Below are 72,089 nucleotides of genomic sequence, written 5' to 3'. Positions count from 1 at the left end.
TATTTATCTTTTTAACTTCTGGCTGCTAATACTTTGGGTGACTTATTTTCTTCTTATGGCTCTGCTGTACACATATGCATTTCCCCTAATTCTATAATATATTGATGATATTTAGCAATAGTTTTGATCTAGGTTCAATGTAATACGGACACTGTGTCCACTTAAACTTGACATTTATCTCTGTGTTGCAGATATTTTATTTAAGTCAGTATTATTTAAGCTATTAGGAAAATACAAGTATTGGTTCCTCAAGTGGTTTGTGGCAGTATCCCCAATTAAATAAAAGACAGAACAACAACAACACAAAGGTACCCTTCTACTATTGATCACAACTGGGACTTCCCTAGTAGTTCAGCTGGTAAAAAATTTGCCTACAATGCAAGAGACCCTGGACAATTCCTAGGTTGGCAAGATACGTTAGAGAGGGATAGGCTACCCATTCCAGTCTTCTTGGGCTTCCCTCATGGCTCATGGCTCAGTGGAGAAGACAATGGCACCCCACTCCAGTACTCTTGCCCAGAAAATCCCATGGAGGGAGGAGCCTGGTAGGCTGCAGTCCTTAGGGACACGAAGAGTTGGACACAACTGAGCGACTTCACTTTCACTTTTCACTTTCATGCATCGGAGAAGGAAAAGGCAACCCACTCCAGTATTCTTGCCTGGAGAATCCCAAGGATGGGGGACCCTGGTGGACTACCGTCTGTGGGGTCGCATAGAGTCAGACACGACTGAAGTGACTTAGCAGCAACAGCATGGCTCAGCTGGTAAAGACTCCACTTGCAGTGAGGGAGGCCTGGGTTGGATCCCTGGGTTGGGAAGATCTCCTGGAGAAGGGAACAGCTACCCACTCCAGTATTCTGGCCTGGAGAATACAGACCATGGGGTCAAAAAGAGTCAGACATGACTGAGCAGCTTTCACATTCATTTTTCACCACTGGGACAAAGGGCAGAGGGTTTATCAGTAAAAACTGGGGAGTTTTATTCTGTTTTTCAGGTCAAATGCCTGTCGCATGAATATTACAACCTAGACTCTTCCTTTTCTCTCTTCTTGTCAGTAAAATTTCTCAAGTCATCGTGTTATTCAGGGATATGTGGGCATAGATTCTTAGGTCAATTAATATAGCTGAAATAGGAACATAAAAAACATAGAAATGCATACAATCAAAGTCTCTCTCTCATTTTCTATTCAAGGTGTATTTTTTAAATTGAAGTATTAATATAATTGACATTTAGCATCATACAAGCTTTAGATGTACAACACAGTGATTTGGTATTTGTATATATTGTAAATATGGGCTTTCCTTCAGATGGAAAATAATCACCACAGTAAATCTAGTTAACATCCATCATCACAATTTGTTATGATTTTTCTCTTGTGGTGAGAACTTTTAAGATCTAGTCTCTGCAACTTTCAAGTGTGCGATACACTATTATTTACTATAGTTACCCCCACGCTCTGTGTTATATCCCATGATTTATATATACCTGTAAATTTGTACCTTTTAACCCATTTCACCAATGTTGGCTGCCCACCCAAACCCCGCATAGGGAAACCACCAATCTATTCTCTGTATTTATGTTTTGTTCATCGTGGTTATTGTTTGATTCCACATTTAAGTGTGATCATACAGCATTTGTCTTTCTCTGACTTATTTCATACAGCATAATGTGCTCAAGATTCATTCATATTATTGCAAATAGCAAGATTTCTTTATGCTAAGTCCATAACCAATACATTAAAAGTACCTTCATAATCCTAATATATAAACTTGGGGTACCTCCACACCCTCCACACCCTTATAGTGAATAAATAGTTGATTTTGGGCTCCAAAATCACTGTAGATGCTGATTGCAGCCATGAAATTAAAACACGCTTACTCCTTGGAAGGAAAGTTATGACTGACCTAGATAGCATGTTAAAAAGCATAGACATTACTTTGCCAACCAAGGTCTGTCTAGTCAAGGCTATGGTTTTTCCAGTGGTCATGTATGGATGTGAGAGTTGGACTGTGAAGAAAGCTGATCGCCGAAGAATTGATGCTTTTGAACTGTGGTGCTGGAGAAGACTTTTGAGAGTCCCTTTGACTGCAAGGAAATCCAACCGGTCCATTCTGAAGGAGATCAGTCCTGGGTGTTCATTGGAAGGACTGATGTTGAAGCTGAAACTCCAATACTTTGGCCACCTAATGCGAAGAGTTGGCTCGCTGGAAAAGACTCTGATGCTGGGAGGGATTGGGGGCAGGAGGAGAAGGGGACGACAGAGAATGAGATGGCTGGATGGCATCACCGACTCGATGGACATGAGTTTGAGTGAACTCCGGGAGTTGGTGATGGACAGGGAGGCCTGGTGTGCTGCGATTCATGGGGTCGCAAAGAGTCGGACACGACTGAGCGACTGAACTGAACTGAGTGGTATGTGTGTGTTAGTTGCTTGATCATGTGTGACTCCTTGTGACTCCATGGACTGTAGCCCATCAGGCTCCTCCATCCATGGAATTTTCCAGGCAAGAATACGTAAGTGGGTTGCTATTTCCTTCTCCGTGCAATCTTCCTGACCCAGGGAATGAACCCAGGTATCTTGCATTGCAGGCAGATGCTTTACCATCTGAGCTACTAGGTATAATTGATGTAGTTTACTTTTTACTCTTCTTCTTCACTGTCAGTTTGATTAACCACAATTTTGCTTCAGTCCTACCTGAGACCCAAGGTCTAGCACAATAGCAAGCATCATTTGTACCTGGCCTGAGAGAAGGGGCATGAAACAGTTGCTGTACTTTGGCAAAGACTATTACTATAACCAACTCAATGGACATGAGTTTGGGTAGACTCCGGGAGTTGATGATGGATAGGGAGGCCTGGCCTGCTGCAGTTCATGGAGTCGTAAAGAGTCGGACATGACTGAGTGACTGAGCTGAACCAAATTGATTACTATAATGATAAAAGTGGAGCGAAGCAAACAAAATTTTCACTAGAGACAGTATATCAGTTTTTTAAATCAAAAGAGCAATGCAGTGAATAAGTTTTGTGGATTTTGATGCATTACAATTGTTTACTATTTCTTTTCTTGGCAATTTCAGTCGTGAAAAAAATACCTTAAGAAATAAGTAGTATATGTATACAAAAATACAAAACAAAAAATCCAAGATGCTTCTCAAAATGGAAAGAAAAAAAGAAAACAGATGGGACTTTTGTCAAATTTTAATCGACAAAGCAAAGAATATTACACTCTCTTTTCTCTCTTTAGTCACAAAGTTGTGTTCAATTCTTGTCCCTCCATGGACTGTAGCTGTCCATGTTCCTCTGTCCATGGGATTCTCCAGGCAAGAATACTGGAGTGGGTTGCCATTTCCTTCTTCAGGGCATTTCCTCGATCCAGGAATTGAACCCAGGTCTCCTCCATTGCAGGCAGATTTTTTTATCAATTGAGGTAGAGGGAAGCCCATATCATACTAATAAAACTTCATTAAATCATTAAATATTTAAAATGAACTTCTAACTCTAGTTTATTGAATGGTTTGTTTTTATGTATTTGAAGCCCTATTATGAAATCTATACATAAAGAAATTCTAATGTAAAACCAAACTATTTAATGTATTCCTCTCAATCAAAAATTTCATTTACCTTTCCAAAATTTAAATCACCTCAGAACATTATATCTCAGTTTATATTTCGCTCACATCAGGAAACACATAATAAAACACTGTTACAAATACCCATCACCTACAAAGTGGTTGAGCCTTTAAATATAACTCATTCATTTCACATGTTTCATTTCATTTCACTAATAATGTATGATAATATTGTGCAATTTACAATGAATGTCAAATTTCTGGCAGGTGAGATAATGGATATTTACTAACTCCATTTTTAACATCACTCAAGACCAACTATATAGACATATGTAAGTTGTGTCAGAGTGGAAATAGACACTAAAAAAACTTGCAAACAGAAGAATCCAAAATAAACAAACAAGAGGGAACCACTCTGGAAGTGACAGGTGCAACAGATTAAAACCCTGTAGTTAACATTGACTAAGCATTGGAAGAGGCCTTAAATCTTGAGCATAAGTACAAGCTGGAACAAGGAACTATCTGAAACTGAACTGACCCCACACTGCCCACAACAGCTCCAGAGAAATTCCTGGATATACTTTTACTATTACAATTTTTAAAAAAAATTTTTAAGTTCTTTATTACTACTTTAATTTTCATTTTTATAACCTTGCAAATAAAGACCCTGTTTTTAAAACAAATTTCATATATACATATTTTTCATTTTTGTGATTGATTTTGTTTTCTATTATTAATATTGTATTTTTGAGAGTCTAAATTCTACTCTAGATTATTAATCTTTACTTTTTGGTAATATCATCTTGTACCTTTAGGAATCTAATCATCAGTACATATTTCCAGTTATGGGTGTGGTTACTGGCTGGATTTCTCTCTCCCACTTTGACTCTCCCTTTTCTCCCCCAGGTCAGCTCTATCTCCTCCCTCCCCCTTTTCCTCTCTACTTGACTCCGTGAATTTCTCTGCATGTTCCAGGCTGTGGAGAGCACTTAGGGAACTGATTACTGGATAGATTGCTCTCTCCCCTTTTGAATCTCCCTCCTCTCCTCCTGATCCCCTTTATCTCCCTCCTCCCTCTTCTCTTCTCCATTAACTCTGTCAACCTCTCTGGGTGTCCCTCACTGTGGAGAATCTTTTCACCATTAACCTAGATGTTTTATCATCTGTGCTGTATGGATGGAGAAGTCTTGAGGCTACTGTAAGAATAAAACTGAAAGCCAGAGGCAGGAGGCTTAAATCCAAAACTTGAGAACACCAGAAAACACCTGACTCCAGGGAACATTATTTGAAAAGAGCTCATCCAAAAGTCTCCAAACCTACACTGAAACCAAGCTCCACCCTAAAGCCAAAAAGTTCCAGAGCAAGACACACCATGTTAACTCTGCAGCAATTCAGGAACATAGCCCTGAGCATTAAAATACAGGCTACCCAAAGTCATGCCATACCCATAGACACCACAAAACTCACTAATGGACAATTCATTCCACTCCAGAGAGAAAAGATCCAGCTCCACCCACCAGAACACAGATGCAAGCTTCCCTAACCAGGAAACCTTGACAAGCTACTAGTCCAACCCCACCCACAGGGAGCAACCTCCACAATAAAGAGGAACCACACACTTCCAGCCTACAGAAAGGCCACTCCAAACACAGCAATCTAGACAAAATGAAAAGGCAGAGAAATATTTAGCAAGGAAAGGAACATGATAAATGCCCACCAAACAAAAGAGGAGGAGATAGGAAGTCTACCTGAAAAAGAATTCAGAATAGTGATAATAGAGATGATCCAAAATCCTGAAAACAAACTGGAGTTATAGATAAATAGACTAGAGAAAAGGATTGAGAATATGCAAGAAATGTTTAATAAGGACCTAGAAGAAATAAAAAAGAATCAATAATGAATTATGCAATAACTGAGGACAAAAGCGCTCTGGAGAGAACCAACAGTAGAATGACTGAGGCAGAAGATAGGATAAATGAGGTGGAAGACAGAATGGTGGAAATGAATGAAGCAGAGAGGAAAAACGAATTAAAAGAAATGAGGACAACCTCAGAGACATCTGGGACTATGTTAAATGTCCTAATATTCGAATCATAGGAGTCCCAGAAGAAACAGACAAAAAGAAAGGGTATGAGAAAATACTTGAGGAGATAATAGTTGAAAACTTCTAAATTGGGAAGGAAATGCCCACCCAAGTCCAAGAAACCCAGAGAGTCCCAAACAGATTAAACCCAAGGCGAAACACTCCAAGATACATAGTAATCAAACTAATGAAGATAAAACACAAAGATAAATATGAAAAGCAACAAGGAAAAAGCAACAAATAACACACAAAGGAATCCCCATAAGGATAACTGCTGACCTTTCAATAGAAACTCTTCAGAACAGAAGGGAAAGGCATTACATACTTAAAGTGATGAAAGAGGAAAACCTACAACCCAGAATACTATACCCAGCAAGGATCTCATTCAAATATGAAGGAGAAATCAATAGCTTTATAGACAAGCAAAAGCTGAGAGAATTCAGCAACACCAAACCAGCTCTTCAACAAATGTGAAAATCTTGTCTAGACAGGAAACACAGAAAAGGTTCATAAACTCAAACCCAAAACAACAAAGTAAATGACAATGGGGTCATACTTGTCAATAATTACCTCAGTGTAAATGGGTTGAATGCCCCATCTAAAAATCAAAGACTGGCTTCTGCTGTTGCTGCTGCTAAGTCACTTCAGTCGTGTCTGACTCTGTGCAACCCCAGAGACGGCAGCCCACCAGGCTCCTCCGTCCGTGGGACTCTCCAGCCAAGAACACTGGAGTGGGTTGCCGTTTCCTTCTCCAATGCATGAAAGTGAAAAGTGAAAATGAAGTCGCTCAGTCGTGTCTGACTCTTCACGACCGCATGGACTGCAGACCACCAAGCTCCTCCATCTTTGGAATTTTCCAGGCAAGAGTACTGGAGTGGGTTGCCATTGCCTACACCACAAAGACTAGCTGAATGGATACAAAAACAAGACCCCTATATATGCTGTCTATAAGAGATCCACCTCAAAACAAGGGACACATACAGACTGAAAGTAAAGGGCTGGAAAGAGATATTTCATGCAAATGGAGACTAAAAGAAAGAAGGACTAGCAATACTCATATCAGATAAAATAGACTTTGAAATAAAGGCTGTGAAAAGAGACAAAGAAGCACAGTACATAATGATCAAAGGATCAACTCAAAAAGAAGATATAACTATTATAAATAGATATGCAACCAACATGGGAGAACCGCAATATGTAAAGCAAATGATAACAAGTATGAAAGGGAAAATTAACAGCAACACACTAATAGTGGGAGACTTTAATATCCCACTCAGACCTATGGATAGATCAACCAAACACAAAATTAGCAAGGAAACACAAACTTTAAATGGTACAATGGACCAGTGAGACCTAATTGATACCAATAGGATATTTCACCCCAAAACAATGAATTTCACTGTTTTCTCAAGTGCACATGGAACATTCTCCAGGAGAGATCACATCATGGGCCATAAATCTAGCCTTGGTAAATTAAAAATAAATGAAATCATTTCAAGCGTCTTTTCTGATCACATTGCAGTAAGTTTAGATGTTAAACACAGGAAAAAGTACAAAATACACGGAGGTTAAAAAACATGCTCCTGAATAACCAATAAATCACAGAAGAAATAAAAAAAAATCAAAATGTGCATAGAAACAAATGAAAATGAAAACACAATAACTCAAAACCTATGGGATTCAGTAAAAACAGTGCTAAGAGGAAGGTTCATAGCAATACAAGGTTACCTCAAGAAACATGAGAAAAATCAAATAAATGACCTAACTTTATACCCAAAGCAGCTAGAAAAAGAAGAAATTAATAAGCCAAGGTTTAGTAGAAAGAAAGAAATCATAAAAATTAGGGCAGAAATAACTGCAAAAGAAACAAAGGAGACTATAGCAAAAATCAACAAAAGTAAAAGCTGGTTTCTTTGAGAAGATAAACAGACAAACCATTAGCCAGTCTCATCAAGAAAAAAGGGAGAAGAATAAAACTGACAAAATTAGTAATGAAAATGGAGAAATCACTACAACACAGAAATACAAAGTATCATAAGAAACTACTATCAACAACTATATGACAATAAAATGGACAACTTGGAAGAAATTGAGGAATTCTTAGAAAAATATAACCTTCCAAAACTGAACCAGGAAGAAATAGAAAATTGTAACAGACCCATCACAGGTGCAGAAATCGAAAATGTAAAAAAATCTTCCAACAAACAAAAGCCCAGGACCAGATGGCTTCACAGGTGAATTCTACCAAAAATTTAGAGATGAGCTAAACCTATCCTACTCAATCTCTTCTGGAAAATTGCAGGGAAAGGTAAACTGCCAAACTCATTCTATGAGGCCACCATCAACCTAATACCAAAAGCAGACAAAGATGCCACAAATAAAGAAAACTATAGTCCAGTAACACTGATGAACAGGGATGCAAAAGTCCTTAACAAAATTCTAGCAAACAGAATCCAACAACATATCAAAAAGATCATACAACATGACCAAGTGGGCTTTATCCCAGGGATGCAAGGATTCTCTTCAGTATTCACAAATCAATCAATATGATACATCACATTAACAAACTGAAAGATAAAAACTATATGATTATTTTAATAGATGCAGAGAAAACCTTTGACAAAATTCAACACCCATTTATGATAAAAAAAAAAACCTCCAGAAAGCAGGCATAGAAGAAACATACCTCAACATAATAAAAGCTACATATGACAAACCCACAGCAAACATTATCCTCAATAGTGAAAAATTGAAAGCATTTCCCCTAAAGTCAGCAACAAGACAAGGTTGTCCACTCTTACTGCTACTATTCAAATAGTTTTGTTAGTTTTAGCCACAGCAATCAGAGAAGAAAAAGAAATAAAAGGAATCTAGATTGGAAAAAAAGAAGTAAAACTTTCACTGTTTGCAGATGACATGATCCTCTACGCAGAAAATCCTAAAGACACCACCAGAAAATTACTAGCGTTAATCAATGAATATAGTAAATTTGCAGGATATAAAATTAACACACAGAAATCCCTTCAATCCTATACACTAACAATGAGAAAACAGAAAGAGAAGTTAAGGAAACTAGTCCATTCACCATTGCAATGAAAAGAATAAAATACTTAGGAATAAATCTACCAAAAGAAACAAAAGTCCTGTATATAGAAAAGTATAAAACACTGATGAAAGAAATCAAAGATGACACAAATAAATAGAGAAATATACCATGTTCATGGATTGGAAGAATCAATATAGTGAAAATGAGTATACTATCCAAAGTAATCTATAGATTCAATGCAATCCCTATCAAGGTATCAACAATAATTTTCACAGAACTAGAACAAATAATTTCACAATTTGTATGGAAATACAACAAACCTCGAATAGCCAAAACAATCTTGAGAAAGAAGAATGGAAGGAGGAATCAACCTGCCTGACTTCATATTATACTACAAAGCTGAAGACATAAGACAGTATGGTACTGGCACAAAGACAGAAATATAGATCAATGGAACAAAATGGAAAGTCCAGAGATAAATCCACGCACCTATGGACACCTTATCTTTGACAAAGCAGGCAAGAATATACAGTGGAGAAAAGAATCCGTTTAACAAGTGGTGCTGGGAAAACTGGTCAACCACTTGTAAAAGAATGAAAGTAGAACACTTTCTAACAACATACACAAAAATAAACTCAAAATGGATCAAAGATCAAAATGTAAGACCAGAAACTATAAAACTCCTAGTGGAAAACAGAGGCAAAACACGGCAGGATCCTCTGTGAGCCACGTCCAAGAAAATGGAAATAAAAGCAAAAATAAACAAATGGGGACCAATTTCTATTTATTTTTACCTCACTGTCATTCAATTTATATTTTGTGTATATTTTTTAAATGTCATAATATATTAGAATAACATTGCATATATAATATTTTTACATTATATAGTTTAGGGCACTGACAGTGTATTGAAAAATGGAAAATAATTTGGAGATTAGCTCTTTAGGAGACAGAAAAGTTTCAAAATTTGCTGCATAAAGTGTTACTTAATTTGGGAGAGTTTGCCAAAAACTATTCATGAAATCAGTTCAACTTAAGAGAGGCAGAATGTTCGGAATATTCATGTTTGTATGAGTTTGCATAGAGCCTCAGAAATGGAAACATTTTTGAAGTTGGGCAGAAGACCAAGGGATCTGACTGGACAGGGGAAAACTTGAATCTTGAATGTAAGAAAGCACATTTGCTACCCTCAGTGGGTTCTAAGTTGTTTTTTTTTTTTTTAATCACCCCCCTTTCTTCTCCTTTATTCCTTAGGCCCCATCCTCTACTTTGCTATTTCTTTTCCAATAGTACAGATCACCTGTTAACATACCATTAAAATACTTGGATTCATGTTTATTGCAGATTATCTGTCTTTTCCCAGCTAGAATATAAGTTCCATGAGGACAAGTGTCTGACAGCTTTGTTTACTGATGTAAACTAAGCACCTATAAGAGTTTCTGAGTCAAGAAGGAATTAAGTCAATGATCAACTGGTTAAATGAATATAGGTTTCAAAATTTTGTGGTTTCGATTAGCTATTGGAAATAAACTGTTCTGCAGTTACTGTTACAAGGTTAAGACACTTTTCTGTTTCCTTTATCAGCATAAACATAGACTACATTTGAAGATAAAGTTTTAGACCCAACATGCTAGGTAAAATGTACATTTGAAAAAAATTATAGTAGTTGATTTGTTTTCTTTATCAAAAATATAATTATATTCCTTTTCAAAAACTTTTCCTTACATAGGTGTGTGCACATATATGTTTATATATATAAATAAAATTCAATCTAGTCAAAGCTATGGTTTTTCCAATAGTCATGTATGGATGTGAGAGTTGGACTATAAAGAAAGCTGAGCACTGAGGAGTTGATGCTTTTGATCTGTGTTTTGGAGAAACTCTAGAGAGTTCCTTGGACTGCAAGGAGATCACACCAGTCAATCATAAAAGAAATAAGTCCTGAATATTCATTGGAAGGACTGATGCTGAAGGTGAAGCTCCATAACTTTGGCAACCTGATGCAATGAACTGACTCATTGGAAAAGACCCTGATGCTAGGAAAGTATGAAGGCAGGAGAAGAGGATGGCAGAGGATGAGATACTGGTGGCATCACCAACTTGATGGACATGAGTTTGAGTAAGCTCCTGGAGTTGATGATGGACAGGGAAACCTGCTGTGCTTCAGTTAATGAAATCGAAACAGAACTGACTGAACTGAACTGAACAGAACATATGCATAAGTGTTATGTATAAAACATAATGACCATATGATCATTATGCATATGTAACATTGACATATAATGCTATTTTAGTTTCAGGTATAATTATACATATATAACATTGACATATAATGCTATTTTGGTTTAAGGCATACAATGCAGTTATTTGATATATGTATATATTGCAATATATACATCCTTGTGGCTCAGATGGTAAAAAGTTGAGTTACAATGCAGGAGACCCTGGGACAATCCGTGGGTCGGGAAGATCCCCTGTAGAAGGAAATGGCAACCCATTCCAGTATTCTTACCTGGAGAATTTCAAGGACAGAGGAGCCTGGCAGGCTACAGTCAAAGGTGTAGCGAAAAGTGGGACATGACTAAGTGAGTTTCACTTACACTTGTATATTGAAAATTGATCACCACAGTAAGTCTGGTGAACATCCGTCACTGAAATAGTTACAATTTTCTTCTTGCGATGAGAACTTTTAAGATCTCTTCAGTTCAGTTCAGTTCAGTCGCTCAGTCATGTCCGACTCTTTGCGACCCCATGAATCACAGCACGCCAGGCCTCCCTGTCCATCACCAACTCCCAGAGTTCACTCAGAATCATGTCCATCGAGTCAGTGATGCCATCCAGCCATCTCATTCTCTGTCGTCCCCTTCTCCTCCCACCCCCAATCCCTCCTAGCATCAGAGTCTTTACCATTGAGTCAACTCCTCGCATGAGATGGCCAAAGTATTGGAATTTCAGCTTTAGCATCAGTCCTTCCAATGAACAAGTGTTCAAATAGGCAATAAATATATTCCCTTTTTAACTTAGTGCAGTTAAATGAGACAAGTGGCTCTGAGTCTTAGAACCAAAGAATCATGTTGAAACAATTGAGCTGAATAAAACTTCTCAGTGCCAATTCATATAGAGCTTTCTTGAAAAATCCACCCCTGATTAGGCCCACTTGGCTCCCATCACACATGGTATGGTGGGCAGGCAGAGATCAGTATTTAAGGCTTGTGCTAGCTTTTCAACTTTTCCATGCATTTCTTTCTCAACATCTTTCATTGCCTCATCCATCTCCTGTCTTCACTATCCAACAGGTTATAATTACAACACAAGTAGTCTAAGTAGCTAGAGTTACAATTGCATCCCTGTAGGCATTTTGGAAAGAGGCTGGGAAGGAGTCCTTGCAGTGTGAGAGTTTTGCTTTCAAGGGATTAGAAAGCTTTTCAGTTTGAAGAGTCTATCAATACGAATATTATCTCAGGAGTGAACATTTTTTAATTATTTATTTGATTAGTGATTAGCTGACCATATTCTAAGAGTAAGGGAATGAAGGGAGAGTAAACAAGGGAGGATTCAGGCAAAAGGAATGAGAAACTCTTGGAGGAAGTGGACACATTACTGGGGAGAGCATACTCTATTTTGTTTACGTTTAAGGTTTTGTTTAGGCTGACTTTGTAAAGGTATGGGTTATTTCCATTTTATTTCCATTCATCCCCTATGCTTTACAATGTCTGTCTTATTTTAGTGTTGAAAGTGATTAGTGACTTACTACTTGTTATCACTGGGTAGTTGTGCTTTGGTTCAGGTATTTGATAGGGTCTAGCAGAGGCTCTTAAAGTATGTATTTCTATGATTTGCTGCAGAAACTTAACATTTTTTTTTTTTTACGATTTCTGGTACTAAATAAAAGAAATACAGGAAAATAGAGTTCAGATGTTTTTGGATAAAACCTTAATATATATCCTCCCTTCTCTCTGACTTCAGTCATCTATTTACTCAACTAGTTCCATATTCTTGGATGACTTTTTTGACTCTTGTGTCTGCCTCATTCCTTGCGTGTGGTCAAGGTCTACTTCATTTCCTGTACCTCTCACATCCTTTGCTTCTTTTCACCTGGCATAGCCCTCTTTGATTTTTAGTGTCATAATATTTCTAGCTCTACTGGGTCTGCTTCTTTTTCTCTATCAGCCCCGACAGCCACAACTCCTCAATCCATGTGAAGGTTTCTCTTTTCTAATTCTGGACATACTGTTCTCTTGCACTAAAATTTTTTTCATTTCCTGTTGCTTTGTAGAATAAACACAAACTCTCCAAATTGGCATAAATGATTCTCCCTAATGCATAAAAATTCCATACAAGTATTTCTCCATTCTAACCCTACAACAATATATATGATATATCATGGGAGCATAATCAGGAGAGATACAGCATGTCTGTTAAAAAATGAGCATTTCTTGGTTTTCGTCAGACTTGATTATTCACGGATACCTTATAATGCTATATGTATTAATATCTCAATTGCCTTGATCTAGGATGTCAGAGATCCTTACTTCATAAGATGATCCTAAATGAATTGACAGATATACTGTTCTCTTATTTTTGCACATCAATATCCCATCAACCTTTCAAAACTCCATCATAAAGCCATCCCATTTGCGTCACTCCTATGACACACTCAGATGGCTCCTAGCTGTACTTCAATCCACCGTGTTGGCATCACCTCTTATTCTCACTTTATTCTACCATTTAAAATAGTAATTTGTGAGTTTAAATCACCCTCTCTTCTCCACCACTAGAGAGACTACTTCTGGAAAATAGAGACTTTTTTAAACCTCAGTTTAAGTCCTCACTATATCCAAGATGTGATTTACTATCTATAAGGTCAGTGAATTTCAAAGGTACTTCATTTGTTTGTTTCCATTCGGTAACGACTGCTACTATTCTTGATATAGCAGGGCCATTTCTTCAAATGTAATCTTACATGGAAATATGTAAAAGAGGGAAAAAATTGATGATTTCTGGATGGCAAGGGAGTGACTGTTAAATCCTGTCCACATACCTCCTCTTTGGCTTTTCCTGACTGACTTTATAGAATATCTATGGCTCTCTTCAAGATTGTCTGAAATCCATAGTATTCAATTTATATGTCACAGTCAAGCAAGGAGAGAGCTTTCAATGTCACCACCTCCATCATTGATCTAAAATCCTAAATTTATGCTTGAAATAAATTTTATGAGAGACAAGTACATGAAGATGTGTGTGGTCTATTGGTGAGTGTATGTTTCCTCCAATTGCATTATCCCCCTTATCGCCAAATTTCCCCTCTAATAAATACCATCCTCTCTGCTGGCAATATCTAGACTTTGAATGAAAGAAAGTTAAGCAATTAAAACAATAGAATTTGATGTTTTTGGCAGTAAATGACTTAGAAAGTGCATTCAGGGTTTTTTCATGGTCTTTTCCCTTTTGAAAGGAGAAAGTGAAAATACAAGAAAGCTGACACTTTACAAGCATGAAGGAGCCAAAGGAGAAATTGATAGATGGGTTTGGGGCAGAGTATTCTGTCATGTTCTGAAAGGTTTGGGTCATCCCAGGTAATAACCCTGCCTATGAGGGAAGAGGTTGGTTTTGCTGGACAGTGTTCCTGTATGTGGGTGAAAGTTGTCTTTGTATAACAGAAGAAAAGTTGCCTGGATTCTACCCTGAAGAGTTGCCAACTTTGTTCATCTCTAGAACTATGGCAATTAGTAACAACAAAAGAATACTCGTAATATAAAGGACAATTTCAGAAAAAAGAGGAGAGAAGATAAAATGGAACAAAAGGGAATATGAGATATTTGCTTTTAAGACATTAAAAAAAAGCATATATATTTTGGTCCTTAAAAATAAAGTGTTCTAACAGCATTTCATGCTTCACTACCCAAGTCCTTGACTCACTTTTCTTTTGCTGCTTTTCCTTCCTTCTGTCTTTCTCTTCCTTCTTTCTTCTTCACCCCCCTTTCCCTTCTACCTTTTTATTTCCCATTTTCTGCTTACTAGGAATTACTGCTAAAGCCCTCAGATGCTGGAGAACCAGCCCAGCAACATCACTGAATCTTAGGAGAGCCACGGTATGAGATTGGCCTCATCCCAGGTTGTTTGGAGGCGACTGAATAAGCAGAGCAACCCTAATCCAGTCACAATGCTTCAGTCTCAGTAGAGACTCAGATTATTTGGATGATTTTATAATTCAGGGTGCTAGGGCATGTGTGTAAGGGCAAATAATTAATGACAAGGAAAGTTACTCTAAAAGTAAGAGAGAATGGTATCTCACTTCTCAGATAAATGTGTTTATTAATCCAACTTTCTTATTTACTTGGTTTCTATGTGACCAGTTGGACAATTGTCCCAAGGGCCCAGGTGTGGGACAATTGACACTTAACTAAGCTAGACTTGTGAAACCCAGAGTGATAGAATGTATGGGATTTTTGCAAGATGATGCAGGAAATGAGGATGCAGTGGAGTGTGGGTGAAGACAGCCACTGGAGGAGGATGGAACCCATTCACCTTTGTGTCTGCTATGGTCTCAACCTTTGTGCTGCCCAGAAATTTCATATGTTGAAATCTTGACTCCCATGGTGATGGTGTTTCATAGGTGGGGCCTTTGGGAGGTGATGAAGTTATGGACGTGATGAAGGATGGAGTCTTCTGGATGAGATGACTGCTTTTATATATAAGAGACACACGGAGTTTCTCTAGCTCTTTCCCTGATGTGAGGATATATTAAGAAGTGTGTGACGAAAGAGGGCCTTATATGATCACACTGTGAAAATCCATTTCTATTGTTTATAATTCTATGATATTTTGCTACAACAGCCCAGAAGGACTAAGATAGCATCCTAACAATTTAATTTTTAGGCAGTTCAGTAAACCTCATGCTATTTAGGTAGCCACGTGCAAAGCACTTATATTGTTTGTTGTAACACTGTGACAATATAAGAATCAGCTGACAGTTAGTGGCTTGCTTTCATAAAGAATTCTCAGCATTCAGTCTTCTTGGTAGCATGACCAGCACAATGAGTAATTATCTGATTCTTTGATTCTTATAACTTGACCCAGAATAATTTTGTGTGAATCTTAATAAGCTCTTTAATGTTCTTTGTCATGTCAGTTCCTCCTATTTGTGACCAATTTTAATAGGAAATTCTTTCTCTCAGAAGTAGGGATGGATTTTCTTTTGATTTTCTATTAAATGAAGATAAAAACATTGACAAATTTCATTCTTAGATTTTGACATCTCTACAGAGTCTGTGTTTATTTTGTTTCACATGAGACCCATTACACCCAAACATGCATTAAACAGCTATAAAACTCAAAGAAGCTTTTGACGGATGGATCATCACTAACCATCTCAGGACTGTCTGGGTTAATTGTGGTCCGAGCATGAGGTGAATCGGCACTTCAGCATGTGGAGGTAGGTGCTAATTTTATTTGAATCCCTGTGTAGGCAGTGGAATATTTTATAAAAAGCAGTTTTGCGCACATCATCATCATCCGCCGTCAGGGAGGACTTTTCTGACCACACTGGATAGGTCTCCTTCTCCTTCTCTCCAGGATGAATCTAAGCACACAAAAGATAATGAAATTTTATGAATTTTATTAGTATTTGCTCTTCTTTGTTCCTTCTTATTATCAAATTAAGATTGGAGAAGACTTATGAAACTCTAGACATGATTTGGAGCCAGTGTATGGAAAATCTATTAGCAATCTAAAATCAAGAAGCAGAACTCAAGTATGAGTTTGGTTTTGACTTTCTTTCCTTCCTTCCCACTCTCATCCTTTGCTTTGAAGATGAGAAAGAAAGAATAGAGCAGACGTTCAGTAGCAGATCACCTGGGTTGCTTTGAAGAAAACATTGATCTTACAAATTCTATGCTCCAGTTCTCTTACTCATGAAAGTATTTCAACCACATGTGCCCAGCAAGAGGCTAGCTTTTGGTGGAATTGTGTGCAATGCAGGGAATGCTGCACCTGTCAAAAATTGTAGTTGAATTCTAATTCACTTACACTAGAATCTAGCATTATGAATGATTAGGCTCTAGCTTTATATAACAGCAATTAGAATATAGAAGGCCTGAATCTTGTCCTTATAAAGTGAGATGTTTCAAAACTCATTCCTCAATTCAGAGGTCATCTTCTTTCATTCATGAGGAAAGCAAAGAAGGCTTCAGAGATGGCTCACCCTTTTTTGTATCTCTTCCACACCTTCTAGAAGTACTTTGGTCTTTTCCTCAATCTCTGCAGCCCTTGCCAAGAGCTCAGGAGAGGCTTCTTTCAAGTGCAGCAGGTCTGTGACTAGCTGATGCAGAGGTTCATCCCAGGAATGGAGCAAACTAAGTACCAACTTAAACAGGATTTCGTCCTAAGCAACCACAGGAAACAATCTCATTAAAATAAACAAAATTCAGTGGGCTTGGTAACATGTGATTTTGCTCAGGGAGGCTGAGCATATAAAAAAAACCCTTTATTATTCTTCTGTGTATGCAAAAAATTTTAAAGATGTTAAGGATATAAAATTATAAAATATATATTACTAAATTATACTTTGCTGAAATTCTTTTTAAAAAACTGACACTTAAATAATCTTTTTGATGAATTTAATTTATAACATGAAATATTTTCTTTTCCCCTCTGAAATTCCACCATCTGCTCAGTGAGTTCTTTTTTATTTGAATACTTTGCTTGTCCAGGGAGAGAAATCTAAATATTTTGTTGGAACTCAATATGTACCTAGAGTACCTGACCCAGGAAACATGGATCCTACCCATGCCCACATCATTTTCACCCAGTGATTCATTTGTATTAATGAATCAAATTCTTCATTAATGTATTCATTTTCTGACTGATAGTTTTATGATATTTGAACAAAGAAATAATGAAGACATGAAATTCTTAAACACATTTTCCTCAATCCATACCAACACCAGTCCCATTTGCTCTCAGAGCAGTCTTTTCTGTTTACATGTGTAGGGGCAGAAAATGGCACAATATTGTCTTTAGTAACAGCATCAGTGGGATTCACAACGGAGGGTTTTCCCCCTAGTTCACTATTACCAGGACTGGGCATGAAACTCCCAGGGGCTGAGTATCTCTAATTAAAAGGCTTGATTTCTTGATGGCCATGAAATACTTTAGTGGTATAGGAAATAAGAGCAGAGAAGAATTGAATAGACATTGCAATAGAAATATAATGGGGGACTAAGAAGCTGTAATGAAATACAGAGTCTAGGGTGACAGCAGCATAGTTTTCAAGTGGGCTTTGTAGCTTAAAGATGAAGAGTGAGTGCTCTGAGTTGGATGAAACCTAGACTCACTACTTATTACCTGTTTGATGGGTGAAAATCCCTTAACTTTTCTGAGCCTTGGTTTCTTCATCTCAGAATGTGTAATAACAGTCACTGTGCTACAGGATTTTTTGTGAGGATTAAGCATAATAATGCGGAGAAGGCAATGGCAAGCCACTCCAGTACTATTGCCTGGAAATCCCATGGATGGAGGAGCCTGGTAGGCTGCAGTCCGTGGGGTCGCTAAGGGTCAGACACGACTGAGCGACTTCACTTTCACTTTTCACTTTCCACTTTCACACATTGGAGAAGGAAATGGCAACCCACTCCAGTGTTCTTGCCTGGAGAATCCCAGGGACGGGGGAGCCTGGTGGGCTTCCGTCTATGGGGTCACACAGAGTCGGACACGACTGAAGTGACTTAGCAGCAGCAGCGGCAAGCATAATAATGAACTAGAGCACTTTGTAAATTGTATGGCAGTGTAATAGCCCTCAATAAATTTTAAATTTATTTTAAATTCATTGAAAACATCCTCCTTCTCCTTGACCTTCTTCCTTCATTTTATCATCTCCATTATTAAGATGCTGAGCAGATGGAAAGAATGTTGATATTATTAACAAAGTTTTAGTAAGAGAACAGATTGTATTTAAGAGAAGATGTATGTGCAAATATTTTAAATAATGTTAGGATTGTGGTTAATGTGGGAATCAGAAAGGAGCAATTAAAATGAAAAAACGTTGGAGCTGGGATAAATGATTGAGGCTTGATTTGTAGATTGTGTTTTCATCAGAACAGAGTAAATTGTTGCAACCAAGAAATCATTGAGAATGAGAAATGAAGTAGGTTTCAGAAGAAGAATCAGGAGAGCCTTGAAAGTCAGAAGCAATGTCTCCAATGGTGCAGTGTAGGAGTGACTCCCATGTAGGTGTCACTGGTCACAGGGAATACTCAAAACTGTGGTTGTATTTCTTATATATCCATGAATTCTGCCAACCTTATATTTTACACATAGAATTTTCGTTCAGCCGTGCTTTCATACAGTATAATAGCTGCAATCCTGGGCCTAATGCATTGGTTAAACTAAGGTTATCTGCATGGGAATCTACAGATCTGTTATTTTTTTGCTGCTACAAATCTTTAGTTATCACTTGATTCTATTCGTATGTTATCAGTTGCATAATATGTAATTTCTCTTTGATTGCTTAGCATTCCTCCACATTTCTCTGCATGTGCAGTTACCTTTACTATAATAATCTAAAGCCTAGTAACATAAGTGCACTGTCTCAGTTGCTCGGGTGAGAAACCAAGATAAAATACTCACCTTTGCATTTTCAGCTTCTTCTTTGGTTCCAGGGGTGATGATGGATCTGGTGTGGCAGCTGTTGAGGACCTTGGAAGTGAAGTTTTTGCCCTGGCTGAACTGTTTATCCTGGGAGTGATCAAGCACATTCAATTCCTTAGGGTTATTTTGGTATTCAATAAATGAATTCATTACCAGAATATTAACACAGCTGATAGATGTATAATTTTTTTAAAGAGGGTTACATAACAATTGAACATCATTCTTTTTCCTATTTTTTCCCATCATCACTATAAACAATTGATTTTCACCTCATTTTTCTAAACTTGAAACTCTTCCCTTCTTTGCTCTTCCCAGGTTTAATTTCATCCTTTCCAGTTAATATTAGGACAGCAAACACTAAAATTACCACAAATATCAAATATTTAATGTTTCATTAAGTATCTTTTTTTTTTTTTTAGTATTTGAACGAAATATGTACATATGTACCAATATGTAGCCATATAATCTCTTGTTTACCGTGGGTTAGAACCAATATACCCCCTTAATAGGAGTTTTAAAATTATAAATTTTCTCTGATTAATCGCTGAATCCACGGGGGATTCCCTGCTGTCTCAGACAGTAAAGCGTCTACCCACAATGCAGGAGACCTGTGTTCGATCCCTGGGTTGGGAAGATCCCCTGGAGAAGGAAGTGGCAACCCACTCCAGTACTCTTGCCTACATGGATGGAGGAGCCTGGTGGGCTACAATACCCCCTTAATAGGAGTTTTAAAATTATAACTTTTCTCTGATTAATCTCTGAATCCACACACCTATAGCTTAGTGTTCACCATAGACGCGGAATACAATGTTGTTGATGATGACAAAATGGTAAGTTAGAAAAGCACTGCATAAAATTCTAGGAAATAGTAAGCAATGGACTTAGAATAAGAACAGCAAAAATCAGCTAACACATGGATAGAGAAAAAGTAATCTAGAGGAAATTGTGAACATTTAAAGAGATTACTTGGAAAATTTGAAAAGAAAAATAGCAGTCAAAAATGGAGGATGACAAAAACACTACTGAGTAAAAAGAACTACATGAATTTAATAGAAACATGAGCACACTTTTTTCAGTGTCTGCTCTACAGTGGGCTACTTGAGTAATCTAAAAGACAACTTCCAAAGTACTTTCATCAGAAAGAGAATAATTGGTTCCAAATCTAAACTAATCCTTCTATTGTACTTCTAAATCCATTCATTGCCAATCTTAGAACAATGTTTTGAAGTGAATGTCGCTCAGCTGTTTCCAACTCTTTCTGACCCCATGGAGTTGTCCATGGAATACTCCAGGCCCGAATACTGGAGTGGGTAGCCTTTCCATTCTCCAGGGGATCTTCCCAAACCAGGGATCAAACCCAGGTCTCCCGCATTGTAGGCAAATTCTTTACCAGTTGACCACAAGGAAAGCCCAAGAACACTGGAATGGGTAGCCTATCACTTTTCCAGGGGATATTCCCTACCCAGGAGTCAAACCAGGGTCTCCCACGTTGCAGGTGGATTCTTTACCAACTGAGCTATAAGGGAAGACAAAACAATGTTTAGTAGCACTTAAAAAACTACCATCATTTGTTTTCATGATAAGGATTCAGTATGTACTGTGCTTGGAAAAGGGCCTTTATGAAGATTAATTAAGGTTAAATGAGCTTATAGGGTGGGACACTGATCAATAGGATTAGTGACTTGATGAGGAGAAACACCAGAGAGATTTCTCTTTTGTCTCTTTGTCTCTGTCTCTGTCTCTCTTCTCCACCCACTCAACCTGTGAGGACACAGGGAGAAGCCAGCCTGGGAAGAGAGAGTTCTTACCAGAACCTGACCTTGCTGGCACCCTGATCTGGGACTTCTAGTCCCCAGAACTGTGAGGAAATAGGTTTCTATTGTTTAATTCACTGAGTCTATGGTATTATTTAATGGGACTTGAAGTTTCCCTGGTGGCTCAGATGGTAAAGAGTCTGCCTGCAATGCAGGAGACATGGGTTCAATCCCTAGGTTGGGAAGATCCCCTGGAGAAGAGCATGATAAGCCACTCCAGTATTCTTGCCTAGAGTGCCACAGTCCATGGGGTTGCAAAGAGTAGGACAAGACTGAGTGACTAACACACACCTTCAAGATGACAAATACAGGTGCTTTAAATTTATTTTGGAAACTTTAAAATAACGACTGAAAGAAAATTGAAGCGGATATTTCACTCTTTAAGAATCTTTGAGATTTCATGAAACTGATCTTTTCTTCGATTTACACATCTTATAAGCCGATGCCTTGTTTGACTTACAAAGTGTGTTATTTGAAGTTTGGCTGATACAGCCTTCTTGTTTAAAGGATAAAATAGTCCAGTCACTTTTACCAAGGTTCTTTATGGAAATAAGCAAGAAGTACAGTACTTACAAATTCGTCGAACATTTCCCTGGCTAGCCTATAGTTGTAGTTAGCCACCGATGTTGCTCTGTCAAACAGGCTTTGAAGGGGTATATGGCACGGGCCAGTTTGGTTTTTACAGTATGGTGCATAGTCCTCCTCACCCTGGCACAAAGGTAGATTTGACACCACCAGCAGCAGGAACAGGTGGGACCCTGTATAAATAAAAACATGAGCCACTCTGAGATGATGTATTAGCCTGAGGTTAGCAAAAATCATCCTGTCCAGGGAAGCCTCATCTCTCCCTGTTGGCCCTGAGCAGAATTTGATCCAATGAGCCAACTCATTGGAAAAGACCCTGATGCTAGGAAAGATTGAGGGAAGGAGGAGAATGGGGCAACAGAGGATGAGATGGTTGGATGGCATTACCAACATAATGGATAAGATTTTGGGAAAAGTCCAGGAAATAGTGAAGGACAGGGAAGCCTGGCTTACTGCAGTCCATGGGGTTGCAGAGAGCTGGACATGACTTAGGGACTGAAAAAGAAGAACATCAGAATTTTTAAGGTTTTCTCTTCTCTTAGTTGTATAGTGCCATGGTATCTAAGAATAAAATGGTTATTTAAAATTAGGTAATGAAAGTAAAAGAAGTGACTCTCAAAAAGCAGAATTAAGTTGGAGAATTGTGGGACTATATCTCTGAACATCTAAGCTTATTGGGACAAACAAGGAAAATAATAGTTCATATAACATAGGCATATTTGTGTACATATATTTCTGTGTGTATATGCATGTGTTATGCATAAAGATAAATATGCACTTAATTCCTACATGGAACTTTGTGCTTTTTCAAAATTAGACTATATAGGAGGCAATAAGTATAGCTGTGGTTGTTCCAATATGGATCTGAGAACTGGACCATAAAGAAAGCTGAGCACCGAAGAATTGATGCTTTTGAACTATGGTGTTGGAGAAGACTTTTGAGAGTCCCTCAGACTGCAAGGAGATCCAACAAGACCATCCTAAAGGATGGGCTGAATATTCATTGGAATCCCTGAATATTCATTGGAGGGACTGTTGCTGAAGCTGAAGATTCAATACTTTGGCCGCCTGATGCAAATAACTGACTCACTGGAAAAGACCCTGATGCTGGGCAAGATTGAAGGCAGGTGGAGAAGGGGACAACAGAGGATGAGATGGTTGGATGGTCTCACCAAATCAGTAGACATGAGTTTGAGCAAGCTTCAGGAGTTGGTGATGGACAGGGAAGCCTGGCATGCTGCAGTTTATGCAGTAGCAAAGAGTCGGACACAACTGAGTGACTGAACTGAACTGAGGGATAGAAGATTATCATAAATACGAGTGTAATTGATCATTTATTGGAAGACGTCTAACTAGTTTTTCTGTTAAAATATAATTGGTGATCATATAACATATCTAAATATCTAATATATGACTGAAGAGGATCTCAGTGTGTTATCCACACTGTAAACTGAAGGAATCAATTATCAATGGATAACTATGCATTTACGTTGTAGTTTAATGAGCAAAATAAACTGATAAACACTTTTGTCCTTTTCTCAGTGTTCAGTTCAGTTTTCAGTCGCTCAGTTGTGTCTGACTCTGTGACCCCTTGAACCGCAGCACACCATGCCTCCCTGTCCATCACCAACTCCCAGGGGTTCACCCAGACTCATGTCCATTGAGTCAGTGATGCCATCCAACCATCTCATTCTCTGTCGTCCCCTTCTCCTCCTGCCCTCAATTTCTCCCAACATCAGGGTCTTTTCAAATGAGTCAGATCTTCGCGTCAGGTGGCCAAAGTATTGGATCTTCAGCTTCAACATCAGTCCTTCCAATGAACACCCAGGACTGATTTCCTTTAGGATGGACTGGTTGGATCTCCTTGCAGCCCAAGGGACTCTCAAGAGTCTTCTCCAACACCACAGTTCAAAAGCATCAATTCTTTGGCGCTCAGCTTTCTTTATTGTCCAACTCTCACATCCATACATGACCACTGGAAAAACCATAGCCTTGACTAGATGGACCTTTTTGACAAAGTAATGTCTCTGCTTTTTAAAATGCTATCTAGGTCGGTCATAACTTTCCTTCGAAGGAGTAAGCGTCTTTTAATTTCACGGCTACAATCACCATCTGCAGTGATTTTAGAGCCCCCCAAGATAAAGTCAGCCACTGTTTCCACTGTTTCCCAGCAAGCTATACTCTCTGCCTGTAACAATTTTAGGTGCTATTTTGCCCAAGCATTGAAATTGGGGCTGTTTCCAGAAATGCACAGATATGACCCCTGCTCCAGAGTTTGTGTTCTTGATGCTGGAATCATCTGTTCTCTGGTCCACTAAGTCTCAGGCTTTCTCTCCTGAGCATCATCTGGTTCTCCTGTTTACACAAGTGTTTTTACTTTAGTTTTCCTATCGATTCTCTTGTTCTTTTGATCAGGCTACACAGCCTCTTGATGGTTTATTTTTCAGACCCTTTTGTTCTTTGTTTCTCCTGATGCTTGTTAATGTATTTGCTGTCATATATTCCTGAATTTCAGTATCTACAGCTGCCCTACCCTATCCTCTTGCTGTCTAAATTTTGGCTTTTAACATCACCATATTTTTATGAGCTTCATTTTCCTTTTGGTCCAATTTCTGGTATTTAGATTAATCTGGATTCTCACATCTGGCTGTTCTTGGTGCCTCAAGCAACTTTGAGATGTTAGCTTTCTCTCAATGCTATATTGCCCCTTATTTTGATACCATTGCAGAATTTCTATAATTTCACTTCCTGCCTCATATTTTGTCTTTGTCTTTTTCTAGCTGCTGTAACTTCAGTACTATGTGTCTTTACATTGGTATTAATATTTATAATAAATTCTTAACCTGATGTAGCAGATAATTAAAAGGAATACAATCAAAATAGTAATAATAAATCCCCCCAAATTATAATCCATAAATGCTCCCATTTTTAAAAGATTTTCTATCCAAATATTATTGAGATCCCCTAACTCATGTTTCATTGCTAAGTGGTTCAATTTTGAGACAGACTATAGAGAACAACGGAGTGGTCAACACTGACAATTAGTTACCTTGCTCTTTATATGTCTCATTAGTAACTGTGTAAATGTTAGTTTTTGTACAGTAGGGCTATTCCTAGCACATATTAGAGCTCTCTGTGGGGTGATTGCTTTTGATGAAGGATGTGCACTGAGAACTGTAATCGCCACAAAGATGAGTGGACATAAAAGGAAGCAATGCAAGAAAGACATAGGCTTTTGTTCTGGTAGGAAAAGCTTGCTGTGTCTCTCATCTACAGTATAATCTCCAGATTTAACAAACCCTTATTCTTCTTTGATTATTTAAAATTTTGTGTTATTTGCGTTTTTTGATCTTCGGCTGTATGCATCTCATATATTTTTGGATATTAAGACCTTATCAAATATGTGATTTGCAAAAATTTCCTTTCAATCCATGGGTTGCCATTTGATTTGTTGATGGGTGTGTGTTTCTTTCTGGATTCTCTGTTCTGGCTTGTTGACCTGTGTATATGTTTTTATGCAAATGCCATTCTGTTTTGATTACTTTATATATTTATAGTTTTCTTTATTTCTCTCTCAGATAGTTTGCTATTGGTGTATGGATAGGCCACTGAGTTTTGTATATTTGAATACAGTATTCAAAATATATGCTAGAGCTTTATGGAATAGACATTTTTTCCCCAAATAAGACATACAGATGGCTAAGAGGTATATGACAAGATGCTCAACATCAATAATTACCAGGAAAATGCAAATCAAAAGCACGAGCGATATCACCCCATACCTGTTAGAATGGCCATTAGCAAAAAGGTAAGAAATATTCCTAACATGTTGGTGAGGGTATGGAGGAACAGTAGGTCTTGTGCACTTTTGCTGAGAGTGTGAATTGGTGCAATTCCTATGGAAAATGACTGTGCAGATTCCTCAAGAAATTTAAAAGAGTAATGTTACATGATCCATCAATCCTACTTCTGGCTTACCTCAAAGCTCAAAGCTTACCTCAGAAACCCAGGTTCGAATCCAGGGTTGGTAAGATCCCCTGGAGAAGGAAATGGAACCTACTCCAGTATTCTTGCCTGGAGAATCCCATGGACAGAGGAGCCTGGCAGGCTACAGTCCATGATGTCGCAAGAGTTGGACACAACTTAATGACTAAAATGAAACCACAATCTTACTTCTGGATATATATTCAAAGGAGATGAAATAATTATCTTAAAGAGATATTTGTACTCCCATGTTCATTGAAGCATTATTCACAGTGGCCAAGATAGAGGAACAATCTTAATATTGTCAACAGGTGAACAGATTAAAATAATGTGATATGATATATGTGTGTGTGTGTGTGTGAATATTATTTAGCCATTTAAAAAAGGGAGAAATTATACCATTTGTGGCAAATGGATAAAACTGGAGAGCCTGATGCTAAGTGAAATAAGTCAGAGAAAGAGAAATACCATATGATCTCAATTATCTGGAATCTAAAAAAGAACTGGAACTCAGAAACAGAACAGGAAAGTGATTGCCAAGAGCTGGAGGGTGTAGAAAATAAGGAGAGATTTCTAAAAGTTACACATTCTCATTTAATAAGGTCTGAGGCTCTAATGTAGAGCATGATGACTATAAGGGATAAGATTGTGCTGTATAATTGAAATTGCCTAAGAGAATGGAACTTATATTATGTTCTTTACCAAAAAAAAATAAATAAACAGTAAACCTGTGAAGTGATGACTATGTTACTGAACTCAATAGAAAAGGACAATCTTTTCTAAGACATACATACATTGGTGTCAACAAGATGGTGGAGGAGTAGGCGGACATGGAGTACATCTCTCTCCATGGATGCATCTAGAATTCATGTACAGGGTTTTCCTGGAAGCTCAGTGGTAAAGAATCAGCCTGCCAATGTAGGAGGCATGAGTTCGATTCCTGATCTGGGAGGCTTTCCCATGTCACAGGGCAACTAGTTCCATGCACCACAACTATTGAGCCTGTGCTTTAGGAATCACACGTACTGAGCCCACATATCACAACTACTGAAGTCTGTGTACCTAGAGCCCATTCGCTGTAACAAGAAAAGCCACCACAATGAGAAGCCCTGTATGCTGCACCTAGAGACTGTCCCCCACTCTCTGCACCTAGAGAAAAGTCTAGGACAGTGTGAGCTGCACTAATTTGTGTTGCAGGATGGGGGAATCGAGGGTTACTGGGAAAATGAGAAATGAACACATTTTCAATAGGTTTCCCATATTTTTCTACATTTGTTTTTTTCTTGTCCCCCTTCTCTACAAGGATGGTGTTAATAAAAAGAATGAATACACATTTAAGTACCTCTAGAGATGTATCAGGAGTTCCTGACCACTGGAAAGGAAATCATAGATTCATGCAAAACTCACTAGGATGAAGGGAAGAAGGAGGAGGGAAAGCAAGCAGAACCAGTTTGCACCAGGGGGTCAGGGAGCTGAAGCAGGGGAGAGATCCCGGCATTCGGGGGAATTGGTAGGGCAGAAGGGAGGCATTTGCTGCTTTTGGAGAGTGAGGTAGCTGATCTGTGACAGTATAGACGGAGTGGAACCACACAGATAATCCAAGCCATGGCCTTATATACCTCGAACAAGGTTGCAGATCCACTGGTGCCCACGGTGACTGGACGCTGGAGCCATGGGGATTGAAGAGAAATCCCAGGATGAGGACTGCTGCTGATGGGAAGATGGCCCAACAGGATGGAATGGAGGAAATCTGTGGTGGGGAATGCCTAAGGAGGAAAGCCTGGCAACCATAGAAATAGGGTGCTACTGATTAGTCACACCCTGGGGGTGGAGCTATCACTGCTTCACTCTTATCTTACTCTTCTCTCTTATCAATGCTGGTGCCTGCATAAGAGCAATAGGGAAAGGTCACTGTGATGGTGGCCTTCAAGTGACCAGTGCACTGAACAATAGAAAATTTCAGTATCTCTATATACCCTATGCGGGCATGCTAAGTTGTTTCAGGCATATTCAACTCTTTGAGACCCTATGGACTGTAGCAACCAGGCTCCTCCCTCTGTCCAGGAGGATTCGCCAGGCAAGAATACTGGAATGGGTTGCCATGCCCTCTTCCAGGGGGGTCTTCCCATCTCAGGGATCAAACCGGTGTCTCTTACCTCTCCTGCATTGACAGGTGGGTTCTTGACCACCAGTACCACCTGGGCAGCCGATATATAGGCTATCCTACTATCCTATTCTCTTACTATCTAAATTTTGACTTGTAGTGTTAAAATTTAACATCTAAATGTATGTGTGTTAATGTTTATTACAGAAAGACCACGCTCACCCTCAGTGGTAGTGGTCTATGCCTATGGTTAAAGAACTAAGACAGGTTTCCTCTGCCCTGGGATGGATTTCCTTGACCTGCCCTTCAGGGAGGTCAGTAGGTGGCCAACTCCATCTATGTATACCTTGTGTGTGGGTCTGCTGCAGTTTTGCAGCATCCTCACAAAGAACTGTGTCTTCGCCACTGGAGATGCAAAATGTGCAGTGTCTCAAGACTTGACTCAGTCCCGGTGGGTTTTATCAGGAAGGCGCAACCCTTCAGAATGAAAACAGACTGCCTAGAAAAGAATACAAACTCATAGTTTTTATCATCTTCATAAATTTAAGTGATAAATCTCACCAAACTCACTCAGATATATTCTCAAATAAAGTTTTTATTGGCTGCCAAGTTGTAAAGCTGGAGCATTCATAATCTGGAGGAGTCCATACAGGCTCTTTCCACATCAAGACAATATCTTGTCACATTCTTTTCCAGTTGCATTGATGGGCCACAGTGTTTGCACACAATGAGAGAGCTCAAAGATAAGGGATTTAACCTAGAAAAAAGAATTCAACTCTCTTGCTTGTGAGAAGCAAGAAATTTCTTTTCACTCTGAAAATATGTTTTCTTTTTTTTAAAATTTCTACTGTATTTGCACTAGGAAGTATAAGACACCTAATGTTATATGCACTGTCACATTTATATTTTTATAAATGTATGTCACAACCATACATGGCAGGGATGAATATCATTATTTTGGAGGTAGGGAACTTCCTCCTTGCTTTCCATACACTTCCTACATATTAGATTTTGACGTAAATTTTAACCATTATTTTTCCTAAATCTTTTAGTGAGCTGTCCTTTTTTTCCAGACTTTCTATCACAAACTGCTCTGTCCATCTCCTGGAAGGGCCCCAGTCCCCTAATATCCCTGGGATCCCCTTTTGTTCTGTCTAATACTGACTCTCTTCTTTAGCCAGACTTCGCTTTAAAAAATACAATTGCAGTTGTGTTTCTGCTCCTTAAACACTTGGATGGCTGTCTCTTGTCTTTAGAGGAAAGTCTGCTTTCTTTCTCACTCTTCTTGGGTCTCTCCTTGCCCTTGTCTGGGCTTCAGTTTCACTCCTGCCCTGTCCCCTCTCTTCTCTCTTCAGCCAGCTACACCAGACCTTACCTGTTCCCTGAAAACACCATCATCTTCTTCTGTCTTCCCTCTATTGTTTTCCTTTGCCTAGAATGTTTCTTCCTATCATTTCTTCAGCTTCCTCCCATGTATTTTTTCAATTTTAACTTCTGCATCAGTTCCTTGGACAGTGATTTCTAACTGTTAGACTAGGAGCCATGTTCCTTTGACCTAGTTACCCTGCTCTGTGCTCTCACAATGTCAATCCTTCCTGTTTCAACATTTCTTCCAGATTGCTGTTTCTTGTTCAAATATCTGTATTTTCTGCTAGAATATAAACTTACTGAAATCAGTGGCCTCACCTGCTCTGTTTATCTAAATTTGTTCATCCTGTAATGAAGAATCTGGTGCTGATGAATCATTCAGTAAACACTTGTCAAATACAAAAAGAATTTTTAAAAAACAGAAAACCAAAAAAAAAAAAAAAAACAGAAAACCAGAGAGGTTGAATCTCCTGTCCTGAGACATGCAAATTATACCTCTGGCCACACCTGGATTAGAACCTATGTGTGTTCATCAAGAGAGTCCAGCTTTCACTCCATTTCACTGCTACCCTGTGGAAGGGCTGGTGTGACTCAAAAAGTTCATACTTGCTTTTTCCTCTTTTCTGCCCTAAGAATAGTATTTTGGATTCAGTTTTAAATAATAGAAGGTTCCAAATTCTTTTTGATAATAGAACATATACTTTAAAATAGTATTTTGAAAATTATAGGTGACTTAGTGATATATCTGCATGTTTTGAAAATTTATATAATCTAGAAATTTCTTGTGAAACCTATCATAAACTAATTTAATTTTGATCTTGAATTTTGTGCGAACATTTAAAGTTATCTTTTTATCATCTTCTAATCTTCCTTAAGTTTTCCCTGACAGGTGTCTTATAAATCATATTACTTGGGGGTTACATATGTAATGCCAAGAGGATAGAGATAAGTTACTGCCATATAGCCATATCTGTTTTTGTCAATAAGGGGAGACATTCATTTCTTGGCAAGCCTTTTGCATGTGGAAGGTGAATCTGGTTTCTGATTGTCAGTGATTATTTAATCTATGAAGTTTAATAATTCCCAGTCCAAACAGTGGTGAGTAATAGAAGTGCAAACCTTGGCTCTGGTTTTGTTTAGGTTATTTCTGTTGATATTTGTAAACACGTTTTTAGTTGTTAGCAATTTACAAAGATTGCAGATTGCCTGAAACCAAATATGATGAGGGATGTACAGACATCCCTTCATTTCTCCTTCCAGACTTTTTCAGGCATCTCTAATGAGATGAGAGTTTACTAAAGACACAGAAACAAAGATATATGACTGGCTTATTGTGGGTGAGTAGGTATTTAAGTTTCCTTTAAATTTTCAGGAGTCATTGATTTTTGGTATGTGTTGCCTGGCACTTACCTGCTTCTGTTTGGTGCCAGTTTTACTCTGGAGGGAGATTTAGGGTCAGTAAGACCTTTCGGAATCCCATGAACCTCACTTTCTTATTGGTGAAAGTTTGAAAAACAGCTGCTGTGGAGATCTTTCTAACACAACTGGAATATTAGTGGAATTTATTTTTCTTGTTACCTGCATCCATTTTGTAACTTTGCATGGACACTTTATGATTTCCAAATTAATTTAGGCACCCATGATGTACAATGTGTGGTGTTTATTGTGTAAGGATAGCAGTGATAATCTTTGAAGGTTTGTTGTTTGATAGTGAATATTCAGCCCCAGGCCACTTCTCTTTGCTTATTAACCTGACCAGTTATGATTGCATTTGCAAACATAAGTGAGTTCAGAGGTTTCTTTAATCTCTCACTAACTCTTAAGAAAGAAATTTTTAGGTACTGACTGTATGACTAGACATTTCAGAAATATTGCAATGTTTTAAATGACTTATGAAGCCAGAAGAAGATTTTCTGTTGAAGTTCACCTGAAAGATGAACTTGATTTTGACTATTAGCAATGGAATATTAAACTTTTGAGGTACTCAATGAGATTCTCTAATACAGAATAAGTGTGTAAGACTGTTTTTCTTTCATTAATTTATATATTTTGCAATTTTAGAACTAGGAGGGATATTCTTCAGGGGGGAGAAACCACTGGAAGTGACAATTTCACTAAGCAATCAAGAGTTAGCTCATTTTCAATTAAATGAAAATGCTGCATGCAATGCTCTTTATAGAGACTCGGTATGTTTCATAATTCAGTTCCTAAAAAATATAACTAATTAAAAAAAAACAGGGAAATTTCTAAACTGTGAATGCCAACTGTCTGGAACAAATACCCACTGTTTTTCTACTGCATAGGGTTTCTTGATATTCTTAATTTGTTCAGTGGACAAATGATGTTACTCATAAGAATTATTGGATGTGTGCACCCTGTAATAGACAACATTGTGTTTGAGCCAAATCTGCCCTTTGAGGAAATCTGACAGTGGAGATAGGGTGTGTGTGAGTTGATCAAGAAAAGGATAATTGGAGCTATGAAGTTATTCACTGATCGTCTTTTATGACAGCCACTTAACCAGAGTTTCTCAGGATACTTTCCTGGAGATATAGAAATGAAAATTTTTCATGTACCACATATGGGGCAACTCCATACTGCTTCCCACCCCCATTTGAAACAGAAGATCCACAGTTTTGAGCAGGAGTGACAAGAAAACTCACCATTAGATTCTTGATTATTATTTAGGCTTTAATTAGGTAGCATATTTTCTGCCATCGCTGTGTAAGTGCCTCACATGTTGCAAATTTCTTTTGAACTCAGGCAGATGCTTATCAAGAAATCATTCATTTCTACCTAACCACTTTTGGGTGACAGATCAGTGTTTCTGATGATACCACAAGGAGTACTTTTACCAAATCCTAACGGTTAGCTTATATTTCATTATAAATGGGAAAGTGCCTTGAAGTTTCCCAAAATGTTCCATGTCATGATAATTGATAAAAAGCAACATCAATTGGGATAACTGAGAACAGCCTTCAGATGGCTAAACACTGAGAAAATACTGTGACTAGGATCATCTTTTATTAAAGACATTTTTGTTTATATCACTCATGCTATAACACAGGAGGTAATTTATAATGTTTAAATATATGCTCCAAACACCTTTTTGGATAGAACATTGCAATATTTCATCCATGGGATGCAAATAAGTGAAACACATATATTCTACCCTAAAAGTCTCTGTAGTCTTCTTGAGAATGCACCACATAAAATGAGGAAAAAAAAAAAAAGCTTCATAGAATATATTCTTAACACTCACAGATGGTTTTAGATTTGATAGAGACTTTATAATCTTTTTTTATAACATTTTGATTTATTTTGTCTGTGCTGTGTCTTCATTGCTGCTTGGGCTTCTCTCTATTTGCAGTGAGTGGGGACCACTCTGGGTTGCTGTGTGCAGGCTTCTCATGGCAGAGGTTTCTCTTGTTGTGGAGCACAGGTTCTAGGCTCATGGGCTTCAGTAGTTGCAGTTCCAGGGCTCTAGAACACAGGCTCACCTGTTCACAAGGGCTTGTAGTTGCTCCTCGCCACGTGGGATTTTCCCAGACCAGGAATCAAACCTGTGTCTCCTGCATCAGTGGCAGATTCTTTACCACTGAGCCACAAGGGAGCCCTGCGATCTTTCAAATCAAGGTCCTCTGCAATGTCTTTCATGGAACATTTGAACTTTTACACAAATTACTCCTACTTAGTTAACTCCTCTAGGGATGCCTTTTTCACCTCTAAAACATAAATATCGGTGCCAACAGCTAGCTGAATATTGACCCCAGGGCTGGGGGCCCTCTGCAACTGGCCCATTGCAGCTCCCTCCAAGTGAGTTAACACTCAGCAGATACTGTTTGGTTAGTTCTCATACCTGTTAATGCCCATGGTGCTTGCTATTATATTTATGTAATGTAATGATCCTAATGACATGTGGATAATAACAATCTGCTTGCATTGCAGGAGACCTCAGTTTGATTCCTGGGTCAGGAAGATCCACTGGAGAAGGGATAGGCTACCTACTCCAGTGTTCTTGGGCTTCCCTTATGGCTCAGGTGGTAAAGAATCCGCCTGCAATGTGGGAGACCTGGTTGTGATCTCTGGGTTGGGAAGATCCCCTGGAGAAGGGGCAGGCTACCCACTCTAGTATTCTGGCCTGGAGAATTCCATGGACTGTATGGTCCATGGGGTCGCTAAGAGTCAGGCACGACTGAGCTGGTGATGTTATTGGTGATTCACAGAGAAGTTGGTGATGGACAAGGAAGACTGCCATGCTGCAGTTCATGGGGTTGCAAAGAGTTGGACATGACTGAGTGACTGAACTGAAATGAATGACATGTGAGTGTGATGGGAACAATTTCAATAAAAACAAAAATGAAAAATATTGGTAAGATCCTTGAGTCTAAAAACATTACTATCCAATTAGGAATGATCTATGACATGTAAACAGAAAAAAAAATTAAAGCTTAGCATCTGTACTCATTTATTTCCCAGTGTTTATGTACTATTTTATTTTACAAAATTGAATGTAGTAATTACAGATGATATGTAATAATTTTGACTTTTGAACAAAAAGAAAGAGGAGGAAGTTGGAAACTACTAAATGGGCATAACCAAAAGAGGCCATGGCCACATAGAAGAGACACATCAGAAAAAAATATATCTAAAGGACTTTTTCATTTAACAACAACAAAAAACTACTGGTGCAATCCTTTGGTTAAGGAGGACTCTACTGCTAACCGTAGCATCCTCTGGGATAATCAGAATGTTTGCGTAGTTCAGGATCTGATAACTTCTGTAGCAAACTATTATGCTCTGAGACATTTCTTCTCTCAAAAGTTTCTGTTGCTTTCTCTGCAAGCGAACCCAAGAGTTAATTAATTAATGCATGTAAACTGCTTAGAATAGTGGCGGGCATGTAAGCATTGTTGGCATAAGGTAACCAGTGTTATTATTTTACACAATAATATATTTCTTGTTATTCAAGTTATATAAAACAAAGAGTGCAAAATCCTGTGTTTGAATGATGTATGAAAGCCATGCTCTGCCTTCCCAGAGCAGGAGTTGCTGATGGAATCAGGGAGGGTACATGGAGGTTTCAGTTGTGTTTTATGTCTTTTAAAATGTTGATGTAGTTGGGTCAGCATGTTGATTTAATGGGATATGTGATGAAACAGTTGGTTTAAAACAAGCTGTTGGGTGCTCTGTTTCTTCAGTCACGTTTGACTCTTTGACCCGATGAACTGTAACCCACCAGGCTTCTATATCCATGGGATTTCCCAGGCAAGAATACTGGAGTGGTTGCCATTTCCTTCTCCAGGGGATCTTACCGACCTAGGGACTGAAGCTGCATCTCCTTCACTGGCAGGCAGATTCTTTACCACCCAGCCCCCTGGGAAACCCAGTTTTAGTATAGTACATGCCAACAAATGAGCAAGCACTGTCTTCCATTCTTGTTTGGCCATGGTTAAGCAACCCAAAAGTATATTTGTGAGATGTGGTTTTCCTATAGGTATATTCAAATCCGTGTGGTAATATTCTGAATATTGCGTTTGTATAAAAGAAAGTAATTATGTATCTAATTTTGTCTTTCTTACAAAGGCAAATTCCTATGCCTCATTGTAAAAAATGTTTTTCTAAGGGAAATTGAAGACTTAGATATGTCTATTTTAAAAAATCAATTTACTTATATTAATTTGAGGTTAATTGCTTTACAATACTGTAGTGGTTTTTGCCATACATTGACATGAATCAGCCATGGGCATACATGTATCCCCCACCCTGAAACCCCCTCCCAACTCCCTCCCAATCCCATCCCTTAGGGTTGTCCCAGTGCACCAGCTTTGAGTGTCCTCTTTCATGCATTGAACTTGGGCTGGTGATCTATTTCACATATGGTAATATGTATGTTTCAATGCTATTCTCTCAAATCATCCCACCCTCAGCTTCTCCCACAGAGTCCAAAAGTCTGTTCTTACTATCTGTATCTCTTTTGCTGTCTCATTTATAGAGTCATCATTATCATCTTTCTAAAGTCCATATATATGTGTGTTAATATACTGTATTGGTGTTTTTCTTTCTGACTTACTTCACTCTGTATGGTACGCTCCAGTTTCATCCATCTCATTAGGACTGATTCAAATATGTTCTTTTTAATAGCTGAGTAATATTCCATTGTGCATATGTACCACAGCTTTCTTATCCGTTCATCTCCCAATGGACATCTAGGTTGCTTCCGTGTCCTAGCTATTGTAAACAGTGGTGTGATAAACTTTGTGCTACACGTGTCTCTTTCAATTCTGGATTCCTCACTGTGTATGGTGAGCAGTGGGATTGATGGGTTGTCAGTTCATTTCAGTTGTTCCATCCTGTCTGACTCTGTGACCCCATGGACTGCAGCATGCCAGGTCTCCCTGTCCATCACCAACTCCCGTTATTACTCAAACTCATGTCCATTGAGTCAGTGATGCCATCCAACCATCACATCCTCTGCTGGGTTATATGGCATCTCTATTTCCAGTTTTTAAAGGAATCTCCATCCTGTTCTCCTTAGTGGCTGTACTAGTTTGCATTCCCACCAACAGTGTAAGAGGGATCCCTTTTCTCCACACCCTCTCCAACATTTATTGTTTGTAGACTTTTTGATAGCAGCCATTCTGACCGGCATGAGATGGTACCTCATTATGGTTTTGGTTTGCATTTCTATGATAATGAGTGATGTTGAGCATCTTTTCATGTCTTTGTTAGCCATCTGTACATCTTTTGGGAGAAATGTCTGTTTAATTCTTTGGCCCATTTTTTGATTGGGTCATTTATTTTTCTGGAATTGAGCTGCATGAGCTGCTTGTATATTTTATTCTTTGTCAGTTGCTTTGTTTGCTAATATTTTCTCCCATTCTGAAGGCTTTCTTTTCACCTTACTTATAGTTTCCTTTCCTGTGCAAAAATTTTACAGTTTAATTAGGTGCCATTTGTTTATTTTTGCTTTTATGTCCAATACTCTGGGAGGTGAGTCATAGAAGATCCTGCTGTGATTTATGTCAGAGAATGTTTTGCCTATGTTTTCCTATAGGAATTTTATAGTTTCTGGTCTTACATTTAGATCTTTAATCTATTTTGAGTTTATTTTTGTGTATGGTGTTAGAAAGCGTTCTAGTTTCATTCTTTTACAGGTGGTTGACCAGTTTTCCCAGCACCATTTCTTAATGAGATTGTCTTTTCTCTATTGTATATTCTTGCGTCCTTTGTCAAAGATAAATGTCCATAGGTGCATGGATTTATCTCTGGGCTTTCCATGTTGTTCCATTGATCAATATTTCTGTCTTTGTGCCAGTACCTTACTGTCTTGAGACTGTATCTTTGTAGTATAATCTGAAGTCAGGCAGGTTGATCCTCCCACTCCATTCTTCTTTCTCAAGATTGCTTTGGCTATTTGAGGTTTGTTGTATTTCCATACAAACTGTGAAATTATTTCTTCTAGTTCTATGAAAATTACTGTTGGTACCTTGATAGGGGTTGCATTGAATCTATAGATTGCTTTGGGTAGTATACTCATTTTCACTATATTGATTCTTCTCATCCATAAACATGGTATATTTCTTCATTTATGTGTGTGATCTTTGATTTCTTTCATCAGTGTTCTATAGTTCTATATATAGGTCTTGGTTTCTTTAGGTAGATTTATTCCTAAGTATTTTATTGTTTTGGTTGCAATGGTGAATGGAATTGTTTCCTTAATTTCTCTTTCTGTTTTCTCATTGTTAGTGTATAGGATTGCAAGGGATTTAGTGTGTTAATTTTATATCCTGTAAATTTACTATATTCATTGATTAGCTCTAGTAGTTTTCTGGTGGTGTCTTTAGGGTTTTCTATGTAGAGGATCATGTCATCTGCAAACTGTAGATGAGTTTTACTTCTTTTCCAAACTGGATTCCTTTTATTTCTTTTTCTTCTCTGATTGCTGTGGCTAAAATTAACAAAACTATGTTGAATAGTCTTGGTGAGAGTGGACACCCTTGTCTTGTTCCTGACTTTAGGGGAAATGCTTTCAATTTTTCACCATTGAGGAAAATATTTGCTGTGGGTTTGTCATATATAGCTTTTATTACGTTGAAGTATGTTCCTTCTTGCCTGATTTCTGGAGGGTTTTTATCATAAAAGGATGTTGAATTTTGTCCAAGGCTTTCTCTGCATCTATTAAGATAATCATATCGTTTTTATATTTTAATTTGTTAATGTGGTGTATCATATTGATAGGCTTCCAAATATTGAATCTTTGCATCCCTGGGATAAAGCCTAATTGGTCACGATGTATGATCATTTTGATATGTTGTTGGATTCTGTTTGCTAGAATTTTGTTGAGGATTTTTGCATCTATGTTCATCAGTGATATTGGTCTGTAGTTTTCTTTTATTGTGGCATCTTTGTCTGCTTTTGGTATTAGGGTGACGGTGACCTCATAGAATGAGTTTGGCATTTACCTTCCTCTGCAATTTTCTGGAAGAGTTTGATTAGGATTGGTGTTAGCTCTTCTCTAAATTTTTGGTAGAATTCACCTGTGAAGCTATCTGGTCCTGGGCTTTTGCTTGTTGGAAGATTTTTTTATGATAATTTCAATTTCTGCAGTTGTGATGAGTCTATTTCTGTGTTGTTTGCTGTGATTTCTCCATTTTCATTTCTAGTTTTGTTGATTTAATCCTTCTCCCTTTTTTTCTAGGTGAGTCTGGCTAGTGGTTTGTCTATTATATTTATCTTCTCAAAGACCAACTGTTACTTTTGTTGATTTTTGCTATAGTCTCCTTTGTTTCGTTTTCATTTATTTCTGCCCTGGTTTTTATGATTTCTTTCCTTTTATTAACTCTGGGCTTCTTAATTTCTTCTTTTGCTAGTTACTTTAGGTATAAAGTTAGGTCATTTATTTGATTTTTCTCTTGTTTCTTATGGTAAGCTAGTATTGGTATGAACCTTCCCCTTAGCACTGCTTTTACTGAATTCCATATAGGTTTTGGGTTGTCATGTTTTCATTTTCATTTTTTTCTATGCATATTTTGATTTCTTTTAAAATTTCTTCTGTGATTTGCTGGTTATTCAGAAGTGTGTATTTTAGCCTCCATGTGTTTGTATTTTTTAATTTTTTTTTCCCATGGCAACCCACTCAAGTATTCTTGCCTGGAAAATCCCATGGACGAAGAAGGCTGGTAGGCTACAGTCCATGGGGTCACAAAGAGTCGGACACAACTGAGCGACTTCACTTTCACTTTTCCATGATATCTAATCTTACTGCAATGTGATCCGAAAAGATGCTTGAAATAATTTCAATTCGTTTTGAATTTACAAAGGCTATATTTATGGTTTAGGATATGATCTATCCTGGAGAATGCTCCATGTGCACTTGAGAAATCGGTAAAATTCATTGTTTTGGGGTCCCATTAGTATCAATTATCTCTGACTGGTCCATTGTATCATTTAAAGTTTGTGTTTCCTTGCTAATTTTGTGTTTGGTTGATCTAGCCGTAGGTGTGAGTGGGGTATTAAAGTCTCCCACTATTATTATGTTGCTGTTAATTTCCCCTTTCATACTTGTTAGCATTTGCCTTACATATTGTGGTGCTCCTATGTTGGGTGCATATCTATTTATAATGGTTATATCATCTTCTTGGGTTGACCCTTTGATCATTATATACTGTGCTTCTTTGTCTCTTTTCATGGCCTTTATTTCAAAGTCTATTTTATCTGATATGAGTATTGCTAGTCCTTCTTTCTTTAGTCTCCATTTGCATGAAATATCTTTTTCCATCCCTTCACTTTCAGTCTGTATGTGTGCCTTGTTTTGAGGTGGGTCTCTTGTAGACAGCATATATGGGGGTCTTGTTTTTGTATCCAGCCAGCCAGTCCTTGTCTTTTGGTTGGGGCATTCAACCCGTTTACGTTTAAGGTAATTACTGATAAGTATGATCCTGTTGCCATTTACTTTGTTGTTTTGGGTTCAAGTTTATAAACCTTTTGTGTTTTTCCTGTCTAGAGAAGATACCTTAGCATTTGTTTAAGAGCTGGTTTGGTGTTGCTGAATTCTCTCAGCTTTTGTTTGTCTGTAAAGCTTTTGACTTCTCCTTCATATTTGAATGAGATCCTTTCTGGGTATAGTAATCTTGGTTGTAGGTTTTCCTCTTTCATCACTTTAAGTATGTAATGCCATTCCCTTCTGGCCTGAAGAGTTTCTACTGAAAGATCAGCTGTTATCCTTATGGGGATTGTGTGTTATTTGTTGATTTTCCCTTGTTGCTTTTAATATTTGCTCTCTGTGTTCAATCTTCATTAGTTTGATTACTATGTGTCTTGGGGTGTTTTGCCTTGGGTTTAATCTGTTTAGGACTCTCTGGGTTTCTTGGACTTAGGTGGGCATTTCCTTCCCCATTTGGGGGAAGTTTTCAACTATTATGTCCTCAAGTATTTTCTCATGCCCTTTCTTTTTGTCTGTTTCTTCTGGGACTCCTAAGATTCGAATGTTGGGACATTTAACACAGTCCCAGATGTCTCTGAGATTGTCCTCATTTCTTTTAATTCATTTTTCCTCTCTGCTTCATTTATTTCCACCATTCTATCTTCCACCTCATTTATCCTATCTTCTGCCTCAGTCATTCTAGTGTTGATTCCCTCCAGAGTGTTTTTTATCTCAGTTATTGCATTATTCATTATTGATTGACTCTTTTTAATTTCTTCTAGGTCCTTATTAAACATTTCTTGCATATTCTCAATCCTTTTCGCTAGTCTATTTATCTATACCTCCAGTATAGTTGTTTTCAGGTTTTGGGATCGTCTTTATTATCACTATTCTGAATTCTTTTTCAGGTAGACTTCCTATCTCCTCCTCTTTTGTTTGGTTTGGTGGGCATTTATCATGTTCCTTTCCTTGCTAAATATTTCTCTGTCTTTTCATTTTGTCTAGATTGCTGTGTTTGGAGTGGCCTTTCTGTAGGCTGGAAGTGTGTGGTTCCTCTTTATTGTGGAGGTTTCTCCCTGTGGGTGGGGTTGGACTAGTAGCTTGTCAAGGTTGCCTGGTTAGGGAAGCTTGCATCTGTGTTCTGGTGGGTGGAGCTGGATCTTTTCTCTCTGGAGTAAAATAAATTGTCCATTAGTGAGTTTTGGGGTGTCTGTGGGTATGGCATGACTTTGGGTAGCCTGTATTTTAATGCTCAGGCTATGTTCCTGAATTGCTGCAGAATTAACGTGGTGTGTCTTGCTTTGGAACTTGTTGGCTTTAGGGTGGAGCTTGATTTCAGTGTAGGTTTGGAGAGTTTTGGATGAACTCTTTTCAAATAAAGTTCTTTGGAATCAGGAGTTTTCTGGTGTTCTCAAGTTTTGGATTTAAGCCTCCTGCCTCTGGCTTTCAGTCTTATTCTTACAGTAGCCTCAAGACTTCTCCATCCATACAGCACAGATGATAAAACATCTAGGTTAATGGTGAAAAGATTCTCCACAGTGAGGGACACCCAGAGAGGTTCACAGAGTTACGTGGAGAAGAGAAGAGGGAGGACGGAGATAGAGGGGACCAGGAGGAGGAGAGAGGGAGTCAAAATGGGAGAGAGCAATCTATCCAGTAATCAGTTCCCTAAGTGCCCTCCACAGCCTGGAACACGCAGAGAGATTCAGAGTCAAGTAGAGAGGAAAAGGGGGAGGGAGGAGATAGAGGTGACCTTAGAGAGAAAAGGAAGAGTCAAAAGGGAGAGAGCAATCTAGTTAGCAATCACAAACCTACATGAAAATGGATACTGAAGATTAGATTCTTAAAGGTACAAGATTGATAACAAAAACCAAAAAGCAAAGATTAAAAATCTAGAATAGAGGTTAGACTCTAAAAAATACAATATTAAAAGTACAAAGCAAAATGAATCACAAAAATTACAAAAAAATTTATATATGATATTTGCTTTCAAAATATGGTCACTTTTGCAAGGTAACAGTAGGTTCTAAAATTGAAAATTAAAGGAGTATTAAAGAGTTTAAAAATTAAAAAATGATAATACTAAAAATATATCTAGGAATTTCTCTGGAGATGTTGTGGGCATTGTTCAGTTCATTGTTGTTGGGTCAGTTCAGTTTCAGATAGTTCTTTGTTCCAGCTTGTACTTCTTCTTAAGGTCTATAGGCCCCTTCCAATGCTTAGTCAATGTTAACTACAGGGTTTTAATCTGTTGTACCTGTCACTTCCAGAGCATTTCCCTCTTCTTTCTTCACTTTGGCTTCCTTTGTTTGCAAGTCTCTTCTGTGTCTAATTTCTGCCCTGACTCAAGGGGGCAAAGGTAATCACTTATTTAGGCTGATTTGTTCAGTTCTGTTGTAGGGAGGGAGGAACACTGCAAACAAATATCACTGGTGTGTGTGGAGAGTGCTCGCAGTGAGTGGACCACACTTGGTTTGCCCCAGCTCATGGTGGCATGTGCTTTCTCAGTCTACACTGCTCAGGCTCCAGGTTCCTCTGCAGGAACCTGTCTAAAGTGGGCCCTGCATTTTTTGCCCTTCCTAGGTCTTAGCAGCTCAGGCAACCAGGTGCTTGCCGAGCACACTGTCCCAGGTGGGCTGTGTGTTTTAATCACCTCCCAGGTCCTGGCTGCTTGGTGTCCCGGGTATGCAGCTAGAGTTGTGTGCTGCTGGAGCACCGTTTCAGGTGTGCTGTGTGACTGCTGGCCAACTGATCTCAGGCTATGGCCATCCTGGCAGATGTCAACCATCCAGGATCCCAGGCAGATGTGGTTAGCAACTGGGAGCCTGCTCACAGTTTGGTGGAGGATGCTGTCCCTGGGACTGAGGTTGCCCCTCACCTTCCGGCTTTGGCTGTCACATACCTGCCTCTCTGCCTCAGGTGGCAGGGTGTGGGTGGGATGGGGGGCAGGAGGAGTGCCCAGTCTGCAGCAAGCTGGCTCTTCTCTGGTATCCACTCAGTCCTTTGTTCTGTGAGCCAGCCAGGCTGTGCGTTAGGTTAGAGCCTTTGGCAGGAAAGTTCTCTTTTTTCACTCTGGCTATCCCACAGTTTGGGTTGCTATCTCACATTAGCTCCCTCAGATTATCCTCAGGGCATTCAGGCCCAGTCCTTATCCTAACCATGCAACCTGCACCTCCCTGTCCTGCCTCCTCTTGCTGGTAGCAGACATGAGCATCTGGGCAACTTCTCTGCTGGGAGTTGCCATTAGGTGTGTATTTTGTGGTTTTTTGTTTGTTTTTTTCTCCCAGCTATGTTGCCCTCTGAGATTCCAAAATTCCCCATAGACCCACTGGTGAGAGGGTTTCCTGCTGTTTGGAAACTTCTCCTCCTTCACTACTCCCTCCCCAGGTTGGGTCTCCATCCCTAATTCTTTTGTCTCTCTTTCTGTTTTTTACATTTTGTCCTACCTCCTTTTGAAGAGAATGGGTTGCCGTTCTGGGTCCCTGGTATTCCGCCAGTGTTCAAAAGTTGTTTTGTGGAAGTTGCTCAGCATTCAGATGATCTTTTGATGAATTTGTGGGAGAGAAAGTGGTCTCCCCATCTTATTCCTCTGCCATCTTGGGGCCATCCCCCCGAATTAAACTTAAAAGCTTTTTCACAATGAAGGAAACTGTAAGGAAGGTAAAAAGACAGGTGTCAGAATGGGAGAAAATAATAGCAAACAAAGCAACTGACAAAGAATTAATCTAAAAAATATACAAGCAGCTCATGCAGCTCAATTACAGAAAATTAAATGACATAATCACAAAATGGTCCAAAGAACTAAATAGACATTTCTACAAAGAAGACATACAGATGGCTTACAAACACATAAAAAGAAGCTCAACATCACTCATTATCAGAGAAATGCAAATCAAAACCACAATGAGGTACCATCTCATGCCAGTCAGAATGGCCACTATCAAAAAGTCTACAAACAATAAATGTTGGAGAGGGTGCGGAGAAAAGGGATCCCTCTTACACTGTTGGTGGAAATGCCAACTAGTCCAGCCACTATGGAGAAAAGTGTGGAGATTCCTTCAAAAACTGGAAACAGAACTGCCATACGACCCAGGAATCCCACTGCTGGGCATACACACGGAGGAAACCAGAATTGAAAGAGACACGTTACCCCGATGTTCATTGCAGCACTCTTTACAATAGCCAGGACATGGAAGAAACCTAGATGTCCACTGGGAGATGAATGGATGAGAAAGCTGTGGTACATATACACAATGGAATACTACTCAGCTGTTAATAAAAACCCATTTGAATCAGTTCTAATGAGACGGATGAAACTGGAGCGTATTATACAGAGTGAGGTAATTCAGGAAAAAAACCACCAATACGGTGTATTAATGCATACATATGGAATTTAGAAAGATGGTAATGATGACACTATATGTGAGACAGCAAAAGAGACACAGACTTTTGGACTCTGTGGGAGAAGGCAAGGGTGGGATGATTTGAGAGAATAGCTCTGAAACATGTATATTACCAATTGTGAAATAGATCACCAGTCCAAATTTGGTGCATGAAACAGGGCACTCAAAGCCGGTGCACTGGGACAATCCCGAGGGATGGTATGGGGAGGGAGTTGGGAGTGAGTTTCAGGGTGGGGGATACATGTACACCATGGCTGATTCATGTCAATGTACGGCAAAAACCACTTCAGTATGGTAAAGTAGTTAGACTCCAATTAAAATAAATAAATAAATTTGAAAAACAAATAGAAATGGAAAGGCTAACGTTTTCTTCCCCAGGGGATAAGGACACTTATTTTCATGGCCACTGGACTAATGGATTCTGAATGTACACACATAATTATACCACAGTTATTTAACTATCATAATAAAGAAATTTCTTTTACATATAACTTCAATCAAAGTTCTCAGAATACCATAAGTGGCCAAAAATTAAATTATATGTGAATACATTTTCATATGCATATATAAAATTTTGTAAGCTCAATTAAATAATCATCATTAGTTCTTTTATTATGCCACCAATTCATCTACTGCCTCATAATCTGAACTCTACAATAGATTTCTTTTTTACAAAGGTTTAAATCTCAAGTCATAATAAAAGCAGAATAATGGCCTAGAAGAATAAATATAATGTGCGTGAATATCATTATACATACCCATTTGCAAGGAAAATTAATTAAAAAATACAGAAGACTTATAGTTTGCTGAAACAGAAAGTGCACTCAGTCAGAGCTGAATATACATGTCATTTAGAATAAATACTTTCTCAAGTTCCCATGACTTCTAAAGAAAAGGACTGCATGACTTTCTTCTCCAGCCTACTGTGGACTCCTTTCGACTTTCCTCCTCAACTTCCCTCACTGAAATGTCTTCCCTAGGTTATAAAACACACCTTGGGCTTCTGGTTCAGATAAGATGTCCTTGATCTCTTTGAGTCCACTCTGTTTGTTCTGGAAATAAGAGACCACAAAGGATACCTTTGAGAACTGGCAAGAAGAAGGTGAACTAGTTTAGGGCCTGAAGATTGGAAGAACCTCTTGATGAAAATGAAAGAGGAGAGTGAAAAAGTTGGCTTAAAGCTCAACATTCAGAAAACTAAAAACGTGGCATGTGTTGACATCACTTCATGGCAAATAGATGGGGAAACAGTGGAAACAGTGACAGACTTAATTTTCTTGGGCTCCAAAAGCACTGCAGATGGTGACTGCAGCCATGAAATTTAAAGACACTTGCTCCTTGGAAGAAAAGTTATGACCGACCTAGACAGCATATTAAAAAGCAGAGGCATTGCTTTGCCAACAAAGGTATGTCTTTTTTCCAGTAGCCATGTATAGACGTGAGAGTTGGACTATAAAGAAAATTGAGTGCTGAAGAATTGATGCTTTTGAATTGTGATGTTGGAGAAGACACTTGAGAGTTCCTTGGACTGCAAGGAGATCCAATCAGTCCATGCTGAAGGAAATCAGTCCTGAATATTCATTGGAAGGACTGATGTTGAAGCTGAAACTCCAATACTTTGGCCACTTGATGGGAAGAACTGACTCATTGGAAAAGACCCTGATGCTGGGAAAGATTGAAGGCAGGAGGAGAAGGGGATGACAGAAGATGAGATGTTTGGATGGCATCATGGACTCAATGGATGTGAGTTTGAGTAAACTCCAGGAGTTGGTGATAGATAGAGAGGCCTGGTGGGCTGCAGTCCAAGGGGGTCACAAAGAGTCAGACACGACTAAACTACTGAACTGAACTGAACTGAACTGGAAGAGCCTGACAGCAGCACCTAACAGAAGAAGCCAACCCAGACTTGACATTTCTGATCTCCAGCCTACCATCAGAAGGCAGCCTGAGTATTCCTCCCCAGGAATAAATGTGAAGTAATACCAGTGGTCGTTTAGTTCCTAAGTCGTGTATGACTTTTTGTGACACCATGTACTGTAGCCCACCAGCTTCCTCTGTCCATGGGATTCTCCAGGCAAGAATACTGGAGTGGGTTCTCATGCCCTTCTCCAGGGAAGCTTCCCCACTCAGGGAGCAAAGCCTCATCTCTTATACTTCCTCATTGACAGGCGGGTTGTTAACCACTATCACCATCTGGGAAGCTTGATTTAAGCAATAACATATCATTAATCACCTAACCTACAAATGGTCTAAATATACTGATCAAAGACAGAGTTGGTAGAGTGAATTAAAAAAAAAACTAAAAACAAAAACATGAAACACTATATGTTCTTTCAAAGAAACTCAATGTGCTGTGTGCTGTGCTTAGCTGTTCAGCGATGTCTGACTCTATGCGACCTCATAGGCTGTAGCCTGCCAGACTCCTGTGTCCAAGTAGATTCTCCAGGTAAGTATATTGGAGTGGATTGCCATGCCCTCCTCCAGAGGCTCTTCCCAATCCAGGGATCAAACCCAGGTCTTCACATTGCAGGTGGGTTCTTTATGGTCTGAGACATCAGGGAAGCCCAGGAAACTCTCATTAATGGCAAGGATGTATAGAAAATAAAAGGATAAAAAAGTATGTTAATATCTGTCGGACACGACTGAGCGACTGAACTGAACTGAACTGAATATCAGATAAAGTAAACTTTAGAGCAAAGAAAATTTCTGAAGACAAAGGAATACAAGGGCATTATATAAAGATAAAAGAATCAATCTAGCAGGAATACATAATAATCCTAAATATGTATACACCAATAAACACAGTCTCAAAATATTTGAAGCAAAAATAGACAATCTGAATAGTCTTATAACATTTAAAGACATTGAAAATGTAATATAAAACTTCTGAAAAAGAAATCATCAATCCATGATAGTTTGACCAGACAATTCTAACAAATATTTTAATAATTAAGATCAATTTGACATAATCTCTTCAAGAAAATAAAAGAGTAGGAAACCATTCCCAACTGATTTGATGGGGCCAGTATTGCCTTATACCAAAATCAGACAAAGGCAGTACAAAAAAGGGAAATTTCAGACTAACATCTCTCATAAATTTGGAATTAAAAGTCTTCACTCTCACACATACAAATGAGCCAAATGAATCCAACAATGTATAAAAATATCTCTTGATAGTTTCTGGTCCTTTTGTAAGTCTGGTCATATTACCTATCTCTTCAATTGGTTTATGTGAATCAAGGGTACAGTTTGTTAGGATCCCAGTAATAATATCATACCAGAAATACAATGACAAATGCTCAAACTAGGTAAAATCAGAAACTAATTTCTCCCACTAAAGTTAATCATACCCAGTCATTCTAAAAGTCTAGAAAAAATAACTACAACTAGATTAAGATAAAGAAAACATTTCTACCAAGAAGAAATGGTGGGTGTGTTTGATATTCTTTATATGCCCCTCAGGATCCCTGTTGATCATTTTCTATTATGTTATGAACCTTTAGAGGTTGAGAAGACCAGACTTTATCCCTCTAGCTCTCCTGGCCTCTGACTTCTACTTGAGTTTGGCCAGTGGTGGACGAAAGAGATTGGTGAGTCAGTGGAGAAAGAGATTAATGGATTGATTCTTTCCAGACTCCTATCTTGCTGAGAGGTGACCAAGTTTCTCCACTGAAGCCCAGATCTCTAGCAGAGACCCTCAAGTTTATCTGCAGGTATGTACAATTCTCTCAAGAGACTGCAATATCCATTCTCTTTCTTTGTCCTGTGGGCCTAAAAGTGTTCATGTATCCTATTCTTGCCTGTCTCAAAGAGTTTTGCTATTCCTTTTAAGCTGTCCTTAACCCTGATACAACTTCCAAATCCTTAAACTTATTGTCTGTTAGTCGCTCAGGCAGGTCTGACATTTTGGGACCCCCATGGACTGTAGCCTGCCAGGCTACTCTGTCCAAAGGATTCTTCAGACAAAGATTACTGGAGCAGATAGCCATTCCCTTCTGCACGGTTCTTCCCTGACTCAGGGGTGCAACCAAGGTCTCCCACATGGCAGGCAGACTCTTTACCATCTGAGCCACCAGGGAAACCAGTTATCTTTATTTTCCTTACTTGTGTAAATCATCTTGATTTCTGACAATGATGGGGTGGCTTTGGATCTGCTCGAAGGTCTATCACTAAACTGCTTACAACAGGAGGGGGGCATCATTCTTCCTGACTCCAAAATCATAAATACAAGAACATGTATTTTTCCATGTAAAAATAAGTGCTGAGAAATCAATGATTTAGGAATGGATTTGGTCAAAGTGCACAAACTTTAAACTGTAAGATGATGAATAAGGTCTGAGGATCTAACGTGTAACATGGTGACTATGGTTTGTAATGTGTTCTTGACATTTGTGGGGCTTCCCAGGTGGTGTTTGTGGTAAAGAACCCTCTGCCAGTGCAGAATGCATAAGAGACGTGGGTTGAATCCCTGGGTCAGGATGATACCCTGGAGGAGGGCATGGCAACCCACTAGTATTATAATAATACTCTAGTATTATTTCCTGGGGAATCCCCGTGGACAGAGGAGCCTGGCAGGCTATATATATAGCCCATGGGGTCACACAGAGTTGGACATGACTGAAGTCACTTAGCACACATGTAAGACAGGAAAACTTAAAAGTCCTCACCAAAAAGATCTTAAAGGTAAATATGTGAGGTGATATTAATAGATATGTTAATGAAATCAGTGAGGGAATCCATTAATCATGTATACCTATTTAATTGTCATGTATACTTTAAATATCTTGCCATTTTACCTGGAAATTATATTTTTTAAAAACTGAAAAAAGAGAAAAAATTTCAATGCTTTTTATATAATTTTATAGATATTTCGGCCATTACTCTTGGCTTGTAAAAGGATTTTTTTAATTCCAGACAATAACCAGTGGGAATCACTGGATATTCAGAAAAGGAAGAAACCTTGGAAATTATCTAGACAATCCTCCCATATTAAAGATATATTAGTAAATCCAAGATTGATTAAGTCACTTATCTGAACTTATAAAACTTGATGCAAAAGTAGCAATAGAAACCACATTTCCTAAGTTTAAGTGAATTTCTGCCAAATTACCTGGCAAATGGAAATATCTTCTATGCTCTGCAAAACTTGATTCTTATCTCTTTCACAGACGTGATCATATTCCACCTTGTATTCATTGTCCAGTTGGAATAAGTTTACCAAGTAAACTGAATTCCTTGAAGGTTCAATCCTGGCATGTCTGTTCTTCTCACTCTATATTTTCACGTATGACTAAAGCTCTTTATCAATGCCATTTCTTCTCCCTGTGAGACCCTCGCTCTTTTACCTCATGACTCCCCCGACATCTTTCAGATCTCAGCAAAAACCACTTCCACAAAGCAGCTTTTCTTGACTCTGACACAGCTCAGGTCTTCTTGTTATGTGGACACAGGGCATTCTGGGCTTTTCCCTCTCGACACGTGTCCCATTTGTGGTGCAACATTTAACTGTGAAATTTACATCTTTCTGTTTTTCTATTAAAATTTAAGTCCTAATTTACAAAGTCAATGTGTGTGCTCTTCACTGCTGTCCATTCTTTGCATCCAACAGGCCTTCCTTAGGTGTTTGTTCAATGAAACACTTTTTTTTTTTACCATAAGATTCTTTTTTTTTAAAATTAATTAATTTTAATTGGAGGCTAATTAATTTACATTATTGTACTGGTTTTGCCATACATTGACATGAATCTGCCCCGGGTGTACATGTGTTCCCCATCTTGAAGCCCCCCTTCCAAATCCCTCCCCATCCCATCCCTCTTGTAGTTTGTCATAGGAGTTCAGTTTCTTAGCTGAACTCCCTGATCATGACAGATGAAAATACTCTAAGGAGAGTCTACAAATCAAATATTCCTACATTGTACACAAACACCTAATCTACTTTTTTTTCTCTTTTAGTAAACTAAATTCAGGAAGATTTATTTATTTATTTATTTTTATTTTAATTGGAGGCTAATTACTTTACCTACTTTTCCTAGACGAAAGTACCATCTTCTTCCTTATGGCTTCCTAATTTCATTCTCACCATTTTTATCTCACTGACCACATTCTGACTTATAGTTAATTATCTGAACAACACCAATTCCCACTCCTTTAATTCAGTTCCCTTGGGGCTACAAAGGCTATGCCAACTGCCCTGAAGTTGCTATTTACTGAGTATCAGCCATGCCAGAAACTGGTATTTTTCACAGACCAGCTTATTTGTTCTTTTTGAGGTAAATATTATAATTCAAATCAAATACCCAGCCTCTGGTATTTTGGATAAAATGACAACTGGACAAAAACTTAACTGCTATTCCAGATAAAAGTTCGCTTTTTTTTAAAAAATATTTCCTTTCAAATAGAGCTTGAGCTTGCATTCTTGATAGCTTTCACTTGAATAGAAATGGGAAAGATATTTTAACTGGAAAAACAAAACAAAACACTGTTGCAGGAAACAAAAGTACACAAATCACACATATTCTGAATACTTCAAGATCCATTTTATTTGGAGCTGGTGGCTCAGACAGTAAAGAGTCCGCCTGTAATGCAGGAGACCTGGGTTCGATCTCTGGGTCAGAAAGATCCCTGGAAGATGGCATGACAACCTACTCCAGTATTCTTGCCTAGAGAATCCCATGGACAGAGGAGCCTGGTGGGCTGCAGTCCAGGGGTCATAAAGAGCTGAGCATGATTGAGCAACTAAGCACAGGAAACTTCTTCAAGGTGACATACTGACATTTAGAAACTGTTTCTCTCAATAGCAAGCTTAACTATAACTCCTGCTTTTCATCGTAAGATCAAAGATAAAAGTAGTATTCCATAACAATCAAGTAATTATTTCAATCAAGGAATTTTTCTTAAAGCTAAGCCAGAGAAATACACTGTGAGATAGAGCAGATAATGAGGGCTATAAGAGATCCAACCAGGGAAACTGCACAACAAATAATTTTCTTTTTGGGAAAAGGAAAAATACCTCAGTTTGGGATCATGTTGTTACAGAGATTTGCATAATCTTTGGAAATGTAAAGGATTTTCTACTCTAATTTCCTTGTTTAGTTGAGAAAACCAAGGCCTAGAGAAGTGAAGATAAGTTTTCTAAGTGAAAGAGCAGTTATGTTAGGACTCTGATTAGAGCCCAGTGACAGGCCTTAGGGTCCAGCTGCTTCATCTTAAGGCTGAAAGGCTGGAGATCTGGGGACCAGTTAGTGGTGCAGTCTTAAGGCTGACTTGCTTTTATTTTGGGAAACCTCAATCTTTGCTCCTAAGGTCCTCAACTGATTGCATAAAATCCACCCACATATAGAAAGTAATTTATTTTATTCACAATCTATCTGTTTAAATGTTAATTACCTCTAAGAAAATATCTTCCTAGGTGAGCATGTCAAAGAACTACAGTTTGAAAGAAATGTACAATTCTATGGAGTATTTTACCATGTGTATTTGGAATTGAACATCTATGCTACCTGTTCCATGTTCATGTCCTGGGAAGGGAAAAGAAGATTGACAATTTTTTTTCCCCATTTAATCATGTCCAGTGTTTTAGTGCATGCAGGCTGCTATTACAAAATGCCAGAGGCTGGGTGGTTTATAAACCACATTATTTATCACAGTTCTGGAGGCTAGAAGTCCAAGATAAGGGTGCCAGCATGGCTGAGTGAGTGAGGGCCTCTTCCGGGACATATCCCTAAATAGAAGGGATGATCAAGTGTTTCAGGCCTCTTTCACAAGAGCCCTAATCCCATTGATGTGGGCTCTGCCTTCATGTGGGTTCTGCACTCATGACCTAATCATTTTCCAATGGTCCCACCTTCTAAAATCATCACTTTGGGGATTAGGTTTTCAACATATGAATTTTGGGAGAACACAAGCATTTACACCATGGCACCCAATGAGGAGACTGACTTGTCTAAGCCAACCCAATGCCTTATCCATACTGAATGATTTGTGATGCTGATAGGAAGCCAAGGACTAAGAAAGCTGAATAAGGACCAGAAGCCCCAGGTGGAGGGTCTGAGATGGCAAACTCCTTGATGGATTTCACAATAATATATGAGTGTCTCCAGGGTCTTCCTTGGTTATCATTTATTGAGTAATCCACCACTCCAATGTTCCTATTTGAAATATGAGTTAATTACCGAGTTCATAGACAAAGTACCAGTTGATCAACATGAAAATATCACAGCTATGCATATAAAGAAAAGGGCCTTTGACAGACACAAGTTTTACAGTGGAAAGTCCCCAAGACTTTATTCTCTTCAGATAGCAATTTCAAGTTTGGGGATCTCCAAGACCATTCTTGGGTTCCATAACCAGCTAGGAATTCAGGAACTGACTGAAAGTTATTATACCTATGGCTATGGTTTATTGCAGATCTTTGATTTATTTTTAATTCATTTTTAAATTTTTTAGTGCAGTGTAATTGATTTAAAATGCTATAAACGCCAGTTTTTGTTGAACAGTGAATAAGTTACACATATACATGTATCTACTCTTTTTAAGATTCTCCTCCCATGGAGGTCATTACAGATCATTGAGCAGAGTATCCTTTCCTATACAGTAGGTCCTTATTAGTTATCTATCTTATATATAGTAGTATGTATATGTCAATCCCAATATCACAATTTATCCTTCCCCTCTTCCCCCTGGAACCGTAAGATTATTTTCTACATCATGAGTCTCTTTCTATCTGTAGGTAAGTTCACTTGTACCATCTTTTAATATTCCATGTATAAGTAATATCATATGCATTTGTCTTTCTCTGTCTGATTTACTTCACTAGGTATGAGAATATCCAGTTCCATCCATATTGCTTCCATAGCCTTATTTTGTTCCTTCTAATGGCTGAGTAACATTACATTGTATATGTGCACTACATCTTGTTTATCCATCTCTTGATGTACATTTAGGTTGCTTCCATCTTCTGGGTATTGTAAACAGTGCTGCAATGAACACTGCTGTGCTTAGTTGCTAAGTCGTGTCCACTCTTTGCTACCCAATGGATTGTAGCCTGCCAGGCTCCTCTGTTAACGGGGATTCACCAGGCAAGAATATTGGAGTGGGTTACCATCCCGTCTTCCGGGGGATCTTCCCAACCCAGGGATCGAACCCCAGTCTCCCGCATTGCAGGCATATTCTTTACCGTTTGAGTCACCTGGGAAGCCCTGGTGAAGCAACGAACACCGAGGTGTATGTGTCTTTCCAAAGTATGATTTTCTCCTGGTATATACTCAGGGGATTGCAGCTTTTAAAAAGATACAGATTAGAAGTTGCCCAGGAAAAAGGCATATAGGGAAGAGTCAAAGAAAGTGTGACACATAGAGCTTTTGGTTGCCTCTTCCCAGGGTGTCACAGGCAGCTTTATTTTCCCAGCACTGATGTGCCGGCATTGAGCACTTGCAGACACGGGAGCTCGCGCCAGGGTCTGTGTCTGGAGTATTTACTGGGGCTCCATCGCCTAGATATAATTGACTGTCCATATAACTGATCTCAGCATCAAACTTCTCTAGAGGTGCAGCTGATACTGCATGACCAAAACCCCCATCATAAATCATAGCATTCTTGTGGCCCAAATTTTTACTCTAAATCACACTGTTTACATACCTATCAGTTCAGTTCAGTTGCTCAGTTGTGTCTGACTCTTTGAGACCCCATGAACCTCAGCAGGACAGGCCTCCCTGTCCATCACCAACTCCTGGAGTTTACCCAAACTCATGTCCATTGAGTTGGCAATGCCATCCAACCATCTCATCTTCTGTCCTCCGCTTCTCCTCCCGCCCTCAATTTTCCCCAACATCAGGGTATTTTCAAATGAGTCAGCTCTTTGCATTAGGTGTCTAAAGTATTGGAGTTTCAGCTTCAACATCAGTCCTTCCAATGAATATTCAGGACTGACTCCTTTAGGATGAACTGGTTGGATCTCCTTGCAGTCCATGGGATTCTCAAGAGTCTTCTCAACTCCAGAGTTCAAAAGAATAAATTCTTTGGCACTCAGCTTTCTTTATAGTCCAACTGTCACATCCATACATGACTACTGGAAAAACCATAGCCTCGACTAGACTGACCTTTGTTGACAAAGTAATGTCTCTGCTTTTTAATATGCTGTCTAGGTTGGTCATAACTTTCCTTCCAAGGAGTCTTTTAATTTCATGGTTGCAATCACCAACTGCAGTAGTGATTTTGCAGCCCCCCAAAATAAAGTCAGCCACTGAAGGAGCGTCCGAGCCGTGGTGGCTACATGGTGCCTGAGAGGCAGAGAGGAACTACCCCATATCCAGCATAAGGAGCAGCGGCTGTACTTTGCTGGAGCAGCCATGAAGAGATGCCCCACATCCAAGGTAAGAGAAACCCAAGTAAGATGGTAGGCACTAAGAGAGGGCATCAGAGGGCAGACACACAAACCACAATTGGAGACAACTAGCCAATCTGATCACACGGACCACAGCTTGTCTAACCCAGTGAAACTAAGCCATGCCTTGTGGGGTCCCCCGAGATGGACTGGTCATGGTGGAGAGGTCTGACAGAATGTGGTCCACTGGAACAGGGAATTGCAAACCACTTCAGTATTGTTGCCTTGAGAACCCCATGAACAGTACACACCTATCAGGCTGGCCCAAGACCCTCACATAAACAATAGCACTTTTCTCAGTGTCAACCTTTGACACCTTTAGTCACCCTTTATCAGAGGAAACAACCTAAGGGTTTAGAGAGGAGCTCCCAGGAAATAAGGGCAAAGTGCAGACTTCCCTTTGGATGAGGCCGAGCCCTTCACTACACAGCTGGGTGGCTGGTTTTGCTTGACAAGTCTCCCTCGTTGTAACTTCACACTAAGAAAATGTGAAGTGTAAACATTGGTCAAGCATTTGTCTTCTTCTGGTCTTTCTCTGAAATGTTTTTCTTGCATTATCTTCATTAATTCTTATGCAACTCCATGAGGAGCACACTAGTTTGAATGGCATTATGGAGAGAATCAAATTAAGGCTTGCCTAAAGATTCAGAGCTAGTGAGTGGTAAAGAGGGAGTATGTACAAGGGCTATAGGACTCCAATGTTCATACTTAAGCCACTATGTTGCAAAGATACCACTATTTCTTTTTCTAGTATTTTTATTTGTTTGCGTGTGTCTTAATTATAGCATATCTGGATCTTTCGCTTCTGTTGTGGCATGTGGGATCTAGATCCATGAGCAAGGATTGAACCTCAGGCCTCCTGGATTGGGAGCACAGAGTCTTAACCACTGGACCATGAGAAAGTGCCAACACCATTTCCATTTGGAGTAAATGTTCACAAGTAAGTGCACAGCCAAAGAAGTTTGTTGAATCAATATTGTCTAGTCCTGCCATTCTGTTCCACAATATATATGAATTAAGAAAGTTACAACATGAAACTCTTCTTGCTATCCATTTAACAGAAATAAATAAAAGACAGAAAGACATGAACTTACCATAAACTCATGATGCCATGATCAAGGAAGGCTTAGGTGACAGGAGCATTTCAATAAATCTTTTTGTCTGGTATCCCAGAAATCTGTACACCCTTGTGTATCACACAATAATAAGTTTCCAGATAGTGAATGGCATGCCTTTCTTTATAAAACAGGCCAGGACAATTCTGAATGGGAGGTGAGAAAGAAGACCAGTATTTAAGCCTTCAGATACAAATGCTTTCTCAGAGAGAAAAATTTAGAAAAGAATTCACATGAATGTTGAGAGTCTGAAAATTGTTTCCCTTAAAACTCTCCCCATGAGCATATGCCATGGAAAACTTCGTGGGCCCCAGAATACCCTGGTTAGGTAACACGGTCTGACTGATCCAGTTTTAATGATTTTCTTAATTTTGGGTGAAGCTTTCATTAACTTCCCATGTGACCAATGGTGTTGATAATTGGTAAATCAATTGGAATGAGGTTCCTGAAAATTGAGTGGACAGATGAGAAATGTAATCTGAAGTCTAAGTGAAGGGAGTTCGATACACAGAGGGAGAAAGGAATTTTAACTTTTCTGAGGAATGGTGGTTGGTGAGATGTGGTCTTCAAAGTTCTATGTGAAGGAGCCCCCTCTCTGCATCAACTGAGGACAGGGAAAGGATGGAGTCTAAGCTCTGGCGGCAAGACAGAAGTGTTTCAGCCCACAGCCCTTCATTAAGACAGAGTGAGCTCTCTGTAGGCAACGGTATCCAAAATAGGATACTAGCAACAGCAACACAAATGACCAAGTGATGGAGGAGCAACACAGACCTGTTCTAAGCAATCCAAGGTGTTCTTAGTGGGAAAATATTGATGGCCTCCCCACCCCTTACTTCTTAGTTCTACTTTTGTCTGAGAAAAAAGTTCCTCCAAAAAGAAGGATAGGAGTTCACACTCCTTCCAGGAGGCAATGGGAAGCCTAAACCATAAAGTTACCATTTAGATCTGGAGTCACTTTTATAATCATACTGTGTCTCCCATCCCTCAGATAGGTGGCCTTGGAAACAGCAGTTACAATCGTGATTTTAAAGAAATATTAAATACAGATGTCCTTCTCTTGTACTGCCTGTAAATCTTAGAAACAGGTAATTGTGAAATTGTTAGGGCTGGCGTGCGGGGATGACCCAGAGGGAGGATAAAGGGAGGAGGGAGGTGGGAGGGGGGTTCAGGAGGGGGAACTTATGTAAACCCGGGGCGAATTCATGTCAGTGTATGGCAAAACCAACCAATATAATATTGTAAAATAATTTGCCTCCAATAAAAAATAAATTAATTACTTAAAAAAAAAAGATGGTACAGCTGCCTGCTATTTAATTACATTGATTATTCTAGAATATGCCCTGAGGTTAAAATGTCCTTTTCTGAGAAAAGTGACTTTTTCCCTACCACACGCAATGTATCATCTTCTTCACTAAATCTCTTTTAGCAGTAAGTTCTCATTTTTGATTTCCTAATACCCACTGTGCTCAGGAAGTAGAAGCTTTATTGAGAAATGAGTACCCTGTCTTAATATAAACATTAAGTGTCCCCGTATGGCTATGTTCTTAAAGACCCAACTGGCCATTCTCTCCTACCACCCAAAACTTCATCCAGTGCACACTTTTACACTTATTTGTGGTTCTCTTCTTTTTCTCCAGTTTCAGCTTTAACCACCTAATTTTTGTTTTCATTTTGTTCCATTATTGTGTCATTAGCCACAGAATTTCTTATCAAACATAGTAGATTCAGGGTAAATTTGAGTCATGTTCTATGATAATACTACTTTGAGATATAAATCAGGATCATTAAAAAATGGTAATTGCTTAAAAAAGTTGGAATATGGTTATCCTCAGGCTATACAATACTTTAACCACAACATTTATCTTGATGAAAAGTTTGACTTAGGTATTTGATAAGCCTCACATGTTTTACTTTCTTGGGCTCCATAATCACTGTGGATGATGACTGCAGCCATGAAATTAAAAGATGCTTGCTCCTTGGAAGAACAGCTATGAAAAAACTAGACAGCATATTAAAAAGCAGAGACATCACTTTGCAGAAAAATGACTGTATATCAAAGCTTTAGTTTTTCCAGTAGTCATGTATGGATGTGAGTGTTGTATCATAAAGAAGCCTGAGCACAGAAGAACTGATGTCATCAAACAGTGGTGTTGGAGACGATTCCTGAGAGTCCCTTGGATTACAAGGGGATGAAACCTGCCAATCCTAAAGGAAATCAACCCTGAATATTCAAAGGACTAATGCTGAAGGTCCAATATTTTGGCCACCTGATGCGAAGAGCCAACTCATTGTAAAAGACCCTAATGCTGGGAAAGATTGCGGGCAGGTGGAGAAGGGACAGCAGAGAATAAGGTGGTTGATTGGCATCACCAACTCGATGGACACGAGTTTGAGCAAACTCCAGGAGATAATGAAGGACAGGGAAGCCTGGTGTGCTGCAATCCATGGGGTCACAAATGTCAGGTATGACTTAGTGACTGAACAAGAAGAAGAGCAAGGTCTCACATGTGGATATGAAGTTTAATATTTATGAAATATAGGCAGTCACGTTACACATATAGAATAATTTCAGTACATGTGAGTTGTAATAAAGGCTAATCACAGCACAATTAAAAGGCCCAATGTAATCACAGTTGTTTGATTTGTTGACACCGCCGTTTTCTAGTTGTTGCTGTTCAGTTGCTAAGCGTGTCTGAATTTTTTTAAGACCTTATGGGCTGTAGCCTGTCAGACTCCTCTGTCCACTGGATTTTCCAGAAAATAATACTGGATTAGGTTGCCATTTCCTTCTCAGGGGATCTTACCTATAGAACCCAGTGCTCTCTCCCAAGGTCATGTGAGGAGGCTTGTCTCCAGGACAGACAGGAGTGGAGGGTTCGCTCCTAGGCTCATGAGTCCATGTGTCTGCCCAGTAGTCCACTCATAGGACGGACACAACTACAGGGAACAAGTGAAGACGTGTGAGTCACAGGCTAGGGATCTTTTGCTGTTTTCGCCTGGCCCTCCCAAAGATAGGAGAGAGCTGATAGAATTCATCATCTTCCCCAAACCTGTGGTGCTCTTCGGATTTTAAATGTCCTTCTTTGTATAAGCTCTTCTCCAACCTGGAGTCCCATCCCCATCTACTCCTGGGGAGCTCCTCCAGATCCTACTTCACTTGCTTTTTGAAAATTCTTGTGACTTTTCCAGAAAAATCAGCTGTTCTCTCCTTTGTGTTACTATGGTAGGTTTACTTACATTCACCAAAGAAATGAATACAACTGGACTAATTATTTATTCACGTATTTATCTTTCTCATGAAAAATTTGGGACCGGCAAGATTTAATTCAAACGCTAACCCTTCTTAATATTTAATAAATATAAATGTAATAAATGTATGTTGAACAAATGCTCAAAATACATTTTTTATTTATAAATTGGTTGTTTGTAACTTGGCATGGTCGTTTCTCATGCCGAAATGCCTTAAGCTATGTTTCAGGATAATATTAAGTTTTTATTAATGTAAAGGAGTAAAGTAGTAAACTCAAAATCAGTTAAATATTTTACAAACATGAATAATTTCAAAAACTCATCTATAAATACAAATTCTTACAACAAAGAAATCCTTGAAAAATAGTAAGAGTTATTATACTTAACATTCAAGGTAATTTTTACTATTAATCCGCATTGTGGCAAAGGGCAGAGGGTTTATTTGGAAAGTCAGGGAAACTTATTTTCTGTTATCTAGGGTCAAATGCCTGTTGAATAAATATTACAACCTAGAGTCTCTTTCTTTCCTCTTCTATGTCAGGAAAATTTCAGAATTCATCGTTATTCAGGGCTACATCTTCATAGATTCTTATGTCACTTGATACAGGTGAAATAGGAATCTGAAGGACCATACAAAACATATGGTCAAAGTCTCCCTCTACTTTTTTTCCCGAGATGTAGGTTATATTTTTATGACACATGACATCATACACATTTTAGACATGCAACACGATAGTTTGATACTTGTGTATATTGCAAAGTTATCACCACTGTCACTCTAGTGTTAATTTACTAGTGTGATCCATCATCACACATAGTTTCAATTTTTTCTTGTGGTGAGAATTTTAAGATTTGCTCTCTTAGCAACTTTCAAGTATACAATACACTATTATTAACTATAGTCACCACACTCTGTATCATGTCCCCGTGACTTATTTATAACTGGAAATCTGTATCCACTTCACCCATTCTGGCTCCCCCACCCAAACTCTGCCTCTGGAAACCACCAAACTGTTCTCTGTGTTTATATTTGTTCTTTGTGGTTATTGGTTTTTGATTCCTCATTTAAGTGAGCTCATATAGCATTTGTCTTTATCTGACTTATTTCGCAAAGCATAATGCCCTCAAGGTTCATTCAAGCTATCACAGAGAGCAAGATTTCTTCATGGCAAGTTCATAACTAATACATTAAGAGTACTTGCATAATCCTGAGGATAATATTGGTTAGCTCCACACCCTACTCATCCCTCATGGTGAACAAATTGTTGATAGTGGTATAATTCATGTAATTTACTCTTTAATTGTTCCCTGTCTGTTTGCTTGACACCATTTAGCTACCTGGCCCCCTGGACTTGATTCCCAATGTCCAGTGCAATAGCAAGCATCATTTGCACCTGGCCTGCAAGGTGAGACATGGAACAGTTGCTGTACTTTGGCAAAAACCATTACGATTATTTAAAAATAAAACTGGAGTGAAGCAAATACAATTTTTACAAGAGAAACTGTATAATATATCAGTTTGTAACTCAAAAGAGCAATGCAGTGAGTAAATTTTGTGGATTTTAATGCTTCACAATTGGTTACTATTTTTTTCCTTGGCCATTTCAGTTCATGTTAAAAAAATTATTTTAAGAAATGAATATTTATCACTGTTTATAAAAATATAAAACAAATATATCCAAGATGCTATCCAAAGTGGAAAAAAAATATGAGACACTAATAAAACAATTAAATCATTCATATTGAAAATGAATTTCTCACTCTAGCTTATTTAATTGTTCCCTCTTATGTAGTTGAAGCTCTATTATGAAGTCTATACATAAAGAAATTCTAATGTAAAACCAAACTATTTAATGTATTCCTCTCAATAGAAAATTTCATTTCATAATTGAAATGAAGGTAAGTACATAATTGCCTTATTTGGTAAAAATACAATATATTACCATATTACTACATGGATTTGTACACATCTATCAGGTAACCACATCTCTTAAACTACATACATTAAAATAAAAAAAAAAACAATAATAATGATAAGTAACCAAACACATTACAAAATACACAAGCATATTTCTTGGTTGCTTTACCCTGACCAAATAAAAGTAGAAGACTGAGCATTTCCTCATTTCTTGGCCTTTTCCCTTGTGGTTCAGCTGGTAAAGAATCTGCCTGCAATGCGGGAGACCTTGGCTCAATCCCTGGGTTGGGAAGATCCCCTGGAGAAGGGAACAGTTACCCACTCCAGTATTCTGGCCTGGAGAATATAGTCCATGTGTCACAAAGAGTTGGAGATGACTGAGGGGGTTTCACTTTCACTTTTCACCACTGGGACAAGGGCAGAGGGTTTATCAGTAAAATCTGAGGAGTCTTATTTTCTCCTTTCCAAGATCAAAGGCTGTTGCATGAATATTACAACCTTAGACTCTCTTCCTTTTAACTTTTCTTGTCAGTGAAGTTTCTCAAGTCATCACGTTATTCAGGGCTATGTGGGCATAGATTCTTAGGTCAATTAATATAGGTGAAATAGGAGTGTAAGGAACATAGAAATGCATATGATCAAAGCCTCTCTTTCCTTTCTTTCCAAGGTGTAGTTTTTAATTGAGATATTAATTTAATTTATTATAGCATCATACAAGTTTTAGATGTACAACACAATGATTTGCTTTTTGTATATGCTGCAAACAGGGGCTTCCCTGGTGGCTCAGATGGAAAATAATCACCACAGTAAATCTAGTTAACATCCATCGTCACGTTATGATTTCTCTCTTGTGATGAGAACTCTTAAGATCTACTCTCTTTGCAACTTTCAAGTGTGCGATACACTATTATTAGCTAGAGTCACCAAGCTCTGTGTTCCATCCCCATGACTTATACGTAGCTGTACATTTGGACCTTTTAACCCACTTCACCCATATTGGCTGCCCACCCGAACCCCGCGTCTGGAAACCACCAATCTGTTCTCTGTGTTTATGTTTGTTCATCGTGGTTGTTGATTGATCCCACATTTAAGTGTGATCATACAGCATTTGTCTTTCTCTGACTTATTTCATATAGCATAATGTGCTCAAGATTCATTCATGTTATCGCAAATAGCAAGATTTCTTTATGGTTAGTCCATAACCAATACATAAATAGTATCTGCATAAACCTGATGTGTAAACTTGGGGTACCTCCACACCCTACACACCCTGATAGCGAATAAATTGTTGATAGTGGTATGTGTGTGTTAGTTGCTCAGTCGTGTGTGACTCCTTGCAAGTCCATGGAGACCATCAGGCTCCTCCATCCATGGAATTCTCCAGGCAAGAATACTGAAGTGGGTTGCTATTTCCATCTCCAGGGGATCTTCCTGACCCAAGGATCGAATCCAGGTCTCCTGCAATGCCGGCGGATGCTTTACCATCTGAGCTGCTAGGTATAATTCATGTAATTTACTCTTCACTCTTCTTCACTGTCAGTTTTTTTTAACCATAATTTTGCTTCAGTCCCACCTGAGACCCAACGTCTAGCACAATAGCAACCATTTACACCTGGCCTGAGATGGGACATGAAATAGTTGCTGTACTTTGGCAAAATATATTAATATAACGATAAAACTGGACCAAAACAAACAATATTCACAAAAGAGTGTATCAGTTTTTAAATCAAAAGAGCAGTGCAATGAACAAATTTTGTGGATTTTGATTCTTCACAATTGTTTACTACTTTTCTTGGCATTTTCAGTTGTGAAAAAAAAATGTTAAGAAATAAATATTATCTCTTTATAAAAAAACAAAAAAAAATCAAATATATCCAAGATGCTTTTCAAAATGGAAAGAGAAAAAGGAAACAGGTGAGACACTTGTCGATTTTTAATTAGCAAAGCAAAGAATATTACACTCTCTTTCTCTCAATCCTAAGTGTGTCTGGCTCTTGCAACCCCATGGACTATAGCCTGCCAGACTCCTCTGTTCATGGGGTTCTCCAGGCAAGAATACCAGAATGGGTTGCCATTTCCTTCTCCAGGGGGTCTTCTTGACCCAGGAATTGAACCTGGGTCTCCTGCATTGCAAGCAGATTCTTTATCAACTGAGCTATGAGGGAAGCCCATATCACACTAATAAAACCTAATTAAATTATTAAGTATTTAAAATGAATTTCTAACTCTATTGAGTGGTTCCTTTTTATGTATTTGAAGCCCTATTATGAAGCCTACACATAAAGGAATTCCAATGTGAAACCAAACTATTTAATGTGTTCATCTCAACTGAAAATTTCATTTATCTGTCCAAAGTTTAAATCATCTCAGAACACTATATCTCAGTTTATATTTCCCTCACATCAGGAAACCCATAATAAAACACTGTTACAAATACATCACCTACAAAGTGGTTGAATCTTTAGATATAACTCATTCATTTCACATGTTCAATTTCAGTTCACTAATGATGTATAATAATATTGTTCAATTTACAATGAATGTCAAATTTCTGGTAGATGAGATAATGGATATTTACTAACTCCATTTTTACATCACTCACAACCAACTGTATAGAAGTATGTAAGTCTTCAATATCCTTCAGAAAAACATTTCTTACAGTGAGACATAGGAATTTGCCTTTGTAAGAAAGAATTCGATACATAATTAATTTTTTTATGGGAGGTGGGTCATGGAGGATGAAATTTCTTTGATGAAAATGCAATATTCAGACTATTACCACGTGGATTTTAATATACCCATACTGATGCTAAAGCTGAAACTCCAATACTTTGGCCACCTCATGAGACGAATTGACTCACTGGAAAAGACTCTGATGCTGGGAGGGACTGGGAGCAGGAGGAAACGGGGACGACAGAGAATGAGATGGTTGGATGGCATCACCGACTCGATGGACACGAGTTTGAGTGAACTCCGGGAGTTGGTGATGGACAGGGAGGCCTGGCGTGCTGTGATTCATGGGGTCAGACACGACTGAGCGACTGAACTGAAACATTTTTCTAAGATTGTCAATGAACAGGTTAGAGTACAATAGAAGGATTGGCTTAGAATTAGAACCAATCGTTCTCTTTCTGGTAAAAGTATGGAAGTTGTAAGTTAGCTCTTTGAGGTCGCTCGAGGAGCCCACTGTAGAGCAGACGTTGATAACAAATTTTTGCTCCATGTTTCTGTTAAATTCACATAGTTATTTTTACTCAGTAGTTTTTCTGTCATCCTCAATTTTTGACTGCTGTTTTTTTTTTCCCCAAACTTGCAAGTAGTCTCTTTAAATGTTCACAACTTCCTCTAAAGATTAGTTTTTCTCTATCCATGTGTTACCTAGGTTTTGCTGTTCTTATTCTAAGTCCATTGCTTAGTATTTCCTAGAATTTTATGCCATGTTTTCTAACTTACCATTTTGTCATCATCAACAACATTGTATTCTGCATCTATGGTGAACACTAAGCTATAGGTGTGTGGATTCAGAGATTAATCAGAGAAAAGTTATAATTTTAAAACTCCTATTACCTGGTGGCTCAGAGGTTAAAGCGTCTGCCTGCAATGCAGGAGACCTGGGTTCGATTCCTGGGTCGGGAAGATCCCCTGGAGAAAGAAATGGCAACCCACTCCAGTATTCTTGCCTGGAGAATCCTGTGGACGGAGGAGCCTGGTGGGCTACAGTCCATGGGGTCGCAAACAGTTGGACACGACTGAGCAACTTCACTTCACTCACTTTGGTTCCCACCCACAGTAAATAAGAGATTATATGGCTACATCTAGGTATATAGGCACTATATTTGGTTCAAATACTAAAAAAAAATAAATGATACTTAATAAAACATTGAATATTTGATATTTGGGGTAATTTTAGTGTTTGTTGTCCCAATATTAACTGTGGAAAGAATGAAATTAAACAAGGGAAGACCAAAGGAGGGAAGAGATTCAAGTTTAGAAAAGTTAGATGAAAAACAATCGTTTATAAAGATAATGGGAAGAAATAGGAAAAAGAATGACGTTCAATTTTTATGTAACCTTCATTAAAAAAATTATACGTCCATCAGCTGTGTTAAGATTCTGGTAGTGAGTTCATCTATTGAATGCCAAAGTAACCCTAAGGAATTGAATGTGATTGATCACTCCCAGGATAAACTGTTTGGCCGGGACAAAACTTCATTTCCAAGGTCCTCAACAGCTGCCACACCAAAACCATCATTACCCCTGATAACAAAGAAGAAGCTGAACATACACAGCTGAGGATTTTATCTGGGTTTTTAACCTGAGCCAGCTGAGACAGTGCACTTGTGTTACTAGGCTTTAGATTATTAGAGTAAAGGTAACTGCAGATGCAGAGAAATGTGGAGGAATACTAAGCAATCAAAGAGAAATTACCTTATACTGTTGATACGTATGAATAAAATCAAGTGATGACTAAAGATCTGTAGCAGCAAAATAAATAACAGATCTATAAATTCCCATGCAGATAACCTTAGTTTAACCAATGCATTAGGCCCAGGATTGCAGCTATTATACTGTATGAAAGCACAGGCTGAACGAAAATTTTATGTGTAAAATATAAGGTTGGTAGAATTCATGGATATATAAGAAACACAACCACAGTTTTGAGTATTCCCTGTGACCAGTGACACCTACATGGGAGTCACTCCTACACTGCACCATTTGAGACATTGCTTCTGACTTTCAAGGCTCTCCTGATTTTTCTGCTTCTCTGAAACCTACTTCATTTCTCATTCTCAATGATTTCTCTGTCACTTTTATTCTTAATTATAAGTCTCCTCCCCAAATGTCCTATAAAATATTACTTTTTGCTTCTCATGGTTGCAATAATTGTCTCTGTTCTGATGAAAACACAGTCTATAAATCAAGCCTCAATCATTTATCCCAGCCTCAACTGTTTTTCATTATAATTGCTCCTTTCTGATTCCCATATTAACCACAATCCTATCATTATCTAAAATATTTTCACATGCATCTCTTTTTAAATACAATCTGTTCTCTTACTAAAAATTTGTTAATAATATCAACATTCTTTCCATCTGCTCAGCATCTTAATAATGGAGATGATAAAATGAAGGAAGAAGGTCTAGGAGAAGGAGGAGCAGGATTTTTTAAATGAATTTAAAATAAATTTATTGAGAGCTATTACTTTGCCATTTACAAAGTGCTCAGAGGTCATTGCTATGTTTAATCCTCACAGAAAATCCTATAGCACAATGACTTGTGATACATTCTGAGATGAGGAAACCAAGGCTTAGAAAATTTATGGGATTTGCACCCATCACACAGGTAATAAGCAGTGAGTCTAGGTTTCATCCAACTCGGAGCACTCACTCTTCATCTTTAAGCTACAAAGCCCCCTTGAAAACTATGCTGCTCTCACCCTAGTGTCTGAATTTCATTATAGCTCCTCAATCTCCCATTATGTTTCTATTGCAATGTCTATTCAATTCTTCTCTGCTCTTATTTCCTGTACCACTAAAGTATTTCATGGCCATCAAGAAATCAAGCCTTTTAATTAGAGATACTCAGCCCCTGGGAGTTTCATGCCCAATCCTGGTGATAGTGAACTAGGGGGAAAATCTTCCATTGTGGATCCCACTGATGCTGTTACTAAAGACAATACTGTGCCATTTTCTGCCCCTACACATGTCAATAGAAAGACTGCTCTGATAGCAAATGGGACTGGTGTTGGTATGGACTGAGGAAAGTGTGTTTAATAATTTCATATCTTCTTCATTATCTCGTTGTTCAGATAGCATAAAACTATCAATCAGAAAATGAATACATTAATGAAGGATTTGATTCATTAATACAAATGAATCACTGGGTGAAAATGACGTGGGCGTGGGTAGAATCCATGTTTCCTGGGTCAGGTACTCTAGGCACATATGGAGTTCCAACAAAATATTTAGATTTCTTTCCCTGGACAAGCAAAGCATTCAAATATAGAAGAACTCACTGAGCAGATGGTAGAATTTCAGAGAGGAAAAGAAAATATTTCATGTTCTAAATTAGAATTCATCAAAAGGATTATTTATGTGTCAGCTTTTTTAAAAAAAATTCAGCAAAGTATAAACTAATAGCATACATTTTATAATTTTACATCTTTACTACCTTTAAAAATTTTCACATATTCATAGGAATAATAAAGGGTTTTTAAATTTGCTCAGGCTGAGCAAAAATCACTTGTTACCAAGCCCACTGAATTTTGTTTATTTTAATGAGATTGTTTCCTGTGGTTACTTAGGACGAAATCCTTATCAGGTTGGTACTCAGTTTTCTGCTCCCCTAGGATGAACCTCTGCATCACCTAGTCACAGAGCTGCAGGGAATGAAAGACACCTCACCCGATCTCTTGTCAAAGGCCGCAGAGATTGAGGAAAAGACCAAAGTACTTCTAGAAGGTGCAGAGCAGGTACAAAAAAAGGTGAGCCATCTCTTGAAGGCTTCTTTGCTTTTCTCTGAATGAAAGAGATGACCTCTGTATTCCAGAATGAGTTTTGAAACATCTCACTTTATAAGGACAAGATTCAGGCCTTCTATATTCTAATCCCTCTTACATAAAGCGAGAGTCTAACCATTTATAATTATTGATTCCACTGTAAGTGAATTAGAATTCAACTACAATTTTTATTTATTTATTTATTTTTTACATTTGTATCTATATGTTTATTTTTTAAATTTTTTAAAAAATTTATTTTAATTGGAGGCTAATTATTTTATATTATTGTATTGGTTTTGCCATACATTGACATGAATTCACCACAGGTGTACATGTGTTCCCCATCCTGAACCCGCCACCCACCTCGCTCCCCTTCCCATCCCTCTGGGTCATCCCAGTGCACCAGCCCTGAGCATCCTATATCATGCATTGAACCTGGATGGGTGATTTGTTTCACATATGATAATATACATGTTTCAATGCCATTCTCCCAAATCATTCCACCCTCTCCCTCTCCCACCGAGTCCAAAAGACTGTTCTATACATCTGTGTCTCTTTTGCTGTCTTGCTTACAGGGTTATCATTACCATCTTTCTAAATTCCATATATATGCATTATTATACTGTATTGGTGTTTTTCTCTTCTGACTTACTTCACTCTGTATAATAGGCTCCAGTTTCATCTACCTTGTTTGAGCTGATTCATATGTATTCTTTTCAATGGCTGAGTAATACTCCATTATGTATATGTACTACAGCTTTCTTATCCATTCGTCCACAGATGGACATCTAGGTTGCTTCCATGTCCTGACTATTATAAACAGTGCTGTGATGAACATTGCAGTACATGTGTCTCTTTCAATTCTGGTTTCCTTGGTGTATATGCCCAGGAGTGGGATTTCTGGGTCATATGGCAGTTTTTCCAGTGGTCATGTATGGATATGAGAGCTGGACTGTGAAGAAAGCTGATTGTCGAAGAATTGATGCTTTTGAACTGTGGTGCTGGAGAAGACTCTTGAGAGTCCCTTGGACTGCAAGGAGATCCAACCAGTCCATTCTAAAGGAGATCAGTCCTGGGTGTTCATTGGAAGGACTGATGCTAAAGCTGAAACTCCAATACTTCGGCCACCTCATGTGAAGAGTTGACTCACTGGAAAGACTCTGATGCTGGGAGGGATTGGGGGCGGGAGGAGAAGGGGGCAACAGAGAATGAGATGGCTGGATGGCATCACCGACTCGATGGACATGAGTTTGAGTGAACTCCAGGATTTGGTGATGGACAGGGAGGCCTGGCGTGCTGTAATTCATGGGGTCGCAAAGAGTTGGACATGACTGAGCGACTGAACTGAACTGAACTGAACTGAATGGTATTTCTAATTTCTGTGACTTTATTTTTTTCTTTAATATTGTATTTTTGAGAATCCAACCTCTACTCTAGATTTTTAATATTTGCTTTTTATTATTTGTTATCAATTTTGTACTTTTAAGAACCCAATCTTCAGTACCCATTTTTACTTGGGAGCGAGATTACTGGCTTGACTGCTCTCTCCCCCATTGGACTTTCCATTTTCTCCACCAGGTGCCCTCTATCTCCTCCCTCCCCCTTCTCTTCTCTACCCAACTCTGTGACTCTCTTTGTGTGTTCCGGACTGTGGAGAACACTTAGGGAACTGATTACTGGCTGGATCTGTCTCTCTCCTTTTGATTCCCCCTCTTCTCCTCCTGGCCACCTGTGTCTCCCTCATCCCTCTTCTCTTTTCCATGTAACTCTGTGAACCTCTCTGGGTGTCCCTCACCGTGGAGAAACTTTTCATCTTTAACCTAGATGTTTAATCATCCGTGCTGTATAGATGGAGAAGTCTTGAATTTACTGTAAGAATAAGACTGAAAACCAGAGGCAGGAGGCTTAAGTCCAAATCCTGAGAACACCAGAGAACTCCTGACTCCATACCTACACTGAAACCAAGCACCCAAGGGCCAACAAGTTCCATAGCAAGATATACCATGCAAATTCTCCAGGAACACAGGAATATAGCCCTGAGCTTCAATATACAGGCTGTCCAAAGTCATACCAAACCCCTTGACATCTCATAACTCATTACTGGACACTTCATTGCACTCCAGAGAGAAAAAATCCAGCTCCACCCACCAGAACATCAACTACAATTTTTGACAGGTACAGTATTCCCTGCATTTCACACAATTCCACTGAAAGCTAGCCTCTCGCTGGGCACATGTAGTTGAAATACTTTCATAGGTAAGAGAGCTGGAGAATAGAATTTGCAAGATCAATGTTTTCTTCAAAATAATCCAGGTCAACTGCTACTGAACTTCTGCTGGTATTCCTCTTTGTCCTCTTCAAACCAAAGGATGAGAGTGGGAAGAAAGAAAAGAGGAAGTCAAAACCAAACTCATACTTGAGTTCTGCTTCTTGATTTTAGATTGCTAATAGATTTCCAAAACACCGGCTCCAAATCCATGTCTAAAGAGTTTCATAAGTCTTCCTGAATCTTAATTTGATAATAAGAAGGAACAAAGAAGAGCAAATACTAATAAAACTCAGTAATTCATTATCTTTTGGGTACTTAGATTCATCCTGAAGACCAGGAGAAGGAGACCTCCTATCCAGTGTGGTCAGAAATCTCCTCCCTGACAGCAGGCAAAGAAGATGTGTGTAAAACTGCTTTTTATAAAATGTTCCACTCCCTGCGTAGGGATGCAAGTAAGATTGACACCTATCTCTAGATGCTGAAGTGCCAATTTATCTCTTGCTAAGCCGGTGATGGACAGGGAGGCCTGGCGTGCTGTGATTCATGGGGTCGCGGAGAGTTGGACACAACTGAGAGACTGAACTGAACTGAACTGAACTGAAGCCCACAACTATCCCAGCCAATCCTGAGGTTGTCAGTGATGATCCATCCCATTGCAAGCTTGTTTGAGTTTTATAGCTTTTAATTTCATGTTTGGGTGTAATGGATGTCATCTGAAACAAAATAAACACAAACTCTGCAGAGACGTGAAAATCTAAGAAGGAAATTTGTCAATGTTTTTAACTTCATTTAATAGAAAATTAAAAGAAGGAACTGACTTGACAAAGACCATTAAAGAACTTACTTAAGAATCACATGAAATTATTCTGGGTCAGTTATAAGAATCAAAGAATTAGATGATTATTCATTGTGCTGGTCAAGCAACCAAGAAGACTGAACTCTGAGAATTCATTATGAAAGCAAGCCACAAACTGTCAGTCGATTCTTATATTGTCACAGTGTTACAACAGACAGGATAAGTGTTTTGCATGTGGCTATCTAATGTACTGCAAGGAGATCCAACCAGTCCATTCTAGAGGAGATCAATCCTGGATGTTCATTGGAGGGACTGATGCTAAAGCTGAAATGGCAATACTTTGGCTACCTCATGCGACGAGTTGACTTACTGGAAAAGACTCTGATGCTGGGAAAGGTTGGGGGCGGGAGGAGAAGGGGACGAAAGAGAATGAGATGGCTGGATGGCATCACCGACTCTGTGGACATGAGTTTGGGTGAACTCTGGGAGTTGGTGATGGACAGGGAGGCCTGGCATGCTGTGATTCATGGGGTCACGGAGAGTCGGACACTGAGCGACTGAACTGAACTGAACCTAAATAGCATGAGTTTACTGAACTGCCTAAAAATTGTTAGGATGCTGTCTTAGTCGTCCTGGGTTGCTGTAACAAAATGTCATAAAATTATAAACAATAAAAATGGATTTTCACAGTGCGATCAGATAAGGCCCTCTTCTGGTCACACTCTTCTGACTGTATTCTCACATCGGGAAAGGGATAGAGAACTCTGTGTGTCTCTTGTATATAAAAGCAGTCATCTCATCCAGGAAGCTCCATCCTTCATCACCTCCGTAGCTTCATCACCTCCCAAAGGCCCCACCTATGAAACACCATCACCATGGGAGTCAGGATTTCAACATATGAAATTTCTGGGAGACACAAAGGTTGAGACCGAAGAAGGTACAAACGTAAACAGGCTCTATCCTCCTCCAGTGGCTTTCTTCACCCACACTCCACTGCATCCTCATATTCTGCATCATCTTGCAAAAATTCCATACATTCTATCACTCTGGGTTTTACAAGTCCAGCTCAGTTAAAAGACAACTGACCCCCACCTGGGACCTCTGGACAATTGTCCAACTGGTCACATAGACACAGAGTAACACATTTATCTGAGAAGTGAGACACCATTCTCTTCCTTTTAGAGTAACTGCTGCTAAGTCACTTCAGTCGTGTCCGACTCTGTGTGACCCCATAGACGGAAGCCCACCAGGCTCCCCCGTCCCTGGGATTCTCCAGGCAAGAACACTGGAGTGGGTTGCCATTTCCTTCTCCAATGTGTGACAGTGAAAAGTGAAAGTGAAGTCGCTCAGCCGTGTCCGACCCTTGACCCTTAGCGACCCCAAGGACTGCAGCCTACCAGGCTCCTCCATCCATGGGATTCTCCAGGCAAGAGTACTGGAGTGGCTTGCCATTGCTGTCATTAATTATTTGGCCTTACAAACATGCCATAGTAGGTCCCTGAATCATAAAATCCTCCAAATAGACTAAGTCTGTTTTGAGACTGGAGCAATGTGACTGGATTCAGGTAACTTGTTCAACTGCCTCCAGACAACCTGGGATGAGGGCAAATCTCTTGAGTGGCTCTCCTAAGAAGTCAGTGAGGTTGCTGGGCTGGTTTTGCAGCATCTTTAGGGCTTTAGCAATAATTCCTAGTAAATAGAAAATGGGAAATCAAAAGGAAGGGAGAGGGGGATGAATAAGAGAGAAGGAAGAGAAAGACAGAAGGAAGGAAAAGCAGCAAAGGGAAAGTGAGTAAAAGACTTGGGTAGTGAAGGATGAAATGCTGTTAGAACTCTTTATTTTTAAGGAGAGAAATATATATATGCTTTTTTTTTAGTATCCTATGAGCAAATATCTCATATTCCTTTTTATTTCCATTTTCTCTTTTCTCCTATTTTTTTTGGAAGTTGTCCTTTATATTAGGAGTATTCTTTGTTGCTACTAATTGAGTCACCATAGTTCTAGAGATGAACAAAACTTGGCACATCTTCAGAACAGAATCCAGCCAAATTATCTTCTTTTAGGCAAAGACACCTTTCACCCACATACAGGAACACTGTCCAGCAAAACCAACCTCTTCCCTCATAGCCAAGGTTATTCTTGCCTGAGTCCTGCTCACACCTCTACCTGGGATGACCCAAACCTTTCAGATCATGACAGAATATTCTGCCCCAAAGCCATCTATCAATCCCTCCTTTGGCTCTTCATGCATGTAAAGTGTCAGCTTTCTTGTATTTTCACTTTCTTATTTCAAAAGGCAAATACCATGAAAAAATCCTGTAAGCACTTTCTAA

At 38.7% G+C, this 72,089-nt stretch overlaps 2 protein-coding genes across 2 annotated transcripts; one reads left to right on the top strand and one right to left on the bottom strand.

The window, feature by feature from the left end:
• Nucleotides 1-16,085: 16,085 nt before the first annotated feature.
• On the bottom strand, nt 16,086-27,519 carry LOC129543303 (chorionic somatomammotropin hormone 1-like). The gene is made up of 5 exons (XM_055406396.2): nt 27,348-27,519; nt 21,733-21,917; nt 19,325-19,432; nt 16,902-17,081; nt 16,086-16,280 (listed from the first exon to the last, which is right to left on the bottom strand). Exons 1-5 carry the CDS (start codon nt 27,517-27,519, stop codon nt 16,086-16,088), a joined length of 840 nt encoding a protein of 279 aa, XP_055262371.1.
• Nucleotides 27,520-41,810: 14,291 nt separating this feature from the next.
• Nucleotides 41,811-69,434, top strand: LOC148774202 (chorionic somatomammotropin hormone 1-like). Its single transcript, XM_088831262.1, has 5 exons — nt 41,811-41,849; nt 47,032-47,118; nt 59,608-59,679; nt 66,541-66,675; nt 69,279-69,434. The coding sequence occupies exons 1-5, from the start codon at nt 41,811-41,813 to the stop codon at nt 69,432-69,434; spliced, it is 489 nt and encodes a 162-aa protein (XP_088687388.1).
• The last annotated feature ends 2,655 nt before the right edge of the window (nt 69,435-72,089 follow it).

The sequence above is a fragment of the Moschus berezovskii genome, chromosome 23 (assembly GCF_049115385.1).
Source record: "Moschus berezovskii isolate FMDL1 chromosome 23, NW_MosBer_1.0, whole genome shotgun sequence".
NCBI classification, from domain to species: Eukaryota; Metazoa; Chordata; class Mammalia; order Artiodactyla; family Moschidae; genus Moschus; species Moschus berezovskii.
The sequence above is the reverse complement of the archived record's forward strand: the minus strand, read 5'-3'. Positions and strand labels throughout refer to the sequence as shown.

Bases quoted from the DNA above. Each gene is read 5' to 3' on its own strand.
- LOC129543303 (XM_055406396.2), bottom strand. From the start codon at position 27,519: ATGGTTGCCAGGCTTTCCTCCTTAGGCATTCCCCACCACAGATTTCCT. The intron at 21,918-27,347 runs GTATATAAGGCC...TTATTTATACAG, and splicing joins GATCTGCAACCTTGTTCGAG to GGTCCCACCTGTTCCTGCTG. The intron at 17,082-19,324 runs GTGAGTATTTTA...GTGGTTGCTTAG, and splicing joins AAGAAGCTGAAAATGCAAAG to GACGAAATCCTGTTTAAGTT.
- LOC148774202 (XM_088831262.1), top strand. From the start codon at position 41,811: ATGCAGCTAGAGTTGTGTGCTGCTGGAGCACCGTTTCAG. The intron at 47,119-59,607 runs GTGAGTCAGTGG...GACACCATTTAG, and splicing joins GTGGTGGACGAAAGAGATTG to CTACCTGGCCCCCTGGACTT. The intron at 59,680-66,540 runs GTGAGACATGGA...CTGCTCCCCTAG, and splicing joins ATTTGCACCTGGCCTGCAAG to GATGAACCTCTGCATCACCT.